Source organism: Scleropages formosus, chromosome 17 (genome assembly GCF_900964775.1).
Source record: "Scleropages formosus chromosome 17, fSclFor1.1, whole genome shotgun sequence".
Taxonomy (NCBI): Eukaryota; Metazoa; Chordata; class Actinopteri; order Osteoglossiformes; family Osteoglossidae; genus Scleropages; species Scleropages formosus.
This window is the reverse complement of record NC_041822.1, coordinates 23,709,505-23,779,216: the sequence shown is the minus strand read 5'-3', so window position 1 is coordinate 23,779,216 and position 69,712 is coordinate 23,709,505. Positions and strand designations below refer to the sequence as shown.

Sequence of the window (69,712 nt, the reverse complement as noted above, 5' to 3'; positions counted from 1 at the left end):
GACCAGATGTCACACTGCTGGGCTGCGGGTTCAGATATGGGTTAAAATCTGGCTCGCTCCGATGAGTTTATATGTTCTTCCTGTGTTTCCGTGGGGTTCCTCCAGTTGCTCTGGTTTCCTCCCACAGTCCAAAGATGTGTTTCAGGTGAACTGGTGACTAAATTTCTAAGCTGTATCCTCACCTACAGCTTGTCTCCACAGGGGACCAAAGTAGAGAGCCATCCCTGGGGACCTCCTGTGTCCCTACCTGGGCCCTTGAACACACAGCGGAGCAGAGTCCCTTTCGTGTCTACCTGTTGGCTTCGTCGTCGTTTTAACATGTACTTCTTCTCCACAAGGGTTCCATCTCCTGGTCATCTTTTCATCTCCTACTCGAAAAATCACACAATTAAAAGCTGTGGCCTTCTCCTGCCAAATGGTTATGATTTGTGCAAACTCTCACCGAAGAAGAAATCCTCACTGCAGCTGTTCTGCTTGATAAAGGCACAACAACGAACATTTCCATCCGCCCTCTGCCACAGTCAGCTATTTCATACTACTGGGTCAGCAGGTGGCGTAGCGGTTACAACCGTCACCTTGTAATCAAAGGAGCCAAGTTTGAGTCCTGCCCCGCAGTACCATCGATCAACATACATACTACAGCAGTAAAAATTACCTTGCTGCATGAATGGGTGAATGAGAAATCCTATAAGTTGCTTTGGAGAAAAGTGAGTTGGCTTTAGAATTGTGTGTATATTTACAGTAATGTGAAATATACAACAGCATTCAAAAGTTTGGAACCACTCAGAAATTTTCGTGTTTTCGTGAATTCATACTTTTTTAATCAAGGTACTATTAAATTGATTTAGAAATATACCCAAGATATCATTACCAATGTTACAAATGGCTATTGCTGCTTGAAATGTCTGATTTATAATTTTCAGCAGCCATTACTCCAGTGTCCTAACGGTAATAGTCCTAACAGTAGAGAAACCTTTGCAATTGTGTTAGCACAGCTGTAACCCTTATTCTGTTCAAGAAAGTAAATAAGTTGTCTTTCCTTGGGTAGCAAAGTACTGACATTCCTAAAGTTCATTTCTGGGTTCAAAAATGGCCAAAATTATTTTACGGCATAACTAAAATAAAAAGGTTTAGGTGTCTTGATCAAGGAGACGAACATATCAGAGACACAGAGCAAGTGATAGGATGCTGGAGGAGTGCTTGATGTCTTCTGTCAAACGTGGTGGAGGCAGTGTAATGTTATGGGGTTGCTTGGGTGCTGGTAAGGTGGGAGATTTACAAAGATGCCACCCCCTGTGGTCAGCATTTGATTGGTACAGATTTCATCATGCAGCAGTACAACAATCCAAAGCGAACTTCTAAGCTATGCAATACCTATTTTGGTGAAAAAACAGAAAGCTGGACTGGCTGGCACAACAGAGAATTCTTCAATGAATGTAAAGTTTGGTGCATAGAACAGTTTGAAATAAAAGTAGTGTTACGACATTTATTTATTTAGTAGATTTTTTTCTCCAAAGCAAATTACAATTTTTCACCCATTTATACAGCTAGGTAGTTTTACTGGAGTAATTTAGGGTAAGTACTTTGCTCAAGGGTACTACAGCTGGAGGTGGGATTCGGACCCGTGGGTCCAAAAGCAGCAGCTCTAACCACTACGTTACCAGCTGCCCCTAATTACAATGTCAATGTATTGATTATAACTTTTTATCAAAGTATCAATTTCTATCAAAAACATGAAAACTTCTAGGTGATTCCAAACTTTTGAATCTAAGTGTAGCAGCAAAACAGATCGAGATGCCAGAACAGCAGGAATACAGGAAACTTGTCCAAATGGCTACAAATAAATGGCACAGACTGTAGTGAAGAAATTGTGCTGATAAACAACTGAAACTAAATTAAAGGAGTGAGAAGAAGAGCAGTACCTCAAGTGTTTTTGTCAAAGACGTACAACACAACAAAGGCTTTGTTTATAGGTCTTTCTCAAGCTGTTCAACAAAATCTTTTGTGTATTTAAGAGTTCAGAATCAACAACTCAATATGAAAATTTCAACACTGAAACTTTTAACGGATCTATACTGAACCAAAACATCATTAATGTAGCGCTCATCAATCGTACACTCTTTACACTCTTTACTGTTCACGTTAAATCCCTCCTCCAGGGGAGCTACTGCCGTTTCTCTGGAGGGATTCGATCCTGCAACCTTCTCCACCGCGACACATGGAGTGAGCCTTCAGCTCAGAGTTCAGCGCTGTCAACAAATTAAAAATAGCCTGAGTGCCAGACGGGGGCCGCACGTTGTCCTTCAGTGGCCCGTCCTCACCTGTGGACCAGCTGCCCCCGGCCAGACGACCCCCCGCCGGAGGACTCGTCTCTCGGCCTCCCTCCCCATTGGCTGAGGGACCAGCGGGACCCGGCAGCGCGCGGCTGGACACTTCTGACCTGTCCTTTCCACAGGCGCCGGCACAAAACACCATCTGGCTGCTGTGACTGATTACCGCGGTAACGGCCGTGCGACCGCGGGCCGGCGGGCGCCAAGGTCACACGACCTGAGGTCCTTTCTTTTTGTCCTTCATTCCTGCTGCGCCACTTTCTCACTTTAGCAGGAGTCTCAGGAAGTAAGGAAACTGCCAACATTACAGTACAGGCCGTGGTCCAAAAATACCAACGTGGCCAGGAAGTTGGACCAAAAGGTCGGGGGTTCGACGCCTAGCAAAGGGCTCTACTGCTGTACCTTTATTTAAGGTACCATTTGAGTATATTGTCTTGCTGTGTACGTATCTGCCACACAACCTGAGTACTTTGGCATAAAGGTTTCCAGAAAACAAGGATTGTTATTAATAAAAATATTACTGTTATTAATGAGTGACAACCTATAAATTATATATATTATATAATGAAGACAAGTGACGACCACCCAGTGCATGTGCTGTTAAAAAAGTACAGGCAGACCCTGGGTTACGAACGTCCAACTGAGATACAACCCGTAGTTACGAACCACCCCCCATAAAGCCTATTATATTATAAATTTGAGTTACAAACATTGATTCACAATAACAAACGGGCGCTACTTTGCAGCGCACATCGAAACATTGCACCTCTACAGCAGTTCGTCGACTCACGAGCCCGAGGTAGAACAAAGACTTCCTTGTTTTCAGTCGGACCACGTTGCCGTTAACAGTCTCGTGTGTTACTGTATTTGGCTTTAATTATTTTGTTTTTACCCTCCTAACCATGGCACCAAAGCATAAATATGATGCAAGTGATAGTGAGGCATCAAAGAAAAGGAAAATGATTACGACTGAAACTAAAGTGGAAATAATAAAGCGATCGGGAAAAGGCGAAACGCCAACGAACATTGGGAAAGCGTTTCGGTTACAGTCGCTCGACGATCGGGACAATTTTAAAGGACAAAGCGAGAATAATGGGGCACGTAAAAGGCTCTGTCCCGATGTCTCTCTCTCTATTATAAATACTGTAGTAACATTGATTATTATTATTATTGGTATCATTATTATCATTACATTGTAGTATTATTATTATCATCATTATTTTCATTATATCATTACATTGTATTATTTTTATTACTATATTGTTATTTTAAAGATGTTTTAGCGTATCCATAAATGTTTCTTTAATGTTTTTTATGCATAGAAAGGTACACGATATACTATATACTAAGACAAACATTTGACAAACTAACGTTAGATTCGAACTGTACCGAACTGTTCCGACTTACATACAAATCCGACTTAAAGACAAACTGAGGAACGGAACTCGTTCGTAACCTGAGGACTGCCTGCAACCGATTCTGTATGAATCAAACTCGCTGAATTTTTGCAATCATTTAATAACTATATCAAACCTCTGCAATGCCAGCAGGAACACAATCCTCATTAAAGTCTAAGAAACAGAATATATACTTAGTAATAATTTAAAAGAATAAGACAAACTGCCACCTGTTGTGTGGAGAGCACGGTCACCGGCCGGACAGACAATCGAACCGCTAACTGGGAAACAGAAATAAATACTTATTTTACCGTTAATTTGTCGAAACAACACATTACATATTAAAAAGCAGCAGAACTGCAAAATTAATTTATTTTTTTAAATACTTTAAAACACGTGCATGTTCAACCATAGAATTACAAAATACAGACTGCTGAGCCTGGTCCCTAAGGTGAGCATTAGCGAACGTGGTCCGAACCGGTACGGCCGCTAAAAAGTTTTGCTATGGAGGCCACATTTACGTTAATCGTTACAGTGACTGTACTTTTCTGGTTTTCGACATGGGTAACAAAGAAACTCCCTCACATTCTCCTAATGCTGGCCACTAAACGTACAAACGTCAGAAGTCACTGCTGGTACGACTATCGGTCTTTTCTGTTCGACCATTCGGAACCGAAGGGAGTCGTGGTCTTGAACACGTGTGGTTCTTAAACTTGGATTAATCAAATAACCGCAGCGTCAGGGTAAAAAACCCGGTAAACTCTACAAAGTGGCGGAAAGTCTGAGTATCCGTCCTGGGTTCGAGGAGGGGTGAGAACCCCCACCACCAACGGAAGTGAAGAAAGAACCAAGGATCCCCACGGAGACTAGAAAAAAGCCAAAGCGCTGAGGTCCTCGGTCCAAAAACAGGACCGAGAGGCTGACGGAGCACAAGAACAAACAGGTCACCCCTCCCTTAATGGCCAGCAGTGACACACCTGGACAAAGCAAAGGAGGCCATTTCTTTCCTGCCCCCACACCGTTGTGCACATGGGGGGTGTTGGGTAATGGGTCTGAGAGAAGGGCGATTGGTGGGTGAAGGGGAGAGAGAGAGAGAGGGAGAGAGACCCCTCCCTCCATCTCTCGGAGATGCTGCGACCATGACTTCGCCCTGATGACGACCACTGACCCTAGAAGGCTTGCTGAACAAACAAAGATACTTTAAAAACCAGGGAATTTGTTCTGAGAACGAAACCCGTCCCTTCAAACCCGAACCTGTTGGCCCCTCTCAACTGCGTATGAAAATGACCTCAGAAACGACGTCAAGATCACGTTTAACGACGCCGACACTGTCAGGCGGCTCAGTCACCTTGAAAGTCACATCTCACCTAATTTATTAATATTCCGGAAGCGAGACATTCTGCAACAAGTCCTTTGAAGAAGCAGGACGAGATGAGATGGAAACTCTGACTTTTATATGCATTCATTTATGACGCTTCTCCCGAAAACAACTCAGTTTTTACCGCATTACACCGATTTACCCATTTACACAGCAGGGTCATTTTTACTCGATCAATTCAAGGTAAGGTACCTTGATCACAGGTACCACAGCAGGAAGTGAGATCTGAACCCCGTCCTTCGAGTACAAGGTGGCACCTCTAGCCGCTCCGCCACCTGCTGGTCCAGACCAACTTTTGGGATCGTTCCAGAGAGCGGTGCTGCTCGGCGTTCAGCCCAAATGAGGTAAACGCACACCTTAAAAAGGCCAAATTGCGTCTTCGGCCCTCATTCGCGAGCCACTCGAACCTTGCGCCGAGAAGGAGCCGGGTCGCACCGGAACTTTCCGGGCCTGTTCGTCAACGGGAGAAGGCAGACAGAGAAACTGACAGGCGACCTTTAAGTTTATAAAATCCATCTCAGTGAATAGTTGGGCCCGTGTTCACCGTGTCAAATAAAATTTACCGGAACATGTAGGTAGAGTGGAGTTTGAGGACACGGACTGCGCTCACACTCCTCGTGCTGCAGCACCCTTCATGAAGCTACGTACCCTGAAGTGATGCAGTAAAAATTACTGTGCTGTACAAATGGATTTTGTCAGTCCTTTAGGATAAAACCATCAGCTAAGGAACATAATAATAATAATAATAATAATAATAATAACAGCAAATTTAAATTTACATTTTGTCCTGATTTACAAAGCTAATTTAATGATAAATGTTGAAACATCTGAATATATCATATATATATATATAGGAAGAAACACAATAAATATATTAGCCCTGGGTGTCTTTGATGTAACAGATTGGACAGGAAACATGTAAATCATACACAGCATCTGGCCACTGGTCACAGTCATATGGAAACAGATGAATAAATAAAAAAATCATTTCAGACCACCTTGGTAACATGTCTGCCTAAGTGCCAGAGGTCAAATTTTCTTTTTTTTTTGTTTAAATTATCAATTTTAATAATTCACATGTGTTGCCAATTTGGAAATATTTATAACTTGAACCCAGGTTTGCCTGTGGTACAAACATCTGCATAAGGGTGAAGTGAGATTTTTTAAATTTCCCTCTTCTGAAATGAATTCTTGCCAAAGCGAGTGGATTTCCAGTTGATAGTGGGAGCGCACAGGCCGCCACCCCTTCCCAAATGAAAGGATTATAACTGTCAGCCACTCGCTTATTTATTTAATATATTAAAAAAAAAAAATCATATCCATCTACCAATATGCACTTGAGATCGAGCAGAACGCAATTTTTCTCAAGTGCAGTTCAGGGGGAGATTAAGCAAACATTTGGAGAGTGTTTAATACTTGCAAAAACTGAATTATGTCGAAGGATATTTACTAGGCAAGCAAGATTGTATTTGCCAGCATTAATGATGGGGGGGGGGGGGGGGGTTGTTTTCTTAAGCACTTGTCCATACAGGGATGCAGTTTTGCATATGCAAACACAAGCATGGCATCTCATACGGATCTGCAGAGACTTTTCACTTCTTAATTTTTTCTTTAAAATTTAGAATAATAGCTCATTTATATCAGAAAAATGTGAAGAAAATTCAGTTTTGTCATTTGCTTCAATACTGTATGTATTTACTGGAGAGAAACCAGGTGGAAAAGGGAAAGATACCAAACTCTTGTTCAACTAAAGGCTCTGTTAATATTATTAATGTCATTATTTTGACTCATTTAATTTTGCTGATGCCTCACATTTCAGCATAAGGCCAAGAACGAGCCAATTACCTTAACTTCTCTCCTGTTACCATCATTACCCATTAAACGCAGCTATTTCTTTCTTTTATAGTTACTCTGACACTTATTCCAGCCGGCGGAATAATGGCAGTCGGCGTTTGCACCGAATGATGTAAAACCGGAGTATGTTTTCACTTCAGATACATAAAGAGCATTTTTCAACATTACACACTTTTTACCCCAATACTTTTCCATCTTTTCATTTGATTCATTTCGCAATCATTTGATGTGGGATTCAAAGAGCGTGCTGCAACTCAACATCATTTTGAAGTGAAGCACAGGACATGACAAATAAGGAACATTAATCCTTATTTCTATAATCCAGCGTAGCATTAGAAAACGCAGGGCTTTCCGCCACACGCACCTGAACGCTCCGATACACCCATCTGTCATTGTGCTCCACACACAGGTACAGATGGACATATGTCACCAATAATCAAGTTAGATTTTGGAGAAATATTACAGCAGCGGTAATTTACACTCTTACAGCCATCTTCATAAATACACCACGTTCCAGGTGGAGAAGGATGGTTAACAGTTTAATGTTTTATCCACAGAGTTATGAATCAGTACAGAGGGAAACCAACGTCTCCAAGAAAAATGACAAGAAGTCATCGCAGCTTAAAATATTTGGATATTTGTACATTTTCCAGAGATTAGCATTTATGGACAATTGTGGGAAAAATTATAATGTCACTGTCAGTTGCATATTGTTTTGGGGGTGTGACCCCAGTGTCATTATCACACACATCCTTAGAGAGCAACACACACTCATGCTGGTGTCTGAGACCAGTTCAGATTGTGGAGGTGAAATGTTCCTCTGAATAAAAACACAAACAAGTCAAGGTTTCTTTAATGAACGGTTTGTTTGGAGTGTGACAGTGTTCAGGGGAATGAGAACAAACGCTCGCACCCTGTTTTTACTCTAAAGCACACAACAGCTCATGTACAGTATCTGCATGCAAATGTGGCAAGTTATAACACAGTAATTTAGTCAAGGAGCATGATTTTACAAAAAGTCTCCTTCAGGTTCCCTTCGCTGATCAGATTTCACAATTTAAAACGTGCATTTTTTGAAAACGTCTGAAAAAAATACTGGGAAAAAAAACACTTAAGACCCACAGCGTTCGAGTGTCTGATTTTAGCGATTAACTCATTTACTTTGTAGTGAAAGTGATTTTCCGACACATGATTTTACATCGTCTCACAACAAGGGACCGTTCGCGATCAGCGGCTCGAACCCCGAGCGCAAAGTGCACGAGCCGCACCTGAGCGCGACCCCCGGGGTCCTTCGGAAAGAAGGCGCTCCGCTAAGCGGCTCCGGCCGGGCGCGTTCACGTCTCCGGACAGCGGAGAGTCACGCCGTCCCGAAGCCGCTCGCTCCCGTCATCGCCGCCGCTCGGACCCGTTTCCACACGCAAAGGCCACCGCGCCAGGCTCCCGTGGATGCGGCTCAACCGGGCCACGCAACGCGCGTCCGAAACGGACCCGATCGCTGCCCCCCACACCCCCACCGTCCACCCCCCCCCCCAAAACACCACCTCCGCCTGGCAGCTCGCGGGAGGCGCCTTACCGTGCGCGCGTCACCCCTCATGCTGGAGAGCATCAATCACGAGGCGGACACGGTGCCCTTGCGCTGCCCGAGTCTCCGGTACACACATTAACAGGGGGCGCGATCACACGATTACTGAGCGCGCGCCCGAGGACTGCTCACAATGCGCCGGAGAGGTGGGGGTTGAGGAGGATGGGGGAGGCGGCGAGGGGGGGGGGGGTGTTTGCGCTCCGCAAGGTGCAATGAAAGCGTCACCGAATGTTCTCCACAATAACCTGATGATGATGATGATGATGATGAAGCACGTTGAACAGCAGTAGAAAACAGTCCCTCGAGTCATTCTTTTGATGACTGTAATATTTTGTCATATTTCATTAAGTGACATTACCTCACAAATTACTGCGATTCCCTTTTAAATAACTCAAATTTAAGTCCGCCGGAATCGGAGCTGCTGGGGGGGGGAGGGCATGACATCAGCCTGTAATAAACTTAAACATGTTCACACACACACAGGCAGTGCCACGCGTGTTATTCAATGACACGTCGCGCAGCTTTCGGATACATCTCACCCTCTGCTGATATGGTAAAAAAAAAAGAAGAAGGAAAAAAGAAAAACCAGCAGTCAGTTCAAAAGAATACCGCTGTAAATGCGCGCGCGCACAGCTCGCGCACTCAGTGTTACGGAAAGATGATAATTAAAATGTTCGGAAGCGCAAACAGCCCAACAAGCACACTATTGTTATGCAAAATAAAATATGAAGAAGTTTCTTTTACTGGGCGGATTGTGGTAAAGTTGTAGTAATAACAGTAAAGATTATGCTCTTGTTACGTGGGGTAAAAAGGATGCAGGAAATATACGCCGTTACCACGCGGGTTCATTTATATTTACATCGCTGTGCTGTTACCACAGTGAAGCACAGTTTCCGATACATTGTCACCACACTGATGGGTCCCGATTGCACTGATACATTGTTACCGCAGCGGCTCGAGGCGGGAGCGCGCAGCCCCAAACGCCGCGTAAAAACGACCGATCGCTGTACAGTATTATGTTTAAAAAGTGACGCGTGCACGAGTGCAATTGAAGCGCACGTTAAAAGTTTGCCGCGTGCTCGGCAGCGCGCGAGAGCAGCGGCGGCGGCGGCGGCACCACCAGCGGTACCGGTACCGGGACGGAGCGGAGGAGGAGCGGCTCAGCAGCGGGGCCGGTCGGGATGTCCCTCGCTCGCGCGGCTGAACCCGGCGCGCGTCGCCGCCGCTCCCGCCCTCGCGCTCTCCCTCCCCGGCACTGATCGATGACCGAACCGAACAAAGGCAGAGGGGATCAATTTCTAATATCTATCAATGCAGCGGCGCGCCTTTCCCTCCCGCCGCCGCCCGAACGCGCTCTCCCCCTTGGGCTGCGGACGCGCATCGCGCCCCCGCTCGCGCACCCGGGAAAGGTGGGAAAATTGCACCAACCTGCAGCCGTCGAAGATCAAATTTCTTCCAATATTGAAACATCGATCCCACATCGGCGGCCATCTTGGGGGGATATCGAAGAGCTTTTTTTTTTTTTTTTCCTCGGCGGCTGCACTAAATATATGGGCTGGATTCCCTCCCTCAGACGCGGCCGGCGAGCACGCGCTCCGGGGGGGGAGGAAAAAAAAAAAAAAAAAAAAAACAAGCTCTTGAAAAGAAAACAAAGTGCACAGCCCCCCTATGGAGACCGCAGAGCCCCCCGCGAGCGCTCCTCTCTTCCAAGTAGCCCCGGGTTATCCGTGCACGTGTGCGGTCTTGGCGAGTGCGCGAGCGCGCGCGCCGTGCAGATGCGCTCGAATTCGGTCCGCCGAAGTTATCGATACTGACGTAACGTGGCGATCGATCGCGCCTGGAAATGGGGGAGAGAGAGAGAGAGAGAGCGAGAGAGAGAGAGTGAAGAGGGCGATCGGCCAGCCGGCGCGGGATCTGTGTGTGTGTGTGTGTGTTACACGTTGGTGGAGGGAGCGAGAAGTTTCGCTGGGAATCCACTGGAGGATATATATCACACGGGGAGGGGGCTACCTGCACGTGCCGACCCCCTGGCTGGGGATGAGCTGCTGCGGGGCTCGGAACGGCACGGATCGGCTGGGAACGCGCAGAGCGACGTGCCCCACCAGCCCCTGGTCACACACACACACACACACACACACAACTGGGGGCCACCTTTCCAAAACAGCGCGATCTTTGCATGACACAAAAGGGCGCGGAACAGAAACGTCTGGACCAGCAGGCGCGAGGCGTTTGGGTGCAGATGAGATGATGGGGATCGGCGGGGCTCCAGGAGATGACCGGGTCCAAAAACGGGCCTCGGACAGCTGACCACATCTGTACAGAGCCCCCCCCCACAGTTTATACGACATTTCGCCTTCATTATTATTATTATTATTATTATTATTATTATTATTAAGACATGCTAAAGATTAGATATTTCAAATCACAGAGTTTTGTAAAGATACCCACTATTATTATCTATGCTGTACGCCGCCGGCGCATATGGTCCCTATAACTGTATATAACTATATAAGTCACCAGGTTATCGATACTTCCAATCAATATGATCAACATGCAAAAGAGGAAACCACGCATGGAATTTAAAACAATGTCGCAGATGAACCTTTGCGGAGTCTGAGCTCCTTCTCTGTTCTCATGCTCCGTAAGGACAGGGTAAAGTGCCGGGCTTTACCCTGCTCTGTACCACAGTGCGACTCCGCTGTGTTCAGCCCTAGTTATTCCATGGAGCCACATCTGCAGTGAAGCGAGTAAATGGAGGTATTTTTTTCCAACTGCCTGCATATGCGGGTGTGTCGGATGGGCAGGTGCCGCTCGGTCCGCCCGCGATCGATGACACGCAATGAGCGAAACACACACTCTTTCTTTCTCCTCGCGCTTCCTCGAGCCACAAAGGCGCAGCGCAGCGCAGCGGCCCGCCGCTCTCCTCGACTCGAGCGCTTTTACTACGGTACTTTTATTTTCCCCCTCTAATTAATTAGGCCGCTGCCGCTTTCTTTCACAATTTATAGCCTCTGCTCGTTATGTTTTATTCCCGCTTTTATTTGTTTCCCCACCGCCCGGCGCCGCGATCCCGGGTTCCAGGAGCCCAGGACGCGTTTCCCGCCCCCTCGCGTCCGTTTTACCGCCTTTTTCACCTTGTTCCGCGTGGGAACGGGTGGGACTGCGGGCGGACGGCGGCTCTCGAGAAGCGTCTCTTCGGATTCACGATGGATGCAGCATTTTCTCACAGGTGGAACCTCTTTTTCAAAAGAAATAAATAAAAAAAAATTAAAAATCTTTGTGAATTTCCCATTTTACCGCCATCATGCCCGTGTCTTTCAGTGATATTGGACAAGTTTCAGTTTAGTCCACTCCAAAATGAAATAAAATCAAACGAAAACACATTAAAAGCACATCAAAGACTCCGCTCGGAAGCGCCACAAATAAAAGTACATAAGTATGTAAATAAGTCATCAGTTTTTTTTACATTTTCCTTTGCGTTCAAATAAAAAATAAAAAAAAATGATCACAGCCGACTGTGGGGGGGAAATGTATATTTGGCAGCTGAGTTTCAACGAAGCAGAAATTAATTTGCTTTTTGAGGTACAATATTATCAACTGTCACTGAAGAGTATGAATAATAACAATAATCACACACAAGTCATTATTCTTCTTGCAAGTAAAGGCAAGTTAAACAAAATTTAAATCAAGGCAATCTTTAGGCAGAAATATTGATATTTTCTTGCTAAGCAAAACACCTAAGGGGAATCTAAAAGGTACTTATTAAAAGTTTCAGTTTTATTACTTTTTATTTGTTGCTTTAGGGTGGGAATAAAATGCATGAGTCTTATAAGAAAGTAATAACATTTCTTATTTGGCAATGATTCATTGCAAATTTGAAATTTAAATCAGTGCTGGTGTATAAAAGGCAACTTTATGTGTTTCCTGTGCCAGTCTCGTGCATACATGGAATTACAGCGCACAATAATGCGAGAGCTTCATATAAGAGACTCCCACTCATATTAGGGCTCATATTCCGTTTCCCTTATTATTCCCCCATTAGTACCATCAACATGAAAGTTTGTGCCTGTCTGGGGTGTCTTGTTCCTTGTTTTCCAGCAAAGAAGATATTTTATTATTTTTGCATCAGCAGTGAAAGGAGTGCCTGAATGCTGTGCACCTCTAGGAACTCGCTTCTGGTTCTAGCTGCTTCTGGTTCTGGCGCTCTTGATGCTCTGGGGTTCCCTTCTCCAGTCACTGCATGTGCAGAAGTGGTCATTTGTACATTATTGTTCATTTATTCCTTTATCTGAAGTGACTTGTAACGTTAGAGTTGAACACCAAGCTACGGTGCTTGCGCTCATTCACCCATTGGTACAGCAGGGTCATTTTTTTTTAACCGGAGTAATTTAGGGTAAATGCCTTGATCAAGGGTCCTCCTGCAGCAGTGGCAAATCAGACATGGGCCCTTCTTCTGATGAAAGGTCTAACCACCACACCGCACCACCTGCTGATCATATGTTCATATGCTGGGTTTTCCAATCACCGACACGGGTACACAAACAAGGTACCGGTGTAAAAAACGTGCTAAATCATAGTGGTAGCCTATTGGTTGTGTTAGCTACACCATGTGATGTTGGAGCTCAGGTGTGTTGAGGACCAGAAAGACACACAGAACTTTCATCGGGCCCCCCGCAGACATCACCCGGCCAAGGTAAACAGGGTACAGGTAGCGAGCAGAATCCAAGTAGACCCAATCCTGTCCTGTCCTGCTCTCACATGAGGCTTTTGTAATGAACCACTGCTAGAGCTGCCAGTTTCTGCTTTTTCGGGAATAACAGCCTGACATGTTTTCACCAGCATCCGGAAGGCTTCGGATTTTAAACGAGTCGAGGAAATTTCACATTGCAGGTATAAAATATGCACACAATGTCAACGTAAACATACATGACGAAAACGCCTGGAAAAAAACAGTTCTTTCTTCTCCTTTGTAACACATATTAGAAGAATCAATAGAATATATGGCATAAAAGACATATAGAATAGAGTGCGTTTTAAAATTTCCCTGGGTTTCAGTGCTCGCAGTAATATTACAATTAAAATCATGCTTATATGTAATATGAAGGTTATCCTTTGTTTTCTGGTGATGCAGGGGACGCCACTCGCTCACAATAATGAAAGGCGTCTTTAACAGTGCATATATATTCATACGTGATTCATACATGTTCCGATATCCTGCATTTCTGCTCCAAACACAGAACAGAAATAACTGAATTTAGGGAATTATCACTCTTATACACTTATTTTAGCCGGTAGCTGCAGCATCTCCGGCGCAAACGTGTATGTGCAGCGGAGGAGGTACAAGGCCTCAACACACACCCTTCTGTGTGTAATGTAAATGCGTCTGAGTACCACGGTAAAACTGCAGCCATTCTCATCCCCAGCGCAGGAGAGACGGTGGAGGCGCGCAGCGTGGTGAAGTAAGGTGAACAAACGGTAGATGTTCATGTGAAGTCACACATGAGAACTGCTCTGGGGCAAAAGCGCTCTGAAAACTTCTCTCTTAATGGTTTTGCCATTTAATGTTGTGATGCAGCCATCGATTTACTTTATTAAACCGCGTTCCGCTTCCCTCCAAAGCGCTAATGCTTGGGAATAATGACCCACTGCATATTTCCTGGAATATTTCGAAATGATTGTCTCCCTGATGGATTCTGAAGTATTGATTGATCCTCCGAGAACCGAGAATCAAACACACTTGACGCGCATTAATGTAAAATCTGTGTGTCCGAGCGCCATCTAGTGGCCGCCGAGGAAATGAACGGGCGGCCATGGCGCCGTGGGTGGTCTCCAGCTGGACGCGGGTGCGCGGCGCGTGCGTGGGCGGGACGCACGTGGGACTGGTGTGGCGGCGCGCGCAGAGGCACGTGGTGCACAGCACGATAGTCCCACGTGGATTAAGTTACTATTAATCATTTTATTTGTCCCTTCATCATTTACTCATTTCTTACACACTTTTTTCCAGGAAACTTGTGCGCGCTATGCCAAGAAGACAGTAAAAATTACCCAGCTGTGTACACACACATTGTCTGAAGCCACTTGTCCAGAGCAGGGTCACAGGCCACAGGAACTGGAGCCTAACCTGGCAACACAGGGTGCAAGGCTGGAGGGGGAGGGGACACACCCAGGATGGGACGCCAGTCCATCGCAAGGCACCCCAAGTGGGACTCGAACCCCAGACCCGCCAGAGAGCAGGACCCGGCCAAACCCGCCGCAACCCGGCTCGGGACAGGCAGTTGTTGACGATGGGTGGTTACTAAGCTTTCTAGGAAGTTTATTAATTAAAAGCATTATTTTTAGAAGAAGCATTCTCACTTAACAGCTTTTTACTCTTTTTACACTTTTAACTAACTGATTCTTTTAATTTGCGTGGGTTTTATTTGTACAGCATTTTATTTACAGATTTTAATGGCCTGGTTTTATTAGGTCATTTTGTGCACTTTTAGTCTTTTATATTAATGACTAATCGTGTGTATGTCTGCTTTGTCTTTATTGGTCTGGTTTTAGGGGTATGATAAAGTTTTATACTGCAATTTAGAAGTATTTTATGTGTTTTGAAGGATGCGTGTATTTGACATGATGACTTGGGTTGAGCTGCTGTTGGGGGACAGTCCTTTTGTGGGTATGTTGGTGTGGGGAAGACATGGGTCAGTTATATATTTTTTGAAGCCGGGAAGGGGGATTGTTATGGGAAAGACTCTGTCACTGTCTTCATAATGTATTTTATGTAATGGCTGTTTAGTAATTTTGTTGACCAACTGTAGGAAAATGGTTTTGGGTTCGTTTGACTGTGGATTTTTTGATGTTTGTTTTTGGTTGTGTATTTTATTGATAACTTTGTCAAATAAAGTTTAATTTAAAAAAAATCAGCTTTTTACCCCAACCAAGTGCTTAAAACTTTTGCATAGTACTTCATAAAGATTAATTAAATAATTAAAAATGCGTGTTTGAGTCGAACATCTAAAGTCCATTGACGTTCATTCGATATTTTTCTTCAAAGCAACTTACAGTTATTTACCCCTTTATACAGCAGAGTAACTTTCCTGGAGCAGTTTTATGGTAGCTACCTTGCTCAACGATACTACAGATGGGATTCAAACCTGTGCCCCCTGGGTCCCCAGCAAGCAGCTGTAACCACTACACTAGTAGGTACCCCCCATTATAACCAGCTCCTTTACCTGCTTTGTACTAAAACCTCAAGTGTCCTCAAACTGGGTCCCATTTGCACACCACCCTCATTATAATATTTAAATGAGGACGCATTGGTCTGACGTGTGAGCAGAACTACAGCTGTTGTGCATATGCTGCGAATATGCAAATGTGAGCGGTTCTGCCTTCGTTCTCCCTGCTCACAAGTCCGTGTTGGACATGAATCGGAAGTGTGTGTGGTCCAGTTCGGCTTGGGAAGGATGGACACGGGTTCGTAGTTCTTCCAGGGGGTTGGGGGAGGAGCGTCTCAGTCCATACATGGAGCTCTTTATTTACACCAGGAAAGGGCTCTGTCTCTGCTGTGTTGAAGACACTTTGCCCTTTACCATGCCTTTTACCTTGACTCTCGCAGCCCCCCAAAAAAGGCCAAGAGGAGAACTGAGAGGCCCGACTCCAACATCTTCTCCATGTTCAAGCAGGAACAGATCCAGGAGCTCAAGGAGGTGCGTCCACATGTCCATCTGTCGTCTCGTTATGTTTCTTTGTTTCTCTGTCTGTCTGTCCACATGTTTGCCCGTCCATCAGTGTCTGGTTTTGCCTGCCTTAATAGTATTATTAATTAATTGTTAATTAATTAATTGGGATAATAGACACAAGGAGAGGACAGCACTGACTGTGCAGTAAACAACTTACTTTGCACAAAACACTGATGTGTTTCGGATAAGTGCTTTCATCAGCGTCCAGCGTAAGAGGGTACTAGAGCAGGAGGTGGGATTCGAACCCATCTCCATATGTGGCAAAGCAATGGCTGTAAGCATGATCCCACCTGCTGCCTCTTGGTGCAACTCTCATACAACAGCTCCTGGATGTTTGGATTCAGACTGGAACTTTCTTCTCGTTTCTCCAGGCCTCCACCGTCATGGACTAAAACTGCGATGGATTCATCGGGAAAGAGGACCCAAGGGACACCTTCGCAGCGCTGGGTATGTTCATCGCTCTGCCCTCTCCCAAAATGCACCGGCAGGGAGTCTTTTGCTTCCCGTTGCTCTGCGGGAGCTGATGCCATGCCCTCCCTCGCACCGCAGGCCGCCTGAAAATGAAGCAGGAAGAGATCGACGAGATGCTGAAGGAAGTTCCTGGACCAGTCAGCTTCGCTGTGTTCCTCACCATGTTTGGGGAAAAGCTCAAAGGTGGGGGGGCCGGGTGTCTGCGTCCCGGGTTCGAATGGGGTCTCTATGGGGTCTCTATGGGGCCCCTGTGAGATTTCAATGGGCTTCAGTCCATACAGGATTGGAGATGCTCCACCCTTGATCCAAACCTGGGTGTGAAACACATACTGTGTGTCAAGGAGTGTTATGAGCTCATCTGTGTGTTGATTTAGAACGTTAATATTTGATGCTTTTTTCAGCACATTTTAGGTTGTGCCATAAATCACTTGTGTATTTTGTCAACAGACCCTGCTGGTGACCTCCTTTTTTGTTCACTTTCCTCCCCTCTAATTGCTTTATGGATTTGGTCAATATTATTAAAATGATGTATTTGACATTGGTGGAAGCCTCGTGTGTGTGTGTGTGTGTGTGTGTGTGTGTGTGTGTGTGTGTGTGAAGGCAAATATATACCCAAATGAAGCTCAGAGTGCCTGTAATTTAAACAAGGTGACGTTTTTGTCTGTAGGGAACTGGTTTGCATCTAATTTGCATATCATTTTCTGTCGTGTTGTAAGGAATGTTAGGGGCCGAACACTGAAGCCCACGTGTCCAGTGTCACTCCAAAGTCACTTTTACTCCTAAGTTATTGTCATTGAAGTTCGTACCACTGACATCCCTCCATTTACTCATTGGTTAATGTTCCATTAAAGCCACAGGTGAAGCTATTATAAAAAACTTAGATTCTTGGTTCTGGCTCCGTTGTGGTGGAATGACCTCCCCCTCTCCCTCAGAACTGCTGAATCTCTGTCCGCATTTCAAAAGGGTCTGAAAACTCACCTCTTCTAGACTCACTTCGCCCATCATCTCTTAAATTCATGTAAGGTGTAAATGTTCATGCACCATAGCTTTGAGATCGTGCCTGGATAAACCTTTACACAGCCGTAATGTAACGTAAATGATTATACATTGTCTGAACCGCTTGTCCCATACGGGGTCGCGGGGAACCGGAGCCTAACCCGGCAACACAGGGCGTAAGGCTGAAGGGGGAGGGGACACACCCAGGACGGGACGCCAGTCCGTCGCAAGGCGCCCCAAGCGGGATTCGAACCCCAGACCCACCAGAGAGCAGGACCCGACCCAACCAGCTGCACCACAACGCCCCCCGTAAAAGGTTATATGTATCTCCAAAAAAAAAAAAAAAATTTACTAGGAAGGTGATCAAGAATCGTCGATATTCTGATAAAGTTTTATGCAGCTACTCGTGTGATGAACATTGTTCATATGGTGGAAAGAAAATAACTAACTGTAGTTAAGAATCACACGTGTGCATCTAAATGTCTCTTTCTGCTAATGGAATGAACACATTGTATTTTCTATGAGATGTTCGTCGCTTTGGAGAAAAGCGTCTGCTAATTGAATACATGTAAATGTAAAAAAGTAGTGGGGCACAGCGGTGCAGTGGGTTGGACCAGGTCCTGCTCTCCAGTGGGCCTGGGTTCAAGTCCTGCTTGGGGTGCCTTGCGACAGACTGGCGTCCCGTCCTGGGTGTGTCCCCTCCCCCTCCGGCCTTACGTCCTGTGTTGCCGGGTAGGCTCCGGTTCCCCACGACCCCGTATGGGACAAGCGGTTCAGAAAGAATTATTATCATTACATTATTATTACATTTATTTTGAACTTCCAATTACATTAAAATGAAAACTCATTTAATATTACTAAAAACAAAAATGTGCCATCTGTACAATCTACGGTGTCTAAGCATATATGTTGAAACTCAATCATTTGGAAATATTGTCCAAAACTCAGCAATAAGTGATCTGAAGCGGAAGGATAAGGAGAAGAGTTCCAGCAGAGGGGTCTCACAGTTTTCCAACAATAGATGGCAACATTGGACAATGTTTTAAAGCTTCAAAAATTCGGGTTATATAGACACTCATATTTTTATTTGTTCGGTATTAATATTTTGTAATCAGTCCCCGTAATTTTCCAAAACTGTCAGGTCTATATACTACAAAAATTTTTTAAGAATGTTAATTTTGGATCAGTTTTAGCATTTAAAATATTATTATCATACTGACCCATCTCAACTGCAACCGCCTGGAAGATCTCCCATGTGTTCATCTTTGTTTCATATAAGTCATCGCTCATAACACATGCAAGTACACAAATAGCATTTAACGCAACCAGTTTGAACCGGATGTATTTTTGGCTGATTAATGTAATAACCTCTTTTTCTGGGTTCCTAGGCCAGCTTCACCATTTCACACTTTTCCCAAAAATCTGGGCCACGATAGACTGCATTCCGAATACACCGATTCATCCTCATTTAATGGTGATACGAAAGTAGGAAGGGTAAAACGAAGATGCGCTCAATAACTTACTCAGCTCTACTGTATTTTGATGTAAAATCGCGTTACCGGGGCCTGCAGTAACCAAGGTTTAAAGTATAGAATGACAGTAAATAGTGGATATAAAGGGACCCATCAGTGGAACAGAAAGAATATTTCATCCTTTTGACGTTCACTATTTGCATGAATCACATAAAAATTCCATATGTTTCTTTTCCAGCGCAATTCTAACTAATTCAGTCTTTGTTACTGTCAAGGACGGTGTGTGTTACTTGCTAAATGACTTGTGTATTTGAAAAAAAAAACACACATTTAAACATATTTACGAATGTATGTATTTCTGGAATTCATTTATTTATTCAGATATGTGTTAGGTGTCTATTTGCAATGCCTAATAATATTGATATAATATTAATATTATTAGGCAAAATTAATATCATGTTTATTAATAGGTGTCTATTTGCAATGCATTGCAAATAGACACCTATTAATAAATATAATATTAATTATTATATATTAATATCATAAATTCAGGCTTCCCATCCATAGGACAAAGCACATGAGTGACTCAAGAGTTAATACACCCTTTTCAGGGACTGAGTGTGTTATAAACATGAAGTTAGAGCTGGAAAATACTAATATTTATGAAAGGAGCAGCTTCCACTCTCTAGAATGACTGAGTAATTGGAATTATTCTTTCAACCTGACAGGAGCAATCTGGATAATCTCTTCATGTAACGTGCAGTATTATTTCAGCGAATTACCATTAACGTGATTGTTTTTCTTGTGTTTTCAAGCTCTTGCTTACAGCATCCAGATGTACAATACATATTCATATATAAAATATCATATGCTTAGTATATGATGTAGAATCTTGACAGTGCAGCACATCTGCAAGTTGTCCTAACTGCACACATTTGAATATTTCAGGCTGTTCTTTGTATTACTATAAGCATCAGTTGTCCGAAAAAGGACAATAAATAAGAAATAATAAATAATAACCCTAATTTGCATCTTGACACTTATCTGTTGCACTTGGTGAAAAAGGTCATTCAGTGAAAGGTACTTTGAACAGACAGACATCTGAGTACCTGACCACACCCTAGTACTCCAAGGTCCATCCAATAGAAGGGAACCAGCAGGATTCTGATGTCTTCCTGATGGATCTTTCTGAGGACGATCGGTTTACAATCAGGGTTCTACAGTCCAGCTGTTAGCAGCGTTCTCGGGTCTTTATTCCGAGACCCATGAGAGAACTTTTAAAAAATAAAAATAAAAAACCAACCTGAAAAGCAGGCCCCCCGAGAGCTCAGATGAGGTTATTTCATGCTGTGAGGCCCCCCCTCCCCTCCAGTGTTTGGGAAGGGGGTAGAAAATATTTAAATATAAAAAATGTCATGTGAAAAAATGTGTTTGTGAAATGTATGACAGTAAAGTGTTATTTAGCTGTAGTTCTAGGCTCTCCGGCTTGAGTCGTTGGTAGAATTACAGTGTAATGCACCCTTGGCCGAGGTGTGTGTGTGTGTGTGTGTCCATGAAGTGAGACCCAGGTCTAATCCTCACCCCCCCCTCATGGTTCCTGTTCAAACAGCAACAACAGGATCATACTAAATGATTTCCAGCTGGTTCAAAAAAAAATCAGCTTCACTCTGAAAACCCAAGTTGGGTGGTGTGTGAAAGGGGGGCAACAGAGCAAAGTTCCCAAGTGTCCAGTATAACAAAATATCCAACAGAAGAGTCCTGAAGAAGAATGAAATGGGAGTATCCAATAGAAACCTACAGAATAATAAGTATCCAATAGAAATATCCAATAGAAGTGGATAGAATAAGAAGTATCCAACAGAAGTATGCAATAGAAGTGTGAAGAATAAAAAGTATCCAACAGAAGCATCCAATAGAAGTGTACAGAATAATAAGTGTCCAATAGAAGTATCCAATAGAAGTGTGAAGAACAAAAAGTATCCAATAGAATTGTGCAGAATAATAAGTTTCCAACAGAAGTATCCAATAGAAGTGTGAAGAACAAAAAAGTATCCAATAGAATTGTGCAGAATAACAATAATAAGTTTTCAACAGAAGTATGTTAAGGAAAGACGGAGCATAAGAAGCACCCAAGACAAGTATCGTGCAGAAGGAGTGTTCAACAGAAGGGGTGGGGGTGGGGGTGGGGCCTGGGGTGGGGGGGGGTATCTGACAGAGGGCTCCTCCTGGCTGCAGTCCGCGCGCCGCGCGCGCGCTGCTCGCGATCCGACGCCGGTGCGCCAGGGAGCGGCTCCCCAACGAGCGAGGACTCGTCCGAAGAGCGCGAGCGCAGCGGACACCCGCGGAAGGGACACTTGACTTGTGACTCGGAGGCCGCTTGGCTTGTCCAACTTGGACATTTCTCACGTCCACGGTCCAGCTGCTCTTTGTGGACAGAACCATGGCGGACGTGGACAAGCTCAACATCGACAGTGTCATTCAGCGCCTTTTGGAAGGTGAGCGCCGAAGCCGGGCGACCGATCATCATCATCATCATCATCATCATCATCATCATCGTCGTCGTCGTCCTCAGCATCTGTTCTTTAACCCTTTCTAACGGCTTGTGTCCGCTGTTCCAGTGGTAAAAAGTCCTTCATGTCCTTTACTTCCTTTACCTTTTATTTATGAGGGTCACATTGATCACACTGATCAATAATTCGGTGTCCCGCACCGTCTCTTACAGCCCCGTTCATAGAACTGGTTTAAAGCGCTTTTTTCCGACCTGTTTGTTGGCCGTACAGTTGGTGATTAAACCTGTTAAATTTACTGTCTCTATATAGAAAATACTAAATATTTCTCTGTAGTAGTGTCACAGAAATATGATCAGGCTTGGATTCTTGCCACACTGACACCAGAAATTAAATTAAATGTTGGCTCCAAATGACTTATAAAGGTTTCTGCAATGTGACTTTGTGCAGTTCCCACTATTTTTGTCCTGTTAGCGGTTCATCCGTGTCCTGTATGTGTGCTCTACTGTTCAGTATAGTGGAATATGAATTATCCTACAAATATCTATTATGCATGTCTTTATACCCATTTATGTAAATAAATAACGGGGACAGGTGGAGGGTCGGTCGATCGGCGGTCGGGGTCAGAGCGGGAATCCACGGGCGAGGTCAGGAGAGTCGGTCGAACGGCGATCGGAGTTGAAACGAAGATCCGTGGACGTGGTCGAGAAACAAAGCTAGGGGTCAAAACCGGAGAACGTGAACTGAGAGCCGGAGATGCCTATGAGCAAGGAGTCACAAGGAAGGGCGGTCGTCCCTGACGAGATTCCGCAAGGGTATGGGAGCTGAGGAGGGTCTTTTAAAGGGTGAGCGGTTAACCAGGTGCTGGAGCAGAGTCAGGTGTTGTCGGTTGAGTTGTGGGCGAGGATGTGACACACACACATTTAGACAGTGTGTGCACACACATTGTCTGAAACCGCCTGTCCCACGCAGGGTAGCAGCAAAGCTGGAGAGGGAGGGGACACACCTAGGGCAGGACACCAGCAAGGCACCCCAAGCAGGACTCGAACCCCAGACCCGCCAGAGAGCGGGACCCGGCCAAACCGGCTGCGTCACCGCACCCCCCATATATATATATACATATGAAACAACTGCTTTCCCAAAGTTTCAGGAGCAGCAGTTTCCACTTTGTACTGAACATCCTGCAGTGGATCTTTCGCCAAATCTTGGTACCACCTGCACCTTTGAAGATGTCGCTTTGCTGCCTTTTCCCAGGGCAGAACTGCTCATTAAACATGATGTTAAGTAGAATAAATTGCTGTTTGCACAGAGACATGGCGGGAGTGGGTGAGGGGGACACAGAGCTGTCATCAAGGCACAGGGAGCTCTAATCCCAGCTAGTGAGGCAGGTGACTGCTTGTCTCCAACAGGGGATCACACCTTCAGCATGTTCTTCCCCACCTGTCTGGACTCAGATGAACTTTGAGTGTCCTCTGGCAGAACAAGGTCTTCGTGTCCAAAGCCAGTATCACTAAAGCGGTGGAGTGTACAGCAGCTGGAGGAACATTTACTGAACCCTAAACGGCACTGATTGAAAGCAGTGACCATGCAGTCTGATGGAAATAGTGTCATCTGAGAACAAGGGTGATTTGCATACCCAAAATTACCTCTGAAGGTACGAGAGGGTGGGACTGGCCATTGTGTTCAACTTGTTGTCGCAAAAGGTGACGGCTCACTCTCTGGTGTCTTCGTGACAGTGTTACCAGAACATGCAGCAGCCCTGGAGTCAAGTGTGACGTTCATGATGGCGGAAGGTACCGTGAGAAGAGAGGAGCCAGGATGATGGGAAGGTGGTCGGTGTCAAGCCACTCAATCAGCATGTGCTTCGCTGGTGCCAACTAGAGGAAATGGGAAGAGTTCAGGTGGTTCTCTCGGTAGCCAAATGACCGGACCGTGGTTAAGGAACAGAGCATTTGATCAGAAGGTTAGAAGGCGAAGTTCCTTGAGGAGCCTGGCTGTTGAGTCCTGGAGACGATCGCACTGCTTGAACTGATCCGGCGAAGAGATTCAGCTATGTTGGTGTAAAAGGGTGTAAGTGCGGAACTGTAAGCTCAAAGCAAGAAACAACAGGGAGTCTCAGCGGGGATTTAACGATGAAGACTCAAAAGAGGCCTAACGGGGAGCTGATAGGATGACATTGTTGAGCAGATTATCGTCCATCAGTCCTGTGTTTGACAGATGTCCTTTTCCAGGGGATCTGGTGAGGTCCAGAGTCTACTAAGGTATGAGAAAGTTCCAGAACCCAGAAGAACATTTTAAAGAGTTGCATGTTGAGTTGAGTGTTGAGGAATTTCCTGAAGTAGAAGGTGAAACAGTCTGTTAGTCCTCCCTCCCTCAAAACTAAAAAAAAAAAAAAAGATGTGAGCCATGAGTCGGTTGAGTTTGAATGTGAAACTCTCGGAAGCATCAGCCGTAAACGTGGTGAAATTAAAGGTCACGTCCCCAGGAAGCTGCTCTGTTAGGCCTGGTTGGAGTGGAGGAGGGAAAAGACACAACAATATATTTCCGTGGCTGTTGAAAAGTTGAGTTTAAGCGGCTCTAAGTCTTCATCTGAGCTCCATGCGAAAGACGTGAATCAGCAGTAGAGAATTACAGTGAAAGTGCTGAGCAGCAGTTACAGCATATTTACTCTCTGCAGGATCATCCCATCGCTTAGGGAAGCAGATCCCTGGAAATTGGAGGGAAAAAGCATAGCGATGTTTTCTCCAAAAAAAAGAAAAGAAAAGAAACACTGGGTGCTTTGGAGCGATGCTGCTTCCTGCAGTGATGCTCATTTGGAGGAGATGCCCGCCTGGGGCAGGTAGGAACCAGGTGTTCCGCTGCAGCCCTCAGCGTCTGCAGCACTTTCCCTATTTGGGGAAAAAATGATTTATTTACATTTACAATTTAAAGGTGAGTTAATTAAAACATGAAATTAATTAATACCTTATTTCAGTATTTAATTTTCGCCTCCAGTCAGTGCAAGAGTTCACTTATTGATTTTTGTTGCTTATGTAGCAGAGCCTAATAGTTTGATTTCCTTTATATATTTATGCAAACAGATTGACCATAAATACACAAATAAATGAAAATTTTGGAGCAGCAACAATAAGGGAACATAAAATTTTTCACATTCCTGTTACGCTGAATTATGCAAATGAGCTGCACGGGCTAATATTTCAAACTTTGCTGTAACTATAATGAAAGGCTGGATTTTTTCCTTTCAGCTGCAGCGCACTCCTCTATGATTTCGGGATGAACGGCGGCTGACCGTTGACCGCTGTTCAGGTGGCTGGATAAGCAGGGCCTGGGTGGAAGGGTGCGACACGACATACCTGCAGCTGGTGTAAAACTTTATTTTTAATCATTCAGCCCTCACATTACCTCCTGTTTGCACCCGGCAGAGGAGGTCCCGGTATTATCTCATCTTAATTTTAGGCTTACCGTGGTAAGCTGTGGTACAATGCAGACACCTGAAGCTTGGTGTGTGGATGTCTGGTAAATGCAGTAAGAGCTCAGCCTCTCTGCCAACACGTCAGAAAACGGACTGATTTTTTTTTCGCGTCAGTGTGACGTGTCGTATGAATTTGTTGGGTGCCCAAAACCTCTCAACATAAGAGACTCGTTCTATGTGCTGAACAGTCTGTGTTTCAGATCTGCTGCTGATTTCATCTCCGCAGCTCCTGCAGAAAGAATAATGACTGAATTTCTATGTAATAAAATAAATCTGCTTAGCAGGGACTGAACACGGTTCACCATTATTTTGATCATGTTTACTATGATATACTTACTTATGATCATAGCAGATGGTGTTGGATTCATTTATGTAGCTGTCAGGAGATCAGAAGGGAGTGAAGTGGTTCTGAAGGAGGTGGATTTGAGAACCTTCTTGGAAGTCAGGGGGGCTTCAGCAGCTCCGAGGGACAGAGGGAGCTCATTCCACCACAAAACCGAGAACCAGTCGGAATTTCACTTTCGGACCTCTCCTGGGTGGAGCCGTCAAGTCTTGAAGTTGACCTGGGCAGCGATAGGGAGCTCTTCTCTTCTTGACATAACGAGGGAAACTTAATTGTGAACGACTACTTTTCATACAATGTCTGGCTAATTGATGATTTCTTTTCACATTTTCACATTTGAACAGGACACTTGCAGTACAGCCACCTATAGGGGTTTATTCTGAGCAGTGAGCTGCGTAACCTCTCCCTCTTCCCCTTTCCTCTCCGCCGAATGGAAGTGCCAAGGCTTTCATGAGCTGAGCATCAGGGGTCAGTCAGTCGTGCTCGAAGTAGGACACTGCGGCCTATAAATAGGAAAATAAAATAAATCCTTCGTTTTTCACCGCCGTCAACCTACTTTTTCGGCACACTGAGAGCTCTTGGGGCTTCGGGAGGCTGTTTATGCAGCGTCGCACATGGGAAGCAGGTGGCAGAGCGGTTGAGGAAGTACCTCTGTGAACACGAAGCTCTGCTTCAGGTTCTGCAAGCAGCCCTTCTGTTGTACCTTTGAGGGGGAAAAAAAGCAGAATTGATGCTGTAAACATCCAGTGTGAGCTATGAAGTGAGCTACTTGCTTATTTGTGTATCTTATAATATCTAAAAAAAAAAAAAATTAGTGAGACGCTATCGGGATTTGTCTATCCTGTGTTTTATGCACCTACTCGATCGATGAACCTCAGTGCAGCAAGTGGTAGGTAACGAACTAGGTTTGCTTGAGACTTTCATGTCTGAAGCTATGTCTCCTTCTCTCAATGTAGTGCATAAATTGTACTTTTGCTGAGATGTATGTCGCTTTGGACAAAAGCGTCTGCTAAATGAATAAATGTAAATGGAAAATTGTTTTGATAATATAATGATCACGCATGTCGATGTCGAGCACATAGCGCATGCTATCGCCAACGCAGCTCCACTTATCTCTTTCAGTGAGGGGTTCGAAGCCCGGGAAGAACGTGCAGCTGCAGGAAGGCGAGATCCGCGGCCTGTGCCTGAAGTCGCGCGAGATCTTCCTTAGTCAGCCCATCCTGCTGGAGCTGGAGGCACCACTCAAGATCTGCGGTGGGTACCTGTTGCCATGACAACAGCTTGCTGGTAGGAGGGGTTTGTTGGTATCTGGTCTGTCTCAGGTGAGCCTGCATATCCACCTGTGAACTCTCGGAAGGAACCAGGAGGTTGAATAAAAGGCAGTTGTTATTTTCAGTTCAATAGAAGTTTGACACCCGTAAATTGTGCCACTTGGGACAAATCACCTGGCTTTTGTGGAGTGTAATATAGTAATTACCACAGTAACAGTTTAAGGCGAAACAGAAAATATTGGCACAAAGTCAATAAACTTCCAGGCAGAGAAGGAGAATAATGACCATCTTTTGTTGTGATGGTGGTACTGAAGGGCTTCAGAATGATGCTCAAAGACCTTCAAAGCATTCAGTCAATGATTTCTAATTATGATGCTCAATCAACTTGTGCAGGTGACATCCACGGTCAGTACTACGACCTCCTGCGGCTCTTCGAATACGGCGGCTACCCACCCGAGAGCAACTACCTGTTCCTGGGTGACTACGTGGATCGGGGCAAACAGTCTCTGGAGACCATCTGCCTGCTGCTTGCCTACAAGATCAAGTACCCCGAGAACTTCTTTCTGCTGAGGGGGAACCACGAGTGTGCATCCATCAACAGGATATACGGCTTCTATGACGAGTGTGAGTCCACCCTGGCTCTCGAACCCCGGCCACAGTGTGACTGAGTAATACTATCAGCTTCAGTCTGCTGGAACTGGCTTGCAGCAGGGGGTTGGGTTGTTGGGTTATTAGTGGCCATTCATTAGTGGACCCAACCATTAGTGGTTATTAGTTCATTCTACTTGAACTGGCCTCTGGTAGGGGGTTGGGTTGTTGGGTTATTAGTGGCCATTCATTAGTGGACCCAACCATTAGTGGTTATTAGTTCATTCTACTTGAACTGGCCTCTGGTAGGGGGTTGGGTTGTTGGGTTATTAGTGGCCATGGAGTATTTAAATAGTCTGCTCGACAGAGTAAGATACCCAGATGTTCTTGATTGCCAATCTTAAGGCACAGGAAGTAAATAGATTTCCCGGCAAGAGCGCAACCCCTTGCAAGAGTAAGATATCATCACCCCGGTCAACAAGTCCAGCATCGTTTCCTTGCAAATTCTACTGCCCTCAATATAAGGGGTTGGTTGGTGTTTTGCAGGCAGAAGACGTTATAGCGTGAAGCTGTGGAAGACCTTCACAGACTGCTTCAACTGCCTCCCAATCGCAGCCATTGTGGATGAGAAGATATTCTGCTGCCACGGAGGTAGATGTTTAATTCGCTTTACTGGTTACAGACTACTCTTCTCACCGAGGGGACACGGAGCACTGAGCAAAGCTGATGCAGCACAGAGCAGCAACACAATTATAGATGCGGCACAGAGTAGCAACAATTACAGTTCCCATTAGGATAAGCCACATGGCAGTTGAGGAGAGGAAAACAAAAAGGTCCCACCTCGAAGAGCGGGTCCGAGTACCAGTATCTGCCCACCCCTGCTGTAGTGATGTGGTGATGCTGGCCTGAGTTAGAGCATTGCCAGCATCCCTTGTGATGTACCAAGCCAGTTCAGGGTCCTTAAACTGTTTTGTTTGAACTTATCATGAGTGCAGCTTGTCCCACAGACCAGGCTTCTCTGATGGCCTCATTTGCAGAGTAGAGCTTATCTGCCAAAAATGCCATCAACCACCTCCCTGCAAAATAGGGCACGCTTTAATTTTAACTTGTTTTTTGTTTTTCTTGGCTAAGTGGCCACGCGGTCGGAAAGGAGTTACACTCAAAAAAAGACCCATTTCTGGATCCTTAGCATTTAAGAGCCGGGGTCACATGAATATGCCTTGATAAGATGAAGATGACCGTAGAGGGGAGGAATGCTGTAGGGAGGAGAGGATCAACCGCACTCTTGGGACACGGGTCGTCAGCACAGCTAAAGGAATTTCCCAGAAGCACTTGGGCCAGCAGTAACGCTTACTTTCCTCCGCAGGCCTGTCTCCGGACCTCCAGTCTATGGAGCAGATCCGGCGGATCATGCGGCCCACGGACGTGCCGGACCAGGGCCTGCTGTGCGACCTGCTGTGGTCGGACCCGGACAAGGACGTGCTGGGCTGGGGCGAGAACGACCGTGGAGTCTCCTTCACCTTCGGGGCTGAGGTGGTGGCCAAGTTCCTCCACAAGCACGACCTGGACCTCATCTGTCGGGCCCACCAGGTGCGACCTGAGTTGGTTTTGGGCGTCTCCGTGACCACGCTGCTCAAACCACCACCACGTCTGTCCTGCTTGTGCCTCAACCACTTTGGGCTGCGGATGGCAGCCAAACACATGCGAGGCATTTGAAGTGAGCTGGCAGGGTTGAAGGAACCGCGCTAAAGATAGCTACCATGGTCAATGCCAAGGGTCTCTGGAATGCTGGGAGGAGACCAAAAACAGGGTGTTCCAGACAAGGACACAGCGACCCTCTAATTGGGGTGGCTGTTCCTTTCTTTGCTTCTGCCCCCTTTGCTTTGTCACCATCTCTCCCTGTTTCTTCCCGCCCACCCCTCTCTGGCAGACTCCACCCCTTTCTTGCTGACCCCACCCCTCCCAGCCACTGAAGCAAAGTCAGATGCCAACCGAGAAATGTACCTGAAAACCAGGTGCCTGTTTCTGCACTACAGTGCATGGTGGCACAACGAGTAGCGCCTGGGTGGTGCAGGACATGGGTTCGATCCCCGCTCAGTCTCCGTGAAGTTTGTTTGTTCTCCCCATGTCTGCATGGGTTTCCTCCGGGTGCTCTGGTTTCCTCCCACACTCCAAAGACATGCCGTTCAGGTTCCCCCATAGTGTGTGAGCGAGAGAGAGAGTGTGTGTTCCACTGATGTATGGATGAGTGACCCAGTGTAAGTAGAGTATCTAGCAGTGCAAGTCACCTCGGTGAATAAGGTGTGTGGGCTGATAAAACTACACAGAGTCCATTGGAAGTCACTTTGGAGAAAAGCATCTGCTAAATAAATAAATGTAAATGACTAATATGGTTTATGTGATTGCTTTAAGCGTGGGTTCGGACACGGGTTTGAATGCAGCTCAGTCTGTGTGGATGTGAATGTGGGACTTGACGCAGGAAGTCAATGGAGGGACCTGCGTTGCTCCAGTTACCGACTTCTGCTGAAATCAACAAAGTTTTGAACGCGTCCTACAGGTGGTGGAGGACGGCTATGAGTTCTTCGCCAAGCGGCAGCTCGTGACCCTGTTCTCGGCGCCGAACTACTGCGGCGAGTTTGACAACGCGGGCGCCATGATGAGCGTGGACGAGACCCTCATGTGCTCCTTCCAGGTGAGGACACAACCTTAGTCTACGACTGTCCTTCCCCTCGCCGTTCGTGCCTCGTGGCGGCGACGTTTCTCGTCAACGTCTCTCTAGTTCTCCCTGTCATTTTAAAGATCTTAAAACCGGCGGAGAAGAAGAAGCTGAACGCAACGCGACCCGCCACGCCGCCGCGGAGCATGGTCATGAAACAGCCCAAGAAGTAGAGCGGTGGACACGGGACGCCCGACGCCGACGTTGTTTCGTTTGCTTCTTTCGCGGTTTCACACACTTTTAATGCATCTTCAGCCACGTTTCTTACCTGTTCACACGGACAGGACCCCTACTCCACTGTTCCTGTGTTTCCTTCGTCGCGGAGCGACGGATTAAATTACTCTTTTACTATGATCAGCGAGCACCCGGTTACCATGTTTTACCACATTTCAAAGAACATGTTTCACTTGTAACCAATGAGGTCCAAAGAATATTTCAGAAACATGTTTTAAACAACTATTTTTCCCCAATTTGAGTGCCTCTCAGCCTTAAAAACTACACTGGGGAGCAGGAAAAAATTTTTCCGTGTCATGCAAACAAAAACCAGCGACTCCCGTAGTACTTTTTACACTGAATTCGAATATTGCTCAGAATTTCCCTATCAGAGAAGGTTTTTGAGTCACGCGCAATTTTATCCAGTTTTTTATTGGCTTTATTCGCAGCAAAGGGCCAAACAACATACAGACAGAAATGAGGGAAACGGTAAATATGTCCACATACCTGGAGCAAGGGCTCAGGGTCAAAAGGTTACATTATATCACAGGTATGATCCCGTAGCACTTTCTAGTAACTTCCAGAAGGGTGTCCAGATATTCCAGAATTCACTGAAGTTGTGTAAATCAAATGTCAAGTTTTTGAGTGGGAGAGATTTAAACACGTTTGTCATCCACATTTTTATACACCTTCCTTAATCCTAGCAGCTCTAATCTGGGGAAATTTGGCATTCGGACCCAAAGGTTGCAGGTTCAAATCCCACCTCCAGTTGTATTACCCTTGAGCAAGGTGTTGACTCTCAATTGCTCCAGTAGAACAACCCAGCTGTACAAATGGGTAAATAACTGTGTCACATAAAAAAATCATCAGCTAAATAAATTAATAATTTAATTTATTCCTCAAGTACATGAATCTAGTTCCTGTTTTATCGAAGAAGTTTTGCAGAAATCCAAGTTTGACATCCAGTGGAGGAAGGCGAACCTCTTCAGGGTCGACAAGTGGACTGTTCACCAAGTGGACCATTGATTACCTTCGCGAGAGAACAGCAATAATAATTATAACTACACTTTTCTCAGTGACTGTTATAAATATGCTGCTATGGTTAAAATGTAATTGAACGGAATGAGCCTGATATAAAAAAAATCTGATTTTATTTTCGAGTTCAGCATGAAAAAGTCTGCTGAGGGCACACATTAAATGGCAAAATTATCGTTGACCAGTGTTATCAAAATACCCAACTGAAGTGGATTCTTTATTACTAGAATAAGTGCATCAATCCAGTTAAGTTTCCAGGACCATAATTATGTATCTATATTGTGACCCAGTTCTTGTCTGTTGCTAATAAAAAATAATAAGACGACTGTCTTTTTTGAGAAGGGTTAGATATTCCACTATGTTCATATTGTGGGTATTAATTCACATATGGAACAATATTTTTAAGTGGATCCAGTGCCATCATAAACTGCAGAGAACGGGAAGGCTTCATAATGGCTCTGACCCGTTCGCTCTAGCTCTTGATTTTTAAGACTAATTTCACCGTGGGTTTTACTATGGTACCCAGGTTCAACATTCTTGTCTCATTTCACCCTCATTTCCTTTGTATAACCATGAGATGCTGAGAGCCGTTGATTTTGTTTTGCAAACACATGGTGTAAACTTCTCAAACTCATTTATATACTTGTTCAATGAAACATAAAGGTTCCTTTTTGTTTTTTTTTTTTGATTCCTCTCTTTTCAGGTACCAAAAGCTTATTGTGAGAACACTTATGCGAACGCGGCAGGCCTCCAAATGTACAGTATATCGGTACCCTGCGGCAGGGGACACAGTGGTTAGAGCCGCTGTCGTTGGCCCTAAAGTACAGCAACATGAGTACATTGAGCTAAGGGGACTTACCATGATTTTTTTTTTTTTTACCTGGTTTTAAAAAAATAATCAGTTGTATAAATGGGTGAATTATTGCAAATCACAGTCTGGAGAAGAACATTTGGACTAAATGTTCATTTCATCTCATATCCCCCTTCTATTACAATCGGCTCCATGAAATGTATGAAAAACAGCAGTAAAATACTTGATAAATATTAACTAGTTCCATAATCAATAAAAATGTCCCTGATCAGCACTGGATTTAATTTATTCATTTATCTGACACTTTTCTCCAAAGCAGCCTACAGTGTTAAGCTACTTAGTTATGTACACAATTATACAGCTGGGTAGTTCTACTGGAGCAATTTAGGGTAATTACCTTGCTCTAGGGTACTACAGCCGGGATTCAAACCTGCGACCTTTGTTCAAGTGCGGACCCTTTCCCTTTTCCCGGCCCTTTTATTATGGGCAAATTGAAGTCCGTCTTCAGCTACTAACCATTATTCATCTGACACCTTTATCTAACGCAGCCTACAGTCTTAGGGTTGTACCTAAACACTACTTGCTCCGATTTACACATCTGCAGCAGGGTCATTTTTACTGTGTGTATCCAGAGCAAGTAGCTTGATCAGGAGTACTGTAGTGGAGCAGGGATTCGAACCGATTCAGGGTATCAGCTCCAACCACCACACTACCTGCTCAGTGAGAACACAAGTCTTTGCACACAGTTAGAAATTCACACAGGGAGGTAAAAAGTACCACGTTAAATCAGTCTGGTAATACTGATGCCATCATTCCCAACCATCCCAGTACTTTTTGCACAATGTACCCTATTGTGGAGAAAGCACAGCTCTACCAGGTCGGCTGGTCTGTGGTGTCACGGGTTTGACATTATTTTCTGCTAAAGCCTCCCTGCCTCAGGCTGCAGCTCGGTTCCTCCCCGTTTACACCGCTGCTGACTCTTTACCCGGCTCCCTTCACGACGGTACAGCCTGTACCAGCTTAACCTAATAATTTACCTACACTGAGTTTTTTTTATCTAAAATTCAGTAATGATCCATAAATATGCAAAATGAGATTTCATACGCTGCTGCGTAAGAACCCAGTACTCAAACTGAAAGAATTCACTGCTTGGTTGGATTATTGCTGCAGAGTTCAGCCTGAGCCACAGGTCCTGTTACCGCGTACCCTACTTTTACTTTTCCATTTCCAGCAGTGGGTCACACTGATGGAACAGGAGCGTGACTCCTGGGAGCCTCTGAAGCAGGGAAGCAGGCAGGAAGCCTCCAGGATGCGGGAACTTCATCGCAGTGCAGGACCTCCACTACAGCGCCACCCTGTGGCTCGAAGTGGAACTGGATAGTTGTAATAGCGCAAGCTGGCCACAGGGGGCGCAGTGAACATCAGAAATTCATATTTAATTCAAGTGCGGCCCCTGGATCAGTACCAGGTGACAGGACCATCCAGCGTGGTTAACACCTGATCCTTTTGCTTTAAAGACAGGACAAGTCATATTTATTTCGGAACCATATCCTTCGTGTGCTTCATGCTTCTAGAGCAGGAACATATTTATAATTCAGTTTAAAACAAAACAAAAAACAGTGCAATAAAGATATTACATCTTTATAGTTGTACATCCAGGACAGATATTAGAGAAAAAAATGGAAAACTTCCACTTCTAAACAAACTAAACTGCCCCGTGGTTCCCAAAGCCAAGACCCATCGTTTTCAGCTACAAATGCAAATATTTACATTCATCTGATACATTTCTCCAGAGACTAACAGCGTTAAACTACTTAGTTGTTTACCCATTGATACAGCTAGGTAATTTTACTGGAGCAATTTATGGCAAGTACTTTGCTCAGTTGTTCTAGCCGGAGGTGGGATTCGAACCTGCGACCTTAAACGTAAACTACTGTACATACTGGTGAATTTACACCAGCAGCAGGCAGCTGGTTAATAAAAATTAAACATTATTTATCTGCTGATGTACATTCAGTATATGTGAAATAGTTTTCTGGTTCCGGGCCTCACACCGCGCGCCGAAGCGAGGTGCTGCGGGTTCAACGGTTTTATTATTGAGGCCTGACCTGACGCTGCGCCTTAAAAACGAGACGTGGCCCTTTAAGGAAAGACCTCGGTTTCGTAACGGCTCGTGACGTCACGAGCACCGGGGTCACGTGAACAGCGCGTCTTCCATGCGTCCCGCGTCCACGCACTGTCTCGCGCGCAGGCGGCAGAACATGGCTGTGGGATGCGGGCGCGTCGCAGGAGCCGCTCCTGTTAAAGCAGCCAAGACGTAGGAGGCGCAGCGAGCCGGTCGAACGGCGCCATCCGGGGGCTTTTCAGAGAGACGTGCCGACGACGGGACTCTCTTTTTTTTTTTTTTTTTTTCCCCTCTTCTTCTTCTTTCCGGCGGGGGGAAGCAGTCGGATGGTGTCCGGCTGAGGGAGCAGGAGGCACTCCGACGTCGTCGCGGGCGGGACGCCGCCGCCGCCGCCGGCCGGCCGCCGGGTTTCTCAGTCTCAGTCTGTGCCCCGGCCGCCGCGCTGCGGGCGCAGCATGTTCTCCGTGCTCTCCTACGGCCGCCTGGTGGCCAGAGCTGTGCTGGGCGGACTCTCCCAGACCGACAGCCGCGACTATAGCCTGGTGACGGCCAGCTGCGGCTTCGGGAAGGACTTTCGGAAGGGCATCCTCAAGAAAGGCATGTGCTACGGGGACGACGCGTGCTTCGTGGCGCGCCACCGGGCGGCCGACGTGCTGGGTGAGTGACCGCTGAGTGCGCGTGTGTGTGTGGAGCAGGTGCTGTGTGTGTCGCAGTATCGCTCCTTTCTCGAGTCAGACGAGCAGGAGTCGCGACCCTGCGGGTGACGTCATCACTCATTAGCCCCGCGCCAAAATTCGCTTTAAATAAAATGATTTTAGCAACCACGCTCAGCACACGCCGGTGACCTTTAACCCCCCAAACTCGACGCTTACCTCCTTTTCCCGAACTCCTCCTCCTTTTTGGTAAACCCCGCCCACTTTCCCCTAAACTCCGCCCATGTAACCTGCTCCAGGTGTTTGCAGACGCTGACAATGAATGCAGGAGTGACGCTGAAAGATAGTAAATGGTTGTAAAAGCACGGCGTGCCGACAGAAATAGTCATCCACACACAGCATGTACCTTCCTTCCAGGGTAAATGCGTTCTGCGTTATTATGCCATGGCATGGTGAGGTGCCAGAACAGCGGTGGTTCCTCCCACATCGCTGGGCAGCCATGGCAGGACCACGACCTCACGCACACACGGGAAAAGATGCTGTGTTTGTGGCCAATGCTTGCACTTCCCCATAAATTCACTATACTTGTTTGGGTTATTGTATTATCACGAAGCAAACATGGATCAATAGGATAAGCCAAACAAATATAGCGAGTGCAAAAAAAGTGTTGTACGGATGTGTGTGTTGCCGTGCTAAGGAGGCGCGCGTGAGTCATCGGAACCCCCGACGGGACGCCGCATTCCCTCAAAGATTACTGCCTTGAAAAACAAGACGCCGCCTCCGCTAATTTTTGCAGCTGCTGCCGAAGGTGGGGGGCGGCTCCGAACGCCGTTCTTCGATTTCGATCGTTTTCCCGTTCGGCCTGACACCTGTTCCAAGTTTATCTGAACCCTCAGCCAAAGCCACGGTGGAAAAATACGGTTCGGTAAAGCTTGGAATAGCGGCAAGGTGGTGCAGCGGATAACGCTGGTGCTCCGCATCTGCCGGGCTGTGGGTTTGGAGCTGGGTTTGAACTCGACTCCATTTGTACGGAGTGTGCGTGTTCTCCCCGTGGGTTTCCTCCGGCGCCAGAGACCGGCAGAAGAAGGCAGCTGTGAACCACTTTTTTACCCTCTCCTGACCAAGGAAACCGCAGGAGGTCCCTGTGAGCTGTCCTCCCTTCCCCTAAGCTTCAAAACATGGTAACTGTTACATTGGTCACTGACAAAATCACTGAATTATAGGTGGTTGGTCAGCGCTGTAATTTCTTAGCGGCGACCTAGAAGGGAATGCTAAGTATAAATATTTTTTTTAACTTGGTAATACACTTAATTTTAAGTGGTGTGTGAGAGTGGGCCAAGGTCCACAGCTGTTTCTGGCACAGTTGCACCTGGATTCCCTCAGAGTTGCGAAGTGCTGCAGAAACACACACCTGAGACCCGGCAGTGGGGTTTGACCAAATGCGTTCGGGGGGGTCCCAAGTTTGGGATGTGATGTAGTTGGAATTTGAATGTTTCTGGCAGATCTGAAATCCGTGAAATTTTGTCAATGCATTTTTGGCAGGTATGAATTTGATGGGGGGGGTATCTCAGCATTCACCTCATTATAACTTATTTTACATGTAGATGCATTGCTGTCTGCAAATCTAATTGAATGATTGTACAGTACTGCACGCATACCACTATATACCGTTATTTACAAATCATTACTCAATGATTTGCGCCTATATTTGCATATCAATTATGCAATGAAAGACATTTTTACTACTTTATAAACACTTTGCGTACCTTGTATGTCGTGGTCTTTTACGTAGCGTAATAGTTTGTGTAAATTCACATATGCAGCTTATTTTGAGTTTTTAACTGGAAATACTCATACTGGTATAAATGCTTTTATTCCTAAATTGATAATGTGCATTGAGTAAAAATGATACTTTCCATTTTAATCTTCATTAAAAACCGCTTCTGTACGGATTTATCAGTTTAAATGTGACGGGTGCGGATAGTGATCAGCTCCGTCACATCTCGCACTTTCCCTTTTTCCCATCCCCCCCCCCCCATTCACAGCTGCATACTAGTGCAACTCATGTAAATTACTTTGATCAAGGGTACAACAGCAGCTCCCATCCTGGGATTTGAACATTGCACCACTTTAAAAACCTCACGATCTCCTGGCTCTTTACTCAGCAGGACACTTAGTTGTTTTGTGACACATTTCTGGAATCTGTGTGGCTGCGGTGCTTTGGTTGAATTTTATGAGCAGCACATAAAATAATAGAGAATAGATTTGCATATTGTCATCCCTAAACACAGACCTGAGGAGTATCTGTGGAGATGCTCACATGTACAAGGGACACGGATACGCCCGACTAGGGGACCTTTAACTGAGCCAGAGGACTCGGCTCTTCGGTTCCACCCCTTTGGTCCCGGGTCTGTCGTCGGAGATTTGATAAACATGTCGGTTATTCTCCAGGCTGAAGTGACATTGGTTGAGCGCAGCACTGACCTGTGTCTGGTAGGACACATGACAGAACGGTGCAGAGTCCAGTTAAACGGCTTTCGGTGACGAGACTGCGGCCCACATCGCGGCTAATGCGTCTCGTCCAACTTTATTTCCGTCCAGGTTACGCAAGATGCGTCGAAACGCACAGGACAACTAATCTACCTGTGCGGCTTGCGCAAAACCCACGGAGGTATTGGCTCGTCCTGTTTTTTTTTTTTCCCCTCCACAGAAGTGTGGTACATGTTTATGCAACTGGGGTGTTTTCCGTACACGCCAGTGGTAGCATGCATCAGAGACTACTAATTGTATCCTTCAGTTTTACCAGCAGGGAGCTGCGGTTGTTTCGGAACAGAGATTCTATAACTGGATGCCCTTGCTGAATCGTATAGCAAAGACAGGTGTCAGAAGAGAAATAAACGCCGGTATTGTGATTGGCTGAATGACGACGACAGGAGGAGCTCGCTTTGTTTTTAGTTTGCTTCTTTAAAAAGCATGGTTCATTCCGTGTGCTGTGATCATTTTAAAATAAACTGACTGTGACTGTGTGTGTACAATTGCCCTGCATTGCACTCGAGTCCCATCCAGAGTTTACCCTCCCCTGTGCTGCCAGGATAGACTCTGGATCACCGTGGCTTTGACCTGCCCTAGCAGTTATTGGTAAGGGATGGATGTAAATTGTAGCACATGGCTTAATTCGATAGATTTTGTTTTTTGTTTGCATGTTTCCTAGTCCAAGGTCTGGGGACTGGTGGCAGATCCAACAGCTGCGAGTTCCACGTGGGCAAACTCCCAAACGGGACATGATAAGCTTGGTATGTGAGCTGGGAAGAGCGAGGACGGAATGAGCAAGGCTTTCGGCTCGAGCTCCACTTTCTCAGCGTTGCACTCCCCCGGGTGGCGCGTGGATGATGTGGTTACTGTGGGAGTGAGCCGCCAGCGAGGAGCACGCTTGGCTCAACGGTCGCCTTGTATGGTCCTTCTGACGATCGCAGTGCACGGCTGGGCTGTTCTCAGAAAAGGGGAGGGAGTGGAATTTTTTCCCTCCTCCCCCCCATCTGACTGGCTCATGTGCCCAGGCCGCTGTGGTCCTTCACGGTGCTGCCGTCTTCTCGGCGCTTTTATATTGTTTATAACTCAGAGGACTGTTTATGCCACAGGGGTTTTTTTGGACGCATCATCGGTTCAGATGTCCCGAGTACACGTGACCCTTAGCAGCATGTCCGTCTCAATGGTAAACGCACCACCGGGGAGTGCGGCTGAGTTCAGAACAGCTGGAAAAGCATTCCCCGATGAGTCAAGCACCCCCCCCAGTGCAGGTCCCCTTCCTACCCTCTTGAGGACCAGGTCTTCTTGACAAGCAATGCTAGATGTTGGTGGGGTCGTCGAAGAACATGCGGGGCATTGTCCGGGGCTTGCCGCTCCGGATCCTATCCAGACCGCGGGCGTCAGACATAGTATGGGCTGCCTTGTGCCGCCCTGCCCCTCCTGACGCTCGCGAGGAAATGCTCGTCGGCATGAACAAAGCTCCACAGAGGGCGATGTTTTTTTTTTTTTTTCTTCGGCGGAGGGAACAATGAGAGAACAGTGTTCCTTGAAATGACGGGACTTCTTTTGTTTGCGTTTATTTGCAGGGCAAGAGATGAATCAGATGGTGCGTTAATGTTTAAAAAGGCCTGTCTCCCTGTTCAAAGGGTGAAGCCAGTTGCCTTGACTTGACTGCAGGTGGAATCTTGGGACTTGAACCATGGTGTAGCCTGTATTGTGTCCAAAGGAGTTCTTTGTCTTCTTACGCTCCGCTCCTGTTTGAGAAGAAATGAGGCATCGGATGAGCGATTGAGACCATTCTTCCTGTTCCTGTAGCGTTCGCCTGTTGTTAAGTGTTCCCTTGGCCCTTGAGGTTGAGACCACAGCTGTTGCTCACTGCTGGTGGTGAAGGGCTGTCTAGTCAGCATCAACTCTTGTGGACCACATGTGTAGACTTCCACCAGAAACTTGTCCTCCATTTGTGTCCAATGGCACTATGAGTCCATTCATCTGGTTCCCGCTCGTCCTCTCGTTTTTTCCTACAGCTGTTTCAAGCATCAACACCTTTTGAGAGAAGCCAGTTTTCTCATGGTGTGTCCAATCTATGATGTCCTGAAGAGTCTCCTCCAGCATCACAGCTCAAAGGAATGTGTTTTTTCCTTTCACTGTCCAGCTTTTGCATCCAAAGGGCATCATTGAAAATGTCAAAGACTGAACAGTTATCTCCTTTCTTGTGGACATACTGGGACATTTTTGAAGAACTTCTCTAGATCTTTCACTGCTGCTCTGATAAAGGATCACTCTTTTGCATATCACTGGTGGACCCCTGAGTTTTTCCCCGGTCCCACCCACACCTAAGCCCAACACACATCCTGTGTACACCCTGCCATCTGTGAGAAAAGGTTTTAACAGGGTTTGGTTTATTTTTACTGGCTTAATTTACTGCGCCAGCCGTGCTTCTGCAACATCAACGTAAGTGAAACTCCAGTACAGCGGTGATGTTTCGCTCTACCAGACGTCATGACGCTCTTAACTGGGTTTGGTTTCTTGCCCCGTGCCTCTCTGAGGGCTCTAGTTTCCTGTTTGGGTGCGTGGGACAGGCAGCGCTCTTTGGGTTTCACACTGTATGTGTTGTCATTTCTCCAGTAAATGGTCCTGAATTACAGTCTTCTGAATATCAACTCAGGTGCTCTGTGTGTGTTTCAGTGGAATTATTACCTAGAAACACAGGTGTTACAGAGATGGGCAAACAGTTTTTTTTTTTTTTCTTTTTTTACATTCAGAGGAAGGCCTGCCTCTGCTTTCAGGATGGAATTAGCTGATGAGCAAGACATTCTGCAGTGGGGTAAAAAGGAAGTGTTTAGCTGTAGATAAGGGTAGGGTGCATTGTATGCTGCAATAGCATTCTGACAATTCTTTTTTCTTTAATTAAAATCTTGGAATTTGGTTCATAAAAGAACCTGAGTGGTGGACTCGGTGGCTGGAGTCGTCCCTTAAGCAAGTGAACATTCATACCTGGACCCAGCAGTACCCAGTCATGTTCCGGCTCGAATGCAAAGGGTCACATTCCTCCTCCTGACCCATACAGGCAAAGGAATGAGTGTAAGACCTCTTATAACCCCTCCAAAACAATCCAGGATCATTGCAGCTCATTGTTTTGGACTTCAAACAAAATCCAAAGGAGCTTCGATGACCAGCTGGTGCCTGAGCAGAATTAACTAATTTTTGCTCCCTTGTTTAATTTGCCCCCCGGGCACAGCATCAGTCCACTTAAACTCTCACAATGATCAACCCACGTTGGTGTTTATTTCTCTCAGGGGTGGCGGACGGCGTGGGTGGCTGGCGGGACTATGGGGTGGACCCCTCCCAGTTCTCAGGAACCCTGATGAGGACGTGCGAGCGGCTGGTGAAGGAAGGCCGCTTTGTGCCCAGCAACCCCGTGGGGATCCTCACCACCAGCTACTACGAACTGCTGCAGAACAAGGTGCCCCTTCTCGGTGAGTGCAGCACAGCGGTGCCATATTTACCTCCTGTGGTGTGGAGCTTCACTCACTTTTTACAGGTGGGCTCTACAGTCATCTGTCCTCAGTGTTCCTCAGTGCTTGTGAACTGATGCAAAGCCCTGCTCAAGTGGGAGATTCCAGTCGTGCTCCTGGAGCAGCTTCCCCCCCCCCCCCCCCCCTCACTTGGATCAGTGTCGATGAAACAGCGTACCCCCCAGAGCACACTCACCCTTAGTCATTTAGCTTGGATCCAGTCAATGGTCTGAGCTGAGCACAATTCGCCAGCATCGCCTAAAACTATCTGTGCCAAATGTATTTGCTCCAAAATCCCTATAAAAGGGTGGAATTCCTAAATAAGCATTTCTCTTATTTCTGATGGTTTGTTTGGAGGGGGAGGGTGGATGGACATCTGGTTCAATCAGGGCTGCGGACCCTCATCCCAAGCATGTCTGGTGCGCCCTGAGTCATGCGCCGGGTTCCACAGCAGGGGCCTCCTGCTTCCTTTCATAGGTTCACCAAGAGCGGAGCAGCGAGTGGAAATGTGGGCCAGTCCTAGCTGCTGTGCGTTGTTTCCAGCCTCGCGTCCACACAGGGAGACAGTTATGCAGCGTTACCCCCCCCCCCCCCCCCCCCCCCCAAAAAAAAGTGGCTGATAATTCACTATGGAGAGGCAGATCACATAAAGAGCGTTTTAAGAGCCTTTTCAGGTTTCAAAGCAAATCACACAGAGCCCAGTAATTGAATTTTCTCAAAAAATGTCAAATGACTCACTGTGCCTGATTTCCCCTCCGCTGACCACATGTTTTGCTGCAGATGAGTCACCGGCAGCAGGGTTGGTGGGGGGAAACAGGCCCATATTCAGAGTCTTTGTGTAGGAAAGCCTATCCTTCCGCATCGATATCTAACACAGACCAGGCTTTCAGATGGGGGCAGGGGGGTCTTCATCCTCAAACATCTTACCTCACAACCTTTCATTTCTCATTGTGTGAACTTTGGAGTTTTGTCAGGTCTTCTGATTGCAGTGGATTTTTAAGCAGGAAAAGCTATAGGCACTGATCTGGCAGATTGATGAGCAGTCTAGTCGAAGTACGGTGACCTGGTTGGGTATGTGAAAGATTTGAGTTTAATATTTAGTGTGACTCTCTTCTATTTAAAAAAAAGAATTCTGCTGGCTCACAAAGACACACCACAGGTACAGTAGTGGTTAGAGCTGCATACTGTACATGAGTAAATCATTGTAAGTACCTTAGTGTGCAAGCCTCACATTGCAGGTGAAAAAAGTGTTAGATAAATGTAAAAGTAACATTGCAAGATCATTTTCCCATACCGCTGGCAGTCAGGAGGCCTCCACCCCTTCCCCACTTGTTCCAGCTCCATTTGCCGCTCCTGTCGGGCCAAAGACCCCATGAATATGGTGCGAGGGTCATCAAGTTAACCATGTTTACTTTTAACTCTGGCTGCTGAGACCATTCAGCTTGCGTGCGTTTGTTTATGGACTCTTCTCGTGCCCAAGACGCACTGCTCGCCTTCTCTGAAGTGATTCCACTCTGTATAAATATGGTGTTGGGTTGATGCCAGTGCTGTGAGTCAATGCAAAAATCCCTTTTGAAAGTAAAAAGAGCATTCCAGGCTTAAGCTCACTTTCCTTTTTTGTTTTGAGTAGAGTTTACACTTAGAGGGCTGTTAATCCAGGGGTGGTGTACAAAGGCGTACCGCCCCACAGTCCCTGCGTCGACGACCTTTGAAAGTCCACAGTGTTTAAGTACATATTCCTGTTTAGTCCGGGTGTTTAAAAACAAGAAGTGCACAACACAAGGAGCTTGTGAGAGGCTTTCTGAAGAAATCAGTGGTGTTACCTCCAACGTCCCGCTTTTCCCCGTGTGGTTGACGTGAACCCCACCACCGTCTCACTCTCCAGGCAGCAGCACGGCCTGCATCGTGGTCCTCGACCGACAGCAGCACCGACTGCACACGGCCAACCTGGGCGATTCGGGCTTTCTGGTGGTGCGTGGCGGCGAAGTGGTGCACCGTTCTGATGAGCAGCAGCACTATTTCAACACGCCCTTCCAGCTATCCATCGCACCTCCTGGAGCCGAGGGTGCCGTTCTCAGTGACAGGTGAGTGAGGGAAGTGCAGCAATACGAGATGCCTTCAGTCTCCTTCCAGACAGATTCACAAAGGCTGAACTGAGTCTTCTGCAAGGAACTTAACCTGGGAACAAAAAGGTTGCTGGTTTTTAATCACACGTGGTCAGACGAGTAATGAAAAAAATGTAGATGTAGCTATGGTTGAACGAATGAGCAACAAAGCTTTAAACAAGTGATTATCAAAACACAACTTGTGTGTCTGATACCATCATGTTGCTGGTTCACATCCCTCCAGTAGATCCTACAGAATAACAAATACCTAGATAATCGTAGCAGACGGTGTTGGACTTGTTTATAGAGCTGTCAGGAGATCGGGAGAGAAATGGGTCTAAAAGAGATGGATCTGAGACCCTTGTTGAATACTGGGAAAGATTCAGCAGTACCAAGGGACACAGGAGTTGGCTCTACTGCAGTGGGGCCAAGGCTGAAAACTGGTGGGATTATGAGCTTGTAGCCCTCAGAACTTCATGGAATCTCCTTTACAAGAAAACCAGACTGCACTTGTGGACTCTTATCATAGATCACCACTAGTTATATTTTGAAATGTTTTAAATTCCCTTTGTTGTCTCGATACCTGACCTTACAGTAGCAGAACTGTGCCAAGGGCTTTCTGGGGTTGATTTTCAAAGACTATTTCTAATTCCTGGAACTTTGAGTTGGATTCCGGAGTGGATCAGAGCGATTTAACCCCGCCTTCAGTGCAGCACTAAGTTGGACAGATCGTTTGCATGGGTGCCGAGTGTCCCCGAGACACCCGGAGGCTGCTGAGTCAGCCCGGTGTGACCCGGAGTCTGAGCACTGAAGTGTGATGGTGATGGGGGGGAACAAAGCCTTTCAAACAGAGGTGACAACTTTACACCCAACCAGTTTTCTATTTTACATTGTCAGTAAAGTCCAGTGTTCACCTAATGTGCACCATTTACTGTCCAGCTGCATAAACTGACAGTAAATGGTAAATCTGGAAGCTGTTATGGTCTCCTTTTACAGAACCTGAGGTCATGGGGGCACTGAAGCCTGATGCTGGGACTGGAATTTCGGTGTATAGAGCACCACATATCATCTACCCTCTGAGTGCTCAAAGGCTCACATTCCTGCTTTACCTTGTTTATTTATAAGCTCGCTGTACTGCGGGTCTAGTGAATGGGTTACCATGAATAACACATTTCTGGACACCAGGATGTGTAGCGCCACATTGTGAGGGCAAACAGTAGAACTGAGCCTCTTAGAGATTAAACTTGGTTGGGTTTTATATCCGCTTGGGGGGTGGGGTTGGCACCCGGCAGGAGGTTAGTGGAGGAGCGTTAATGCGGACACAACCTGTTACGCTGGACTACAGGAAGGAAGTGGGGGTGTATAAGCGTGAGCTGCAGGAAGCGTTGTGTCCAGGGGGATCAGGCCGTCTGCTGCCTTGAGAACATCTTTGCTCATGTGTCCTTGGAAGTCGGGAAGGGTTGCCTGGCTGCAGTCTGTTGAAAGAGTTCCTTGGTGGTGGCTTCCAAATTAATGACGTTTAGAATGCAAGTTGTCAAATTTCTTTTTTGCTGAAAGAACCCTACGGCGGCAACTAGAGCTGGGGTATAAAACCACCTGTGCCTGGGTTGTGGGTTTGAATCCGTCAAGTATATGGTTTGTCAGTTTGCCATGTTTGTGTGAGTTTCCTCCAAGTGTTCTGGTTTCCTCTCATAGTCTAAAGAGACATTTCAGATGAACCGATCACTCTAAATTGCCTATAGTGTGTGAATGAATGCATGCGATGGACTGGTACCCTGTTCAGGGTGTACTCTTCCTCACGCCCTATGTTTCTGGGGTAGGCTCTGGACCACTGAGACCCTGCATTGAACAAAACACTTAAGATGGATGAAAGTTTCCAAATATTTGGATTCTGCTTCAAAAAAACTTCCCTGTTCTCAATCCCCTTTGAAACTGCAAGACTTCACTGCTCCGCCATTCTTTACCACACTGAACATTGCTCACCCTCTACTTCACAGTCCCGAAGCAGCAGACAGCTCCTCGTTTGACGTCCAACTAGGGGACATTATCCTGACTGCCACGGATGGCCTCTTTGACAACATGCCCGATCACATGATTTTGCAGGAGCTTCAGAAGCTCAAGGTGAGTTTGCTTGCTGCTTCAGACATATCCTCCTCCTCTTAGCATTCATCTCACCCTCCACCCTTCTCCTGTCCTTGTGTCTTCAGAACAGCAATTACGAAAGCGTGCAACAGATCGCTCGGAGCATAGCGGAGCAGGCCCACGAACTGGCCTATGATCCCAACTACATGTCGCCTTTCGCACAGTTTGCCTGTGACAACGGACTGAATGTACGAGGTGAGCAACGCTACCTGTCTTCACATTCTATAAATCCCATGCACTTGTAATTGGCATGCAGAGCTTGTCAAGACCTCAAGTAGAATGTGTGGAAACAAAGTACATCTGCCATTCCTCCAATTTGATCCAGTGTCCTTCCATCATCCAGAACTAAAGTGTTGCACCATGACATGAGCATGTCCTGTGCCATTCAGCCAACCAGGTCTTAATCCTCACCCTTCCCCATTTTGTTCCCACAGGGGGAAAGCCGGATGACATCACAGTCCTGCTATCCATTGTGGCTGAATACACAGACTAGTTTGACGACCTTCCTCCTCCTGTGACTTGTGCTTGACTTCTTACAGGCACAATTGGGGACTTTTCCACAGCTAAACATCCGCCGTCCTCCCAGAAGCTGGGACTCCTGCAGTCCTGCTGAGCATTGGCCCCACGTGGTGTAGTTTGGCTACAGACAGCTGCAGCACCAGTGTGTTTTATAGAGAGAGAGAGAAAGAAGTCAGCTAAGGTCAAAATAAGGACTCTTGTGCAGGTTGAGCCACTGTGGCCAGAGATGGTACAGGCTATCGATCTGACTGCCTCACAGTTTAACCTCTGTGGTAGAATGTAGGTATGGTGTGATTGCCAGGTCTCCATGTCACTTGTGCTGGGGTGGGCTGTGGGGTTGGGGAGGGTATTAGTCCAATTACGATAATTGGACTCGCTGGCTGGGAAAGTGGCATTAAGAGGGAGTCGCAACAAGGTCACGAACATAGTAATTAAATTAGGAAAACTAACGACGAGGCAAGGGTGCTTCTAATACTTCAGCTCTACTTTCTGAGCTTGGAGCTGCCCCGTTGTATAGAAAAGATCCCCACCCACCTTGAGTGTGTGGTGAACAGAGGGAGGGGGTTTGTGTTTCTTGTTTCCATGGTAACAAGATGGTTTGTATATAGTTTGCTTTGCAAGGCTGATTTGGTGGTTTTTGGGAAAACAGGCATCGACTCAGTCATCATGCACCAGGCCACAACACTCAAAGCACAAGACTGACATCCCAGAATCCTGCAGCACTGCAGGAAAAGATTACGAACAATAGACATGCATGGCTACAGGTTTCGCTGACCACATTTTTAAATTTCCCAGGGTATTTCCAAGGTGTAGGAGTGATGGTATTATCTGTGACTCTCATAGTGACAATTTAGATGTATTTCTAATGATCACTGGCACCTTGGGATGGGGGGAGGGATGTGGAGGGGTGCTGAACATGAGATTGGTGCAGTTAAAGTAGCGTGGCCTCAACAGCTGGTGCACTGATGTCACTTCTCTGAAAAAGCCATTTACAGTAAATAGGCCTGTTTGCAGTCAGGTTCTTTAAGTAAAAAAGAGTGTCTATTTTTGTTTACTGTAGAAATGTAGTTTGTGTAATGTGCACCTTCAATGTATTTTTTGACCATCTTTCATGTACTCTTGATTAGTTTTTCCAAACCACAGGGAAAAATTGGGACTAATTTAGCGGTAAATCGATTTCGACCCAAGCACTTTGGCTCACGTCTGCTAAACCAGCACCACGTGCGACACGGCCAAATCATCTTTCCTCTTATCACTGCAGCTGCCCTGTCTGCACACCGTAAGCCTGGAGCCACAGACAATCCAGAAGTTTTAGTCCCTCTTAGGGCAGCACCTGAACTATAAACACTCCCACTCTCATGCCACCAGCTCTTGGTGAACCATAGTACAAAACAAATCAGTTCTAGCAGGTACCATGCTGGTTAACCCACTCTAAATGCTTCCTCCCTTTAATTATACAGCAATACTGTAATATAAAAATGGAACCTACTTTGGTTTATGACAGTGGAACTCCTGAGTCCCAGTGGACATTTCTGGCACTCTGAATGAAATGGAGGATAAGTAACATTACAACATACCACTGTCCTGCTCAAGAGCTGGAAGAAGCCACTCTGGGTGTCTGTAAAGAAACCAAGTAGGTAAAGAAAGCCATAGGCCAAGAGGGCCAGGATATTACCCCCCAGGGAGGCTCAGAACCAGCCTCCCTCTTAGCCTCAAGTTGCTTAACCATTTGGGCAGTCATACCGCAGGGAGCAGTGGAGGGGATAGCAGCAGTCTGCGAGCTTGATAAGGTACCATACTGGCCTTAACCACACATTGCGCAGGTGCATAGTGAGCTCAGCCTTGACTGGGTACTCAAGCATCACACAGCGCTCCTACCTGGAGCAAGGGGTTCCTTCAGTCCAGTGAGGGCAAGGCATGGCAACCCTTGGTTTACAAGGCAGTGTTTTGTGAGTGGGAGCTGCATATATTTGTCTGTATAGTACAGCGAAGCAGGGAGAGAATTCTGTAAATATGTTTTCAAAAGATGTAAAATATTTAAATAAAGATTATAGTATTTATACTAAATTCTGGAACTGCATGTTTCTATTCTTCCATTCACAATGTTCTCAAGAACAAGTGCTTTGGCTGTGTTTTGCCAACAAAGTGCTCATGAATCATATTCTACAACAATCGTGAACCTGCCGGAGTCAGGACTCCCCACCTTACAATCTTGAACAAAGTGACTAGATTTTAGTTTGAACACAGTATTTAATTTCTATTAATCAAAAGCTTTTGAAAAAATATTTAAATCTTAAAATTACTGACAATGACAAACTTAACGCAAACCTCTAGTAATGAATTCGGACAATGTGAACTGTTAAAGCCGAAAGAACTCATTTGATCAAACAGATTTTAAGTGCGTCAACAGATCACCTGAGAACACGGAATGTGTGTCCTGGCAGCCCACGTGATCCTCATCACTCGATACCATTGTCATGTGTCATACTTCTTCCAAATGAAACTTGTACCTGGACCATGAGGGATCAGTGTCTGGGTATAGGCAGAGCCCGTTCCTCCTCTGTGTCCTCATCCGTGTCGCTGGCACATACCAGGCTGGCGTGAGGAGGGGTGCGTCCACCAACCTGCTGGCCTGACACGGAACCGAAGAGTACAGAGCAGACCTGCGGCAGCACAGACTAAATGAGACTGACACACAGAGACCAACACAGGTCGAGGTACTACCTGGGGAACCCACACTCACTTGCCCCAGAAAAGCAAAAACACAAGTCTGTTTGAGGAAGGAAGTGGGGGTATTGATGTGGCTGCCCTTCTGTCTTATGAAATTATGTAGTACCCCAAGATGGGACAACTTGAAAAAGCATAGCGTCAAAGGCATCTTGCTAAACAAGCATGAGAACGAGGGTTGTGTGGTTGACACCCTTAGCATTCAGCGCAGCCTTTGGGTTGACAGCAGAAGGAAAAGATGCATTTCCTGCATCTCAGTGCCGTAAACAACAGACATGCAGCCCTAGGAGGGGGGCAGAGGAGCCTATGGGCCAAACCTGTCTAGCAAGTCTCAAATGTGCAGCTAGGAAATAGTGAAGGAGGTATGAAAGTTATTCATCTCACACTTTTCCCCAAAGCCACTCGTGTTAGATTTGCACGCTAAGCTACTAAGAACAATTTACTCAGTTATGAAGCAAAGGGGTGAATTTTACGGTCAGTTCAGGCCAAGTGCCTACATCAGCTGTACTACAAGAGCAGTTTTGAACCCAGGCCCTTCAAAGACAAAGCAACAGCTGTAACCATTAAACCACCTGCTGGCTTTCTGTCCAAATGTTCTACACATCCTGTGCAAAACTCAACCCTACAACAAAACAGTCACATTTTCAACAGTGCCACTCTGGGTTACAACACACGCTTGCATCTCAAAACGCTCGTCCTTCCATTCAGCTAAACAATTCACTGCCCAGTTGGGCGCTTCTGCATCACGGTGCAGTGGGACGTGCTGTAGGAGTCATGGTACTGCTTTTACTCTTATTCCATACATAACTGTCACAGTGCTCAAATTACACTCTTCTTAAAGCGTCGACTGCTTGGCTTTCCTATTAATCCATTTGTCTTCGACAAGAGACACTGCTTTAAAATGGCTGGGAATACACTGAGAGGTGGAGCGCAGCAAATCAGGTCACTTTCTCTGTGTCAAAGCTGATCAGAGACGCCACAGCCGGGACTCTAATTACATTCATGGCCTGTTCTCCGTGAGATAAGAGAAAAACAAATGCATGTGGCCCCCAGCAGAAGAGTCGATCACGCTCTCATACACACGTGCTCCTGAAGACAAGCGTGTCCGCTGGGACTTCGCTCTTGTAAGCGGAACAAGCGACAGAACCCATGAGGGGCGCCTCTGTCCCGACTCACCTTGGGGGTGGTTTGTGAGCCGGGGTCCAAGGTCCAGCATCCCTCCGCGTTGCTGTCCCCAGGGTCGATGGAAGCGACACGCAGGGATGCCACTCGGCCCAGGTAGTCTAGTCCGCTGAAGATGGAGCTGCCCTGGCTGGAGGGGACCTGCTCCCCATTTAGCAGTGCATGTGTGACGTGTTCGGTGAGGTTCTCCACCGCAGAACCATGGTGGAGGGTCATGGAGACATCGCAGCTTCAGTAAACAAAGAAAGAAGATGCAGAGTTCATTGGAAGTCACTTTAGAGAAAATTCTCTGCTAAATAAAAAAATGTAAATGTAAACTCAGGCATGTCTGATTTCCACGTGGTGTAGTAGTTAGAACCATCACCTCCAAATCAGAACATCCTGGGTTTGAATCCCCACTTCCGTTGCAATACCCTTGATCCAGGTACTTACCCTGAATTGATACAGTAAAAAGTACCCAGCTGTAAAAATGGGAAAATCAGTGCAAGTAGCTTAGTGTACAGATGTAACGTAAATGACTTTGAAGAGAAGCGCCAGATAAATGAATAAATAACAGCAATAATGTAAGATGGTGCTTCATTGCAAAGACCTATTTCTGCAGAGAAGAGAGCTACTGCTGCACTGCACGTGTCTGACTAATGTCTGCCTACAGGGTGTGTGCGCGCGCACCAGAGCCATGTGCAAGAGCGCTGCAGCACGTGCGCTCGCATGTGTGAGAGTGAGGCCTGAACAGCAACGGGAAGAGGAGGGGGAAGGGAGGGGGGGAAAAAAAAAAAAAAAAAAAAAACATCCCTACCCTGTGATCTGCCCCTAGGGGGGCGCTGTGTGTGGGGGGCATACAAGGACTCGGCTAACGCTGGCTCAGCTCCAGAGTCGCAGGCTGAAAGACCTCCCCTGTCGAGCCGCCCACACGTGTCTCTCACTGTGAATTAATCCCACCCCAATAACAATCCCCTTCCTGCCCCTTTCCTCCCGACCCCAGATTCTAGCTGCTTTCCCCACACCCAGAGCCAATCCCCAGCTGCACAGTAAAGGGGCCACGGACAGAGAGGCAGAGAGCTGCGGTCAGTACAGGTGGACAGTGTGGACCCCAGGCTGGACAAACACAGACAGTGTCTCTGACTGGCATCTCCTTCTTTATGACGATTGCTTAGTATTTATTCATTGTTCTGAATGTCAGGATTGCGTGAGAAAGCAGGACACATTTGTTCTTTGTATTTACAGTAAAATGTTCTGGTGTGACATGGAAAGTTCACTACCTACAAACCTGAAAGTAAAAGTGCATTTCACAAATAAAGACTTTTTTTTTCTGTTTTTAAGGGCAGAGACAATCAAAATATGTGTTTTTATAGATCTGTGTCTAATCTTTGGAAAAATCATATCCACAAACAAAAATGCCCCAATGTTAACCCTAATACTACCCTACTGAAAATTTAATTGGAACTTTGTGTGAAAACTTTACAACATGTAAAGAACAAGAAAGCAAGACATAGTTATTTTAACTGTATAATTTGTCTGGAATATGGCTATAAAAAAGGAAAAAATGTCAGTTCTATGGATGTTTGTTTAGAATGTTGTTTGTTATTAATTGTTATTTGTTTTGGTAGTGAAATTTAAAAAAAAAATTTCAATGTTAGGTTTGCATACTATGTGATTTACCCATTCATACAGCTGTGTAATTTTTACTGTATCAGTTCAGTTCAGGATAAGTACCTTGATGAAGGCCACTACAGCAGGAGGTGGGATCTGAACCAAGAACCTTCAATTTCATAACAAAAGCTCAAACCACTATGCCACCTGCTAAGAGGGACAAGAAATGAAAGCACAATCCATTTTCTGGCCAGTGAGTTTCCGATTCCCTGGTGTCGAAGGAGAAGGGAAAGCAGGGAGGCAAGTGTGCGGCGGTGGTATCACAGTCCCACTGGGAAGGTTACTGAGGGTCGTTGGCCTGGCTCTCTCACTCTCTCTCTCACACACACACACACACACACACACACACACACACACACACACATATATAGAGTTTCAGAGCACCCTTCTGACCCTGCCTCACAAAATTTAGTCCAATGAGTTTGACAAAAGAAAACTGCCCACTAACATGGAACAAACAGCTGAACATGGTCTTGTACATTTTTTTTGGTAATTAGATTAAAATGAGCGAACCCTGCAGCCTGTGAGCACTGGAGCACCGAGCCGTCACACAAGACTTTGCACTAGTGTTCCCATAAACTAAAAATGAGCTGATTTAGCCAAAATATCCCCAAGTGGTTTAACCTCACAGAGCTGAAAAACAAAGTGACGGGCTGAGAGTCAGAGAGTCGAGGGTTCGACACCAGAGCGGAGGGGAAGTATGGGGCTCTCATCACAATCACCTGGGGGCAGGGGGAACCTCAGGCTCAGTGGTCTGCGAGGGGTCCGTCAAGGTGGAGAGCACAACGGTGACCTCCAAGGACACGTCCTCCACGCTGAAGCACACCGGTCTGGGGGCGAGAGTCAGCAGAGTGAAACACCAGCCTCCTGAGACAAAACATCTCTAAGTAGAGCTTCAAGTAATCGCCACCAGTTCTTCACCCTTCCAGTCCACACCCACATTACTTTTCAAATCTCACTGCACATAAATCAATTTTGAGGTCACAATATACAGTGTTGTTGGAAAGTATGCGAACCCTATAGGGTTGGTCATAATTCTTGTATAAAATATTAAAATAAATGAATAAATGGTTTTGATTTACACACCTACTTGATTTAACCAATGCTACTTGGGCTTCACTTGCTTCACTTATTTTTACACCTGCTCTACTTGCGTTCATCTACTACACACAGCATTTCCTCTAAAGCTAAATATGCAATTGGTCCTTACACACCTATTATGTCACATGAGAAACACAATTCTCATTATCTGTGGTAAAATTAAAGGACACAAGAGCTTCACATACTTTCAAACAGCCCTGTGTGTCATAAATGAAGCGTGAGTAATTTAAACTAAACTAATCTTTTAAAAAAATCACTAAGTTCCACTTGATTTTTAAGGGGGTGGCAGAGGGTAGTACTGGTGCCTCATAGTTCCTGAGTTCAGACCTGGGTTCAAATTTGCCTCAGTCTGTAAGGGGTTGGCATGTCAGAGTAGAGTTCAGTTTTATTGCGCAATACATTTGCAAACACAAAGAATTTCACATGGTTGACACCCCTTCCCACATATTTAACAAAGAACACTGAGGGGTGTATGCATGTTCTCCCCACGTTCTTGAGGGTTCCTACCCACACTGAGTGAATGAGTGTGTAACTGACTGTGAGTCTTCACTGGGCAAGCAGTTACAGGTAATCCATGGACGATTAGGCATTTTTGACTACATCAACCATTTAAGAGTCCCCAGATATCCCTGTAGAAGCTGTTTTTACTGAAATATCCAGTACACAAGATATTACATATGAGATAATTCACACAAATAATTTCACTTCTCACAAATGGCCTTGTTATAAATGAAACCCTTATGTTAAGCAGTTCACTACGTGCGCTCAGTGGCACGGAGACGCTAAACGCAACAATATGTTGAACGTGTCGACACAACATCTTGCCAGATTCCTCAGTAAAACAGGACAAGATGTTCAGGGGGACCACAGAACGCCAAATCAGCGTCGCCGAATGCACTTACTTCCCAGGACACCCAAAGTGCATGGACACAGGTAGCCCGTGGGATTCTGCGAAGGACAGCACGCCCTGGATGGAAACAAGAACTGCACTTGGTACTACGGTAAACGACAGCATGAGATGGCATCAAAAGCCTTTAAAAAAAACCCTCTCCTGCCAATTACCAGCAAGTGTAGTGATTCAAGACCAGGTCATGTGACCAGAAGATCCATGGTCCAAGTACCCTGTTGTTGTGCCCTTGAGGGAAGCACTTAAACGAAATACAGTAAAACTGTCAGCAGGAATATCGTATAAAATTGTATATTGTATTCAGCTACTTTTTCCTGTGTGCATCCACACAGGCACAGCTCTCCTAAATAATAATGATAATGAGACAAGGAAGAAGGAAACCCATCTGTGCTGGATTTCATAGCCTATATTTCCAGAAGGTCAGTAAATCACAAGGCAAAGGTCTCCAGTGTGCTGTGGGTACACCACGTTCCAGAGTCCTGGTGTGTGAGAAAGCACTGTGGCTCGATGCGGTCGGGACACATGCCAGTTATGTAACGTAAGATCCTCCTGCCTATGATTATCCGGGCCGGACCTGGCCATACTAAGCCATCTACACGGACAGGAGCGTGCGCCCTGCATCAGCTAGGATGAAGTACTGTAAGTGATGTGTTCACAACCCAGATGTGAGGTAGATCCCTTCCAAAAATGCCTACATGTCTATCGGATGAAGGGTACTACGGTGAGAGGTGGGATTCAAACCCATGTTTACCATTACATTGCCCACTGCCATCTAAATGTTACCATATGTTCAGGTGACACTGTATGTAAAAACGCACTCCAAAGGTAATTCTATGGTTAAATAAATATAATCATTTCGTCATATGTATGTGGAAAATTCATTGCACATACAGCTGTAATACAAATCAAGAGCAGCACAGCACATAATACATAGGTGAATGGTGGCACAGCAGGTAGTTCTGGTTCCTCCTAATTCCTGGGCTGTGGGGTTTGAATCCAGCATATGGAGTTTGCGTGCTGTACCGTGTTCCTGTGGGCTTCCTTGCACAGTTCAAAAACAAGTGCAAAGCCCCCTTGCTGCGAACACCATGTGAGTGATTGCTGTGAGCCCAATGTGACCAGACAGCACTTATCCTACCTTTGTATGAGAGACAGCAAGTTGCTGCGGTATCTGCGAAATACCTGGTGTTACAGCAATGTGTAAACTTATAACAATAACAGCAAAAAATTGAACCCTCAAAGAAAAATCCCTGTCTGTAGAGCATGGGATTATGGTAAAGTAACCTTACTAAGCAAGAATAATCCCCCTGTCACCACACTGTGTACTGTAACGCTCCAGTGGACAGTTTGGTGGCTCAAGGAAGAGCTCACACTGCGATTTCCCCAGGTGTGGTGTCTGAGAAATCCCCAACTCCGATAAGGGTTCAGATGATAAGACATCATGTTCCAGTCCATACAGAACACTGGTCATAAAACAGGAATTACTCTGCAGCTTTCTCTGTTTCATGTGACTAAAAATTCATCCTCACCCTCAGCTCCTTCAGGCAGAAAGTTATGTCTGAGGAGACGGCGACCTGGAAGCAGTCAAATTCCTCCGGCTGCAGAGACAGCTCTGTGCTCATGGCCTTCATCTGATCTGCTTTCAAACAGTGCATCGTGTGTGTCAACATGGATCCATCAGAGGAAAACCTAATATGCTGGAGATGTCTGCTTTTTCATTTTACCCCAAAAAACAAGTCAGCTGAAAGAAAGAATGATCAATCAAACCAAACCCATTTTGTCTTCACAGTAGTTCCTTAACATGACCCTTTTGGGAGACACAGAGAGAGTGACTTCCTCTTGAGACACTGGGAAGTGCATCACCATGTCGCCTAGGAGACTGGAAACAGCAAGAAGAAGCAAATCAAGGGTGTTATTACACCTTTTTTTCCAACAACTCTGTCATCACAGTCACTCAGGATAAGGAGATTCATCACTTAGGTACATGTAACACACTGACAGTGCAGAATAAGAGGTTATGACCTCGAATGACAAATTAAAAACACCCCATCAGTTCACTGCCAATAAAGACACCCGTGTGTTATGGAAGCAAAAGCCCTGTCATTTCATTAGAAAAAAAGTGTACTTTAATTTCTGGATGCTCTGATGAATACAGCAATACACCACAGAAAAAAAGAAAGTAGGAGTACACTTTTATAGTGCTTGGGTCTTATGAACGTTAAAACCACAGTGTCCATCTCATTCTCATCCACAAGGACATGAGTGGGGTGTGTTTTTAACCTGGCCTGAGCTTTCAGGACGTTGGGACATTGGTGAGCAGGAAACACAGCCTGGAGGACTTCACACTCCCGAAAAGCCAGCTTGTAAGTTTTAATGATACCTGGGGCACATGACATAGGACCAAGTTGTCACAACTGTAACGCGATGTGTAACATGACAGGAGTTATGACGTCAGTTACGCTGGTGAATAACTCAGTGATTGTGACTGAGAACACACTGCTCTCTAGTGCCTGTAATGTGCCATATGGCTACAACACACTTCCGAAAAAAGAAAGTTCAAACTGAATTGACTACATTCATATGCAATGAAATAGCACAGTAAAATGGTTGAGTAATTCATATAACAAGCTCAAGAACCACACACTGAAAATTGTTTTCGCATAACTTGTGCATGCTCCTTTTGTCAGTCTCCTGTCTACCTCATTTATCTACTGGTTTCTTTCTGTTGCGTTTTATTCTTTTGTTGCTGTAATTATTAAAATGCTGATCTTAAAATGCGAACCTAACTGGTTTACAGCTGCAAGCCAACTAAACGGAAAAGCCTTTGGAGAACCTGTTTGTAGAAGTAATATTTAAAATTATTGCATCCAACCTTAAATAATATTACACTAAAACTACAGACAGCAGGTAAGAGTCAAGACATTATACTTACACATTTCATATTTTGTCAACTAAAATATAAAATACCTGATAAAATTCTGGAGAATAGCTGCGCAATATTTGTTTTCATTTGTATGTCGCAGAGTCCAACATTTACGCACATTTAATAATTTAACACCTAAAGAGTTGTGTATTTTTGTGACCACCCACCATGCTTGCAGGCAAGCTTGAAAACCACTCTGTTATCTTGGGGGCTGGTAGATATTTGACACATTTCCTCGCTGCGATCAGCAGTGGGTACACAGCGAAAGAGGGGCAGCAAAGACTAAAACAAAGAAAAATATTACTTTCATTTCATGAACTGCACGGACGATATAAGTGTTCCAGGTAAACGGCACCATCACCAGAGAATTGTTTCCCTCCCAAACCATACATTTCCCTCATAGAACACCAAAAGCAACATAGTAAATTCTCAGAATCATAAAAATTTGTACTCTGTGTTTAATATGGACGTTACAGAGTTCATCTGGTTTTTGTTGATGGAAGGAATGAATTACACACACACACACACACACCCAAATTGCGTCACTCCAGTTGAGGGTGTTGGCTGGGTAAACAAAACAGTAAACGTGAAATCTGCAGCCCATCCAGCAAGGTCAGAAAAGTTACACAATGGGAGTTGGACATGGCTTCCGTACTGCGCACAGAGGATCACGGGTCCCACCTTAACGGCCAGTTTGCACTTCCCGTCGGTGGCATCCTGGGACAACCCTGAGATTGGGTGGTATGACTGGAAGAAGAGCGGTGGGAAGAGGAAGCAGGCGTAGGCAGAATGGGAAGAGTTCACAGACCTCAGCGCCAGCTGCACGCAGAGGAAAGGTCAGGTAGGACAGACAGTGCAGGACAGAGTAGGACAGGGTAGGATGGATAGGGTACCCAGAGTTAGACTGGGCAAGACAGGACAAAGTATGGTAGGACAGGGCAAGACGGCAGTGTATGATCGGGCAGGACAGGGTGGGCATGACACTCAGCACAGTGTGTTCTATCATAGAAATTATGTCTACATAATTTTATTATGTTGATTTTTTTTTGATTTTCCATTCAATTTCCTTAATCATACTTTTGGCATTAGGATGTCAAACATGTCAATTTGTAGTAATTGTTGAAATTAGCAAATTCTGGCACTGGATTCCAAGCACCAAATATTCCAGTACCTTTTAGGATCTGATGCTTTCTAGAATGTTCTAGTGCCTTCTAGAATCTTACAATGGCTGTGAAGTACCAAACTAAAACTGACATCCTACAAGAAATAGTGGTATTTTTGTAATCATCAAACTTCAGCTAATCATAATCAATGCAAAAACCGACATAACTAAGAACTTTGAAAAATTTTTGCTGTGTTATCAAACTCCATCCATCCATTTTCCACCCCGCTTCTCCTAGTAGGGTTGCAGTGGCAGTAGGGAGAGCAGGGAGGCCCAGCCTCCCCTGTCCCCCGCAACTTCCTCCAGCTCAGCCTTTCCCAGCCCAAATGCGAGATATAATCCCTCCAGCGGGTCCTGGGCCGACCTCGGGGCCTCGTCCCAGTTGGCCGTGCCCGGTATACCTCCAAAGGGAGGCGCCCAGGGGGCATCCTTATCAGACGCCCAAACCACCGCAACCGGCTCCTCTCAATGTGAAGGAGTAGCAGCTCTACTCATCCTGTCACGGAGAGCAAGTCCCAACACCCTGCAGAGGAAACTCATTTCAGCCACTTGTATCCACGATCTTATTCTTTTGGTCATTACCCAAAGTTCATAACCATAGGTGAGGGCAGGGACGTAAATAGACCAGTAAACGGAGAGCTTCGCCTTGTGGCTCAGCTCCCCCCTTCACCACTACAGTCCGGTACGGTGACCTCATTACCGCTACCCCCGCTCCCAGTTATCAAGTTTACAATATCTATATTAGTGGAAGGAGGCACAGTGGTTAGAACTGCCATCCTGCACTTAAAGGGATCCAGGTTCGAATCCCACCTACAACCGCAGCATCCCTGCACAAGGTACTTACACTGAATCGATACAGTGGGAAGGGGGGGGAACTCTGCTGTATGAAACTGGCAAATAAGTAGCTTAACATTGTAAGTCACTTTGGATAATTCAGCTAATATAATACATAACTTACGTATATATGGAAGATTCTAGAAGGCACCAGAACATTCTAGAAAGAACTAACGCTTAAAAAATTCCACAGATAAAACAAAGTGTGTATGTTTAGGAAAACTTCCCTAAAGTATGTATGGATTTATTTACTAATACTATTTTTAATATGAAAAACGAACAGGCCTGAGAGGTGAACTGACCCCTTTGCTCAGCGGGTCCAGCCAGAACTCATCGCTGATGCGGGACAGTGCGTGGACAGCCCTCCCAAACACTGACAATCACAATGACACCAAAATCGTGTTACATTCCAAAAATAAGGAATTACTACAACCATAAAATATGTTTTCCGCATCAACAAGATGCGTTACGTCTGTGGCAAAAGAATGCATGAATTTCTGTACAAAATCAGAAATTCATTTGCCACAGGCACGCATAATATTATATAATATTATACTGTATCCTATTATAAACATTGGTGTTACTGGGTTAAACACTACGGATAAGTGGCAGCTGGGAAAGATATTAATAATACAAATAATAATCGTACTACTGGAGTGTGAAGGCAGTGTAAAATCATTTAGCTACTTGACTTGTTTGCTAAGCTACAGCTAGCTATTTAGCGGGTCCTATGGTTAGCTAGCGGTTCATAAATCTTTTTCTCCAAAGAAGTCCCTATCCTCTTCGTTACCTGGTTGCTTCTACTTCATGTGACTTATTTATGCAAAATCATTTCATATATCGAGTACAAGGTGAAGTTTGTGAACGTTTGGTCTCGCCAAGCTAAGCTAAGCTAAGCTAAGCTAAGCTACGCTACGCTGACGCACCTTTCACACGCGCGCCTTCGAAGATACACTTCATCACAACGATAAAGGGTCACACACTTTCCTTCCTTTATCGAAAAGCCAACAACGAAAAATTAAACTTTTCTAGTGGGTAGTTTTACTATGTTGTTCAATTGGACGGAACTGTTAAATTAAAATACCGCTCCTGCGGCTCTGCTTCTTCAGGCACCTCTCTTCACAACAAGAGTAACACCTGAGCGCCAAAAAGTCCACGAAGAGAGGAAACGTGGTAAATAACATGATGATACTATTATAGCCTACATATAGCCGCTGTGTCAAAAAAAAAAAAAAAAAAAGTGACGTGACTACAGAGGTTGCATCCCGAGTTTCGGGGGACAAAGTTCAGTCATCAAGTATAAACTGGTAACTGATAATTCACTATGGTAATTGGTAATTGGTAATTGTAGTTAACAAGCGCAATAACTGGTCATTAATTATCACAGTGATTGGTAATTGTAGTTAACAAGCAGAGTAACTGTAATTAATTTCAGTCACTGGGAATGGTTATTATCAATTGTAGCTGGTACTTGGTATTTGTAATTGACAAGCACATTAACTGGTCATTAACTATCGTGGTAATTAGTAAGTGTAGTTAACAAGGAGAGTAACTAATTAATTTCAGTCACTGGGAATGGTTATTATCAATCGTAGTAGCTGGTACTTGGAAATTTTAATTGACAAGTATAGTAACTAGTAATTGGTCACTGGCGCATGGTATCTGGTAATTAGAATAGTAACTAACAAGCACAGGTTCTGCTAACTAGTAATTGTAATTAACAATAATAATAGCTAGTAATTGGAAATTAATAATGGTAACTGATCCTTCTTAATTGCAATTGGCAAGCACAGTAACTTTTAATTTCTAATGAACAGCAATGGTAACTGGTAATTGGTGAAGAGAATTCACTATATTACTAATTGGTAACTAATTAATAAATATGGTAATTGGTCATTGTAATTAATAGTCACAATAACTGGTAATGCTTAGTAATTTATAAAGGTATTTAAACGGAGTGGAAAGATTGACACATGTCAATCAAGAAGTATGTGTTTTATGTGTCCCAGTGTGAACTAAAAGCCAGGCTTATCATACAAATGAGAGAAAATGGAAATCAGGCAGGACCTTGGTGGAATTCTCATGAAAGTTAAATGTTTCTTCGTATTTCTTTCTTTTAAATTTCCATTAATTTTGTGTTCACTTTTCATTATATGTCTTCTGGAATGTGTACTGTATGCACATGTAACAACTTGCTTGTAAATATAAACTATGCTACATAAAATTTGATTGACTGAAAAGTATGGCTTACCGAAGCCACTCTGGAGGTTTCACTGGAGATTTAGTATTGCAGTAATAATAATAACTGCTAACAAGAAATTAAGACAATGTATTTTATTAACGTCTGTCTGTGTTTCATATAATAAATACCGTGAAATAATAATCATGGACATGGTCCCACATTATCTTGCAATTTTCAGGGGCAGAAAATCCTTCAACAAAAGTTATTTTCCCTAAAAAAATACAGAAATCTTCCTTTCATGTCATATTACTATCAAAAAATGCATGATAACATTACATGTTTTTCAGTCTGTAATACCCATCCTAACTTGAGCTCAGAAGGTGAGCTTTTAAAAGGTATACAGTATATTTAAACTTCCATGAGCAGTTCTTCGTTCCCTTCGACTGACAGGGAGCTCATGTTTTCATTAAGAAATTCCTCCTCGTTTGTCTTCTGCGTTTCAGACACATCTGTGCCTGGAGAACACATCAGAGAAAAACACAGAGAATCAGAAGGCCATCGTACAAAAAACATTAAAAACTGTAGCTATTTTAAGTCCTTAGTCATTCGTATTAAAATTGTAGTTACCATTGTCTTACCTTTTCCAGTTGCATTTCCCTCTGTGTAATCATTTGTCTTTCGTTTTCTGCCATCTCTGTCTTTTGATGTTGAGATACTAGAAACCGTCCTGAACAGCAGGTGGGAGACAGAGAGGACAATATTAGGTAATAACACAGGCATCCCTCGATTTACAAACTCTCTTTATCCAAAATTTTGGTAGAACAGTGCTTGGCTTTTCACACCCAGTTTTTGATTTTCAGAACATCAAATCAGTGTAACAAAATTTGACAATGAGAACCTTGTCAAAAAATAATTGAAAACCACATAAAGTGCAGTAATGTGCTGTAGTTAGTGCCAGTGCACCATCAGCTGTGTTCTGTTGGTTTCCTGTCTCATGTTTGCTTTGTTTCCAAGTTTGTGCAGTAGCAGTGCAAGAATGACTGCCAAGCCTCCTCCACCCAGCACAACTCACAATCAATTTCTATGAGATGTGCATCGCTTTGGTGAAAAGCGTCTACTAAATGAATAAATGTTATCTCTTCCAAAGGTTCTGCCTAGAAACACACTTGATAGTGACCTAATTGTTTAGTAATCATGAAGTTATTCACGTCTCTATGAAGGCCTCTCCATCTGTTGCTATAATGCACTTTTGTACTGTTTTCTGAGATGTATATTCTTTTGAAGAAAAGCATCTTCTAAATGAATAAATATAAATGTGTTTTATATTGTGCTGAAATCATGGGTTATTAGTATATAGAGGCAGTGTAGTAGTTAAAGTCGCTTCCTTTGGACCCAAGGTCACAGGTATGCGTCTCACCTCCAGTTGTAGTACCCTTGAGCAAAGTATTTACTCAAAATTCCCCTAAATTATAAATGGGCAAATAATTGTAAGTAGCTAAACATTGTAAGTCATTTTGGCAAAAAGTGTCAGCTAAATGTTTTTGTGATATTTGCAAAAGCTAGTTTGGGGTTTTCAGAAGGGATGGGAACACATTTTTATTTTTCCCATTTAAGATAATGGGAAACAGGCTTTTGGGAGCCGAAATTTCTGTATCCACATCGTTTTCAGGAACGGAATAAATTGACAAATAGAGGGATTGCTGTATACAATACTGCCATTGCCAATGTCACACTGTTTTTCCATTAAAGTCACATTGCATAACAAAATAACACAGCTGTGCATCTCTGAGGAATTTTAGTTTGTCTGCTCCACTCTCACCTGTTCTGGCTGCCAATTCTCGGAAGACTGGTCCTCCCAGAGCCACCTGCCGTTCCGTGTCTGTCTCCGTTTCCTGCTTGTCTCATGGTAGCTGTGGAGTTTTTTCTGCTTTCTCCATCTGATCGCTTCTTTTTAACGCATGTATTTGAACCCGTATTTTTGTTTTCTCTTAACGAACACTGACCTTTGAAAACATCAGAATACAATTTTAATCGATTTGTTGTAAACAGAAACCCATCCTCCATCGTGTTACTATAAGAGCTCCAGACCGACCTGCTCTGATGCACCTGTGTAGCACGTCCAGATACTGTTGCTTCATGAGGGCTCGCATGTGTCGAGTACTGTACACATTTGCGATGCTGTACAGGTAGCGTTTTTGCCCTGCAGTGAGGCTTGGATGCTGCAAGAGGGATAATCCAGTATTATTTCTAATTTATTGTTTAATTCAAGCAGGGTGTTAAAATGACATCTCCATTACAATTTCTTCTATCAGATTTTATGAACTTTTACCCACAGAAGTTCTGCATTTAAACTAAACTCGGCCCATTGCTACCAGTGTTATTGCTCTTAGTGCCAAAAAATATACAATCAATCAGTGCACCAAGACCCTGTATAGGACATACATTTTTAGTCTCAGCAGGTGGCGTAGTGGTTAGAGGCGCCACCTTGCACTGAAAGGACCCAGGTTTTAATCTCATCTTCTGCTTCATAACCCCGTAGATTTTTTTTAGCCTGAACTGATTCAGTGAAAAAATTTATGTAAAATAGGGTAAATCGCTCTAAGTATCGACATTATAAGTCACTTTGGATTAAAGCGTCAGCTAAATAAGTAAATGTAAAACCGGGTCATTTTAAATTGCTATCAGAATGATGATTTCAGCAAACCCATTAGATCATTAACAAAAGAGAATTATTTGTTTGCATTTTTATTATTTCCATAGATTTTAGGGTTTTCCTGTTTTTATGACAAAATTATAATATTTTGCATGATATTTTAATACGCAAACAAGGTGCAAATGACATTGCTTCTATAGTAAGGATTTTTACCTTATGAATGCATTTTGAAAACTGTATTTTGGGAAAAGAATGTGAAATAAGGGTTTTATTTTTCCTGAGAATGGAGGGAGGTATAATGCTGAGACATGAGTTCCTGTCAAATGCATGTGTAGATATTCCTGCAGCAGATCAACCTCAACTACTGGGGTAAAAAAAAAAAAACTTCATCCACTTTCTGAAAGAAACTATAAGACAATCTTTTCATGGATTATGGCAAGAAAAGGAGCTTTAAGGGTTGCTAAAACCTGCAGGAATGGAGCGGTCAGCATAGACTTGGGAATATGTATAGTGGCCATCTGGTGGCTCTCAGATGTGGGTTTCGGCTGTGGTTTCAAAGGAGCCAGCGTCTGCATTTTTACCATGGTGTCGCCATCATCGTTCAGACCGCTGGAGCCTTCGTAGAAAACAGGAAAAAAACAATACACACTGTCAACAATGAACTATTTTTATATAGTTTTACTGACACCACAAGAAAATAGTGTCTTTTCACAGTAATCTTCTTTAATCTTCTTTAAAGAGAATAAATAACTGGAATTGCTTCATGTAATACTCAAAAAATTATGGTAAAAGTGAAAGAAACACTAAAGGAAAAAACTGTTCTTGTCATATCAGGTCGGGTAACAATTTATGAGGTAGTGGGGTACCAAGATAATATTATCAGTAATATGCAATGGAGATAAGCAAATATTGGAAGGGACACGCTGGTCAATCCTGTGTTTGTGTGTCTCAGTACAACAGGAAGGATTCCTCTTACAGGGTCTCTTGAGCCCCAGTTCAGGGGCCTCCAGGTGTAGTGTTTCATTCAGGTAACGCCAAGCCAGCACACCTCCGGCCCACCTCCGCAGACCATCCAATTACCGTTGTTGAGGACTGACAGTAAAGGGTATAGACAATACCATGCCTCTCACCTATGTGGTGACCCCTATGTGGGCAGGAATACCCTGCTGACCTGGAAAACACAATAACAAATGATATACTGTGCAATAACATATATAATGTATTTACAAAAATTGCAACAATTATTTTAAATATGTTCTGTTTAAATATATTGCACACTGCATAACAACATCTTAGCTAAATCAGTCCTGTTTGAATTAATTTGGTTTGAATGAAATATGACAAACATACTGGTGAATTTCTCCGCAGATGTGTGCTGACAGTGTGTAAGAAATCTGAGTACCTGTGTATTCACTGCATTTTTAATGCTGACACTGATGCAGGGACGAAATGATCTGTAATATATTTATTTATATAACAAGATGAATAGAGGAATTCAACTCACATTAAAGCAAACTTTTGCAACAGCGACTTAAGAAAAAGGCCATTCTGTTACAAAAACTTTTTTCTTTCTTCTCCGGCATTTAGTTTTCCTCATGTCTCCTCAAATGAAAGTGTGGCATATTTATTTAATCATTTGAACATATTTTATATTTTTTATACGAATATGTATATGCGTATTTTAATATTTTGAATATATTTTATTTTATATTCTTATATTTCCAGAAATGAAAATTTTGGTGCGTTTTTGCGCTGTTTCCAGTTCTGGGTGCGCTATGAGTTTTTTAGGTGATGATTACAGTAATTTATGTACTCTACTCCTAACCACGTTTTTTTGACATTGTACCTTCCTTTTATTATGCAGAATACCATAAGGTGACGTTTCATGAGAACAAGATTATGCCGTTTTAGGCAAAGTGACGGCAGCCAGGTGCGCAGGTACACGGGCAGCTTCTCCATCCTCACCTGGCGGCCAAGGAGCGGTTGTCGGGGTGTCGCGCGCGGGCTCCGCTCCTTTCCCCCAAGAACGTGTCCTGTTTTCTCATTATTCGCGTCCTCGCGTGGAATTCAGAAATCCTGCACGTTGTATGTACAAATACCGCCGTGGGTGGTCAGCAGGCAGCGCAAACCCGGGCGTCACACACACCTGTCGGGCCGGGGGAGTCCCGGAGGGGGAGGTGGGCTAATCGAGCTCTCCGCGCATGCGTGGTGAGGGATCGCATTAATTCATGCTTAATTCATATTACGTTTCTGAAGGAAATTGGAAGGAATTGTTTGAGTATTTAATGAAAAACTTAATTAAAGGCCACACGATAATGATCTTCGTAGTATGAAACAAGATTATAATTAGTATTTACTAAGATGTCAAAATATCTTATTATTTGCTTAGCAGGCAATGAATTCAATAAAACTCTACCCGCATCTTGCGTTTCTGGTTACCAGTGAATCGATGAACAGTGACAGCCAAAGACGGGAGTTTAGTGAAACTGGTCAGAAATGCAGCTCTGCACACTTTTATTTGTCTATGTACAGCATATCACTCATACTGTCCGGGAATACGGTATTATTCTTCGATGGAAGCCAGACTGTTTAAAATGTTTTATCCACTTCAGCGCATTTACTTGAATTTTGACATTTTAATAAATAAGTAATATTTTGTAAGTCGCTTTGGATTCCCCGTGACCCCGTACGGGACAAGCGGTTCTGAAAATGTGTGTGTGTGTGTGTGTATTATTATTATTATTATTGTTGTTGTTGTTGTTGTTGTTGCTCGGAAACCAAGGACGTATCAAAGCTGTGTCCACTTTCGCCCTGCTCACGTTACTTTTATTTCCTGCGCTCTGCCGCCCCCTACAGAGCAGCACGAGTAGTGCGCGCGCGCCATCGTGCGCGTTCCCTCACTTCCTGTTTCTCCTGCCCGGATCGTGCGATTGATTCTGTGCCGCCTGCCCGCTTCGGGCCCTTTCATGACAGCAGCGGCCATACCTCGGTTATTTGTTTGTTTGTTTGTTTAAAAAGAAAGAAAGCAGCGATTCGCTTGGAAGGGGAGGGGGGATTTAAGGACACTTTTGTCTGGAGAGGAATTGGAACTGACTGTGTGCTCAGTTTAGCCTGTTAGCTGTTAGCAACCGTCCCGTACGCAAGATGCCGGTGAGTGAGTCGGGAAAACCGGGCTCTTGAGCCCCTGTTCCTCGTCTGTGTTAATTTATTTTATGTTTTGTTTTCTTTAGTTTCATTTAAAACACTCACATGAATTAATGAATGTTGACATTTAATCCGTAACTTAATGTGTCCAAAAACAGGCAGTCATGTCCAGCGCGAAGCTTAGCTGCTAAGCTAAGGAAGTGTCTGTCAGTTAGCGTTGGGCGTTAGCATGTTTACACCTCTACTTCATATCTTTACCAGAGTCCAAAGTGATCGGCATTAAATAATAAAAAAAGCAGCTTATGAGATTTTATGTGACTTAAGTGTTATCACCAGCTGAGCTTGTTTTGTAACGTTTTGTTTGCTAAGTAGCTAGCTAGTTGTCCAACTGCCATTCATTGCTGTGTGACTCTGGGTTGTTTCAGCCAGCAATATGTTGTAAACTGTCTTTTGTTTTTTTTGCAGGCTTATCATTCGAACCTGATGGACACAAACACCAAACTAGTGGGCAACATGGCCCTTTTGCCCCTGAAGACGCAGTTTAAGGGACCGGCCCCCAAGGAGAGTAAGTGAGTGGAGGTGGAGGACAGGTGGTGTGGAACCAGGGTTGTGTTGGTTGCCTGGAAACACCAGTGAAACATCACTTTTATGTGTAATCACGGTGGCACAGCGAGTAGCGCTGATGTCTCACAGCGCCTGGGTGGTACGAGAGGACGTGGGTTCGATTCCCGCTCGGTCTGTGTGGAGTTTGCACGTTCCCCGGGTGCTCTGGTTTCTTCCCACAGTCCAAAGACATGCTGTTGAGGTTCACCCATAGTATGTGAGTGACAGAGAAAATGTGTTTCATTGACGTATGGATGAGTGACCCATTATAAGTAGTGTATCTAGCAGTTTAAGTCACCGCGGTGATTGTATGTGGGCTGATAACACTACATAGAGTTCATTGGAAGTCGCTTTGGAGAAAAGCGTCTGCTAACTAAATGAATGTAAAACATAATCGTAACTCCTGTGCATGGAAGCCATCCAGGGCCGATCAGCTGAACAGATCCTCCTGTTTGCCGTTTCAGCCAAAGACTCGGACATCATCGATGAGGCCATCTACTACTTCAAAGCCAACGTCTTCTTCAAGAACTACGAGATCAAGGTAAGAAAGTGATCGGGACGCTGTTTGCGGCAGTGCGTTATTTTCCAAACTGACCGTGGCATTGTGTACACTGACCGCTCAACAAATAATCATTTAAAGACTAATAAAACATATTTTGTGCGTTTAATTTCCACGTTGGGGTCCTTAAAACTCTTTGATATAGCTTTAATCAGAAACACTAGGTTAAACTTTTCTGTTTTAGTATTTGTATTTCTGAGCAACATTGTAATTTTAAAACTAATGTAAAATGACTGAAAATAAACGTGTTATCTCCACAAACTCCTATTCAACGCTGAATCTTGACTGATTGCACAGGTTTACGGGAACAATGTTCCTCATCTTATTCATCACACAAGCTGTAAACACTGGAAGTGAGTTGAATTATGGTGCTTCCAAACTAATTTTTTCTGTTCTTCTTATTGCCATCTGTCAGCAGGGAGGGTTAAGACAGGTTGAATTCAAAACAAAGTTTTAGAAAATAGATAAAGTGTAATTAAATGCATGTTTGTTTCAAAAAATGTGTAACTATGCTGTTCATGAGGAGTCAGTGTTTGTCTAATCTACTTAATTGACAAAGGAAGAATAATTTTTAATAGAGAACAAAAAGAATTCCAGGAGTACTCAGAAAATGTGTCCCTTAAGGACAAAATAATTTACTACCCCACTTGTATCACCTGTAAGTTATTTCTGTTATTGACAATTTAAAATGTTTTAATTTTCCAGAATGAAGCCGACAGAACGCTGATTTATATCACACTGTACATCTCAGAATGCCTCAAGAAGCTCCAGAAGGTGAGTCCCGAGGTGTTTCTTGGTTTTCAGTTTGCCAAGCAGAAGGAGGGATCCACCAAACTCACCTGTGTCATATTAACACCAGCGGTGTGTGTGTACATGCAGTGCAGCAACAGAAATCAGGGTGAGAAGGAGATGTACACTCTGGGCATCACCAACTTCCCCATTCCAGGAGAGCCTGGCTTCCCTCTAAATGCCATGTACGCCAAGCCTGTCGACAAGCAGGAGGAGGGTAAGAATGGGGAAAGGAGGAGAAAGCTTGACGCATCCTTGCTTTGCAGGATCCTCATATACTGTATTTCTGCAGATTATACAGGTAATATTGATACCTGGATGTTCACGCTCTTACATCTCCAGCCTGTTCTGTTCTCTGCAGAAACCATGAGGGCCTACCTGCAGCAGCTCCGACAAGAGACGGGCCTGAGGCTCTGTGACAAGGTGTTTGACCCGCAGACCGACAAACCAAGCAAGGTGAGGTTCAAACCGTTATACCAAACTCTTCATCAAAGGCCGCGTCCATTTATGACGGTTGTTTATGCTGTGTCAGATCGTTGACCTATCAGCTGTTTGCTGAAAAGTAACGCACCACTGCAATGATTATAGTTCAGTAGTTTGTGGATTAATATCAAGATTCAAGTATATTTGAAACTGATGAAGTACATGCTTACATTTGGACTCTATGGAGACCTGAAATCAAAAGTTGTTTTACAGTAGTATGTAGTTTTTAAATGTCTTCACGTATCAAAATCCCTAGGCTTCTGCGGTTACAGTCAGCTGACTGGAGGTTTACACGGGATGCGGTGTAATCCAGAAGAACAAAACCTCCAGTCAGTTGTCTTCACGTAGTTAAAATCTGCTGTTACTGCAAAGCCTTTTGAAGCTACCACGGGGTAGTCATATAGAAAACAAATGTGAATTTAGAGCATTTCCAGTAAGACATTGTATGCTCCTTTGCTGCTGGGGAGGGGAGTAGTGGCTTTCCTAATTTTCTGAAACTTTAGAAATCTGAATGTGTGAGGAGTGGAGCCATGGTTTAGTAACTTATTGTACTGTACCCTTTCTCTGTACAGTGGTGGCTTTGCTTTGTGAAGAAACAGTTCATGAACAAGAGCCTCTCTGCTCCAGGCCAATAAACAGCACTATGGGATTAGTTTTTTTTTCCCTCTAAATATCCTTCAAGATTTTTATATACCTTATGGGTCTCATGCAACTAATGTACCATACCCGGTGGCAGTTTTCATGATCATATTGAGATGATGCTTAATAAACTGCCAAAACTCATTTTGAAGTGCCCCTTTTACATTTAACAAGATTTGTTTTAGAATTAGCTTTGTTTTGGGCAGGTGGGGGAGGTCTGTCAGTCCCCTGCATACATGACATTCTGAGGAGTCAAACTGCACACACAAGAGGCTGAAGACATTTCACATTTTATTGGGGGTCAACATGAATACACACATTACACAAAATAGGATGAGAGGTAAGACAACATACCGGTGTGAGAGCTTTAAAAAAGGGGATACAAAGTCACATGCCAGGGTAACCAGAAAGACATGTTCAGGTGAGGAA

The 69,712-nt window shown here is 44.8% G+C and overlaps 6 protein-coding genes and 1 long non-coding RNA gene across 8 annotated transcripts; 4 read left to right on the top strand and 3 right to left on the bottom strand.

The window, feature by feature from the left end:
- The first annotated feature begins 15,892 nt into the window (after positions 1–15,892).
- LOC108921856 (myosin regulatory light chain 2A, cardiac muscle isoform) lies at positions 15,893–16,990 on the top strand. Its single transcript, XM_074559725.1, is given in 4 exon segments — positions 15,893–15,900; positions 16,142–16,232; positions 16,637–16,712; positions 16,815–16,990. Coding segments are annotated over 4 exon segments (351 nt in total).
- Positions 16,991–21,479: 4,489 nt separating this feature from the next.
- Positions 21,480–30,870, top strand: LOC108921956 (serine/threonine-protein phosphatase PP1-gamma catalytic subunit-like). Its single transcript, XM_018731751.2, has 7 exons — positions 21,480–21,699; positions 26,649–26,780; positions 27,191–27,421; positions 27,932–28,036; positions 28,752–28,975; positions 29,943–30,077; positions 30,185–30,870. The coding sequence occupies exons 1-7, from the start codon at positions 21,645–21,647 to the stop codon at positions 30,272–30,274; spliced, it is 972 nt and encodes a 323-aa protein (XP_018587267.1). The 5' UTR covers positions 21,480–21,644; the 3' UTR covers positions 30,275–30,870.
- LOC108921957 (uncharacterized) lies at positions 24,123–26,313 on the bottom strand. Its single transcript, XR_001965099.2, has 3 exons — positions 26,176–26,313; positions 25,521–26,029; positions 24,123–24,599 (listed from the first exon to the last, which is right to left on the bottom strand). It is a non-coding gene; the product is annotated as an uncharacterized LOC108921957 (long non-coding RNA).
- A 3,315-nt stretch (positions 30,871–34,185) lies between the features above and the next one.
- pptc7a (protein phosphatase targeting COQ7 a) lies at positions 34,186–47,370 on the top strand. Its single transcript, XM_018731689.2, has 6 exons — positions 34,186–34,942; positions 40,761–40,940; positions 42,865–43,063; positions 45,082–45,205; positions 45,292–45,421; positions 45,661–47,370. The coding sequence occupies exons 1-6, from the start codon at positions 34,741–34,743 to the stop codon at positions 45,717–45,719; spliced, it is 894 nt and encodes a 297-aa protein (XP_018587205.1). The 5' UTR covers positions 34,186–34,740; the 3' UTR covers positions 45,720–47,370.
- rad9b (RAD9 checkpoint clamp component B) lies at positions 43,072–59,440 on the bottom strand. 2 transcript variants are annotated; one of them, XM_018731687.2, is made up of 12 exons: positions 59,158–59,398; positions 58,534–58,604; positions 56,917–57,054; positions 56,403–56,517; positions 55,593–55,692; positions 55,085–55,191; positions 54,842–54,948; positions 53,308–53,372; positions 52,027–52,134; positions 49,649–49,883; positions 48,256–48,408; positions 45,860–45,876 (listed from the first exon to the last, which is right to left on the bottom strand). In XM_018731687.2, the coding sequence occupies exons 1-11, from the start codon at positions 59,189–59,191 to the stop codon at positions 48,271–48,273; spliced, it is 1,218 nt and encodes a 405-aa protein (XP_018587203.2). In that variant the 5' UTR covers positions 59,192–59,398; the 3' UTR covers positions 45,860–45,876; positions 48,256–48,270. The 2 variants fall into 2 exon arrangements, with proteins under 2 accessions (XP_018587204.2, XP_018587203.2); XM_018731688.2 differs by lacking the exons at positions 45,860–45,876; positions 48,256–48,408 and adding an exon at positions 43,072–43,157 and having other exon boundaries at positions 59,316–59,440.
- A 1,381-nt stretch (positions 59,441–60,821) lies between these two features.
- On the bottom strand, positions 60,822–65,137 carry fam216a (family with sequence similarity 216 member A). The gene is made up of 7 exons (XM_018731640.2): positions 65,032–65,137; positions 64,197–64,237; positions 63,534–63,682; positions 62,506–62,632; positions 62,233–62,416; positions 61,052–61,140; positions 60,822–60,928 (listed from the first exon to the last, which is right to left on the bottom strand). Exons 1-7 carry the CDS (start codon positions 65,109–65,111, stop codon positions 60,822–60,824), a joined length of 777 nt encoding a protein of 258 aa, XP_018587156.1. The 5' UTR covers positions 65,112–65,137.
- Positions 65,138–65,963: 826 nt separating this feature from the next.
- Positions 65,964–69,399, top strand: LOC108921939 (actin-related protein 2/3 complex subunit 3-B). Its single transcript, XM_018731726.2, has 7 exons — positions 65,964–66,216; positions 66,676–66,775; positions 67,278–67,354; positions 68,078–68,146; positions 68,252–68,378; positions 68,523–68,617; positions 69,217–69,399. Exons 1-7 carry the CDS (start codon positions 66,211–66,213, stop codon positions 69,277–69,279), a joined length of 537 nt encoding a protein of 178 aa, XP_018587242.1. The 5' UTR covers positions 65,964–66,210; the 3' UTR covers positions 69,280–69,399.
- Positions 69,400–69,712: the final 313 nt, after the last annotated feature.

Coding starts and splice junctions, on each gene's coding strand:
- LOC108921956 (XM_018731751.2), top strand. CDS start 21,645: ATGGCGGACGTGGACAAGCTCAACATCGACAGTGTCATTCAGCGCCTT. Junction 27,422..27,931: donor ATACGGCTTCTATGACGAGT/GTGAGTCCACCC, acceptor GGTGTTTTGCAG/GCAGAAGACGTTATAGCGTG. Junction 28,037..28,751: donor GATATTCTGCTGCCACGGAG/GTAGATGTTTAA, acceptor TTTCCTCCGCAG/GCCTGTCTCCGGACCTCCAG.
- pptc7a (XM_018731689.2), top strand. CDS start 34,741: ATGTTCTCCGTGCTCTCCTACGGCCGCCTGGTGGCCAGAGCTGTGCTG. Junction 34,943..40,760: donor CCGGGCGGCCGACGTGCTGG/GTGAGTGACCGC, acceptor TATTTCTCTCAG/GGGTGGCGGACGGCGTGGGT. Junction 43,064..45,081: donor GGTGCCGTTCTCAGTGACAG/GTGAGTGAGGGA, acceptor TCTACTTCACAG/TCCCGAAGCAGCAGACAGCT.
- rad9b (XM_018731687.2), bottom strand. CDS start 59,191: ATGAAGTGTATCTTCGAAGGCGCGCGTGTGAAAG. Junction 54,949..55,084: donor CTACTGTGAAGACAAAATGG/GTTTGGTTTGAT, acceptor GTTTGAAAGCAG/ATCAGATGAAGGCCATGAGC. Junction 48,409..49,648: donor GCTCACAAACCACCCCCAAG/GTGAGTCGGGAC, acceptor GTGCTGCCGCAG/GTCTGCTCTGTACTCTTCGG.
- fam216a (XM_018731640.2), bottom strand. CDS start 65,111: ATGAGAAAACAGGACACGTTCTTGGGGGAAAGGAGCGGAGCCCGCGCG. Junction 63,683..64,196: donor ACATAGGGGTCACCACATAG/GTGAGAGGCATG, acceptor TTTTCTACGAAG/GCTCCAGCGGTCTGAACGAT. Junction 61,141..62,232: donor AGAATTGGCAGCCAGAACAG/GTGAGAGTGGAG, acceptor CCTGCTGTTCAG/GACGGTTTCTAGTATCTCAA.
- LOC108921939 (XM_018731726.2), top strand. Junction 66,776..67,277: donor GGGACCGGCCCCCAAGGAGA/GTAAGTGAGTGG, acceptor TTGCCGTTTCAG/CCAAAGACTCGGACATCATC. Junction 67,355..68,077: donor TCAAGAACTACGAGATCAAG/GTAAGAAAGTGA, acceptor TTAATTTTCCAG/AATGAAGCCGACAGAACGCT.